The sequence below is a fragment of the Callorhinus ursinus genome, unplaced genomic scaffold, assembly GCF_003265705.2.
Source record: "Callorhinus ursinus isolate GAN/ISIS: 27379988/994484 unplaced genomic scaffold, GSC_fseal_2.0 scaffold16, whole genome shotgun sequence".
Lineage (NCBI taxonomy): Eukaryota > Metazoa > Chordata > Mammalia > Carnivora > Otariidae > Callorhinus > Callorhinus ursinus.
In genome coordinates this window covers 8,471,410-8,536,692 of record NW_027397078.1, presented here as the reverse complement: position 1 = coordinate 8,536,692, position 65,283 = coordinate 8,471,410, and the positions used below count along the sequence as shown (strand labels likewise).

At 40.6% G+C, this 65,283-nt stretch overlaps 1 long non-coding RNA gene across 1 annotated transcript; it reads left to right on the top strand.

Moving 5' to 3' along the window:
* Positions 1-15,820: 15,820 nt before the first annotated feature.
* On the top strand, positions 15,821-25,361 carry LOC141374309 (uncharacterized). Its single transcript, XR_012381087.1, has 2 exons — positions 15,821-15,990; positions 25,056-25,361. It is a non-coding gene; the product is annotated as an uncharacterized lncRNA (long non-coding RNA).
* Positions 25,362-65,283: the final 39,922 nt, after the last annotated feature.

Here is a 65,283-nt window from a genome sequence, read left to right as displayed (position 1 = left end):
AAGTTTGCACATTGCATTTAGTTGTCATGTCCCTTTACTTTCTTTAAAGATAATTTCTGCACTTTTCTTTTATTACATTGACATTTTTTGAAGTGTCCAGGTCAACTTTTTTGCATAATGTTCCTGAATTTAGTTTGCACAATTATTACCTTATGATCAGAATCCTTTTTTTTTTTTTTTTTTACAGGAATACTTCATGGGTGATTTGTGTCCTCAGTGTGTCACATAGTAGAAAACACGATGTCAATTTTTTCCATTTTGGTGATGTTAAATTTGATCATTTGATTCAAGTGATTTCCGCCAGACTTCTACATTTATAAAGGTACCTTTTTTTCTCATTTATTCTCTTTTTTTCCTTTTCTCTTTGTAATTGTAACTAGGGCTCCTTTGAGACTGGATGATATATTCTTCCCTACCCAACCTTTCACTCACTGATTTTACATCTATTGATGATTGTTGCCTGAATCAGGTATTACAATGGTGATTGCAAAACATTGGTTTTCTATTTGTAACAATCCCACATTTATGAGTTGACATTCTTCTGTAAACACCTTTTCCATCATTTCTTCCTCGTCCTTAATTTTTTAAAAAGATTTTATTTATTTATTTATTTGAGAGAGAGTGCGACAGAGAAAGAGAGAGGGCATGAGCAGGGGGAGGGGCAGAGGGAGAGAGAGAAGCAGACTCCCCACTGAGCAGGGAGCCTGACGCAGGTCAATCCCAGGATCCCGAGATCATGACCTGAGCCAAAGGCAGACACTTAACTGACTGAGCCACCCAGGCACTGTGCCCTTAATTTTTTTTTACTGAATAGTGTCGGTTTGAATTTTTTTTGTTGTTCAAGGTGTCATAATCTATTCCAGTTCATTATTCATTTTGATACTCAAATTGTCCCATATTTATCAAGTGGGAGCCCTTTCAAGCTGGCTTCTGCCTTCCTTTTACATGACCCCATCAGTTTTTGAGCACTTCTGTATTTTCTGGCACAAGATATTTCAAGACCACCTTATACTTTCCCTACTCCAGACTAAAATCATCCACTTTTTCAAGGAGCTCTGGTTCTTTTTAGTGGGGTATAATCCAGGCACTAGATGTGCTCATTGCCATTGAGGTGTTATCCACAGATATTTTAAACAGAAAAGAAATACCATTGAAAACAGTCATTTCGGACAACTGTGTAAAGATGAATTAGACAAGAATGTGGAAAATATAAGAATTTTAGCAGGTAGGTAATAATTCCAATAATGGTTTTCATTTATATAAGATGATCTAAGTGCATGACATCTGGTAATGTCACAATTGACACTCACAGAAATACCAAAAAGGCATATTGAATATGCTTGCATCAGCACGCTAATATATACTTTCCACATCTAATCTAGAATGTGATTGGCATCGTTTAACATAAATTTTAAACCCCAAGTTTATATTTATAATATGATTTTCTGCCTCGGATCTCAACTTCATTTGCCCTTAAAACTATTTTTAGATTTTATTTGAGAAGAGGAGGAAAAAGATAAATTAAGAAAGAGGAAGGAACCACAGAGTACTTTATTAGAGGAAATCACTGGATTTCTGGTAGTTAAATCTATCATCTGAATGAGTCCTGACATAAAGCTATAAAAGGATTCCTTAGTTCTTACGGTATCTGTGTATACAGACTATTAACAACTATATGGTACTTCCCACTTCCCCTAGAACTGAGCAAAGGAGGGGCTTTTATCAATTATTTTTAAATAAATAATGGTTGTATATATAACGTACATAAAGCTGAGCTGTACCATGGCCCAGTCTTAATATAGTGCTCTTTTCAAAGAAATGTCAGTTGAACATTCCAGAAACAATTTCAAAAACAATTTGATTTTTTTAATAAAATAATTTGTAAAATTCCAAAGGAGGGGTTCTATTCATATTATATAGGAAAACTTTTTTTCATCTTTATTGAGATATAATTGACAAATAAAAATTGTGTATATTTAAGGTGTATGACTTGATTTTTTTTAATTCCCATATAGTTAACATGGAGTGTTATATTAGTTTCAGGTGTACAGTATAGTGATTCAACAATTCTATACATTACTTGGTGCTCATCATGATAAGTGTACTCTTAATCCCCATCACCTCCCTTCTGGTAACTATCAGTTTGTTCTGTATAGTTAAGAGTCTGTTTTTTGGTTTTTCTCTTCTTTTTCTTCATTTTGTTTTTAAATTTCACTTCTGAGTGAAATTGTATGGTATTTGTCTTTCTCTGACTGACTTATTTCACTTACCATTATACTCTCTAGATCCATCCATGTTGTTGCAAATGGCAAGATTTCATTCTTTTTTATGGCTAAGTAATATTCCATTACACATATGCACACACACACACACACACACACACACACACACACACACACACAAACCACTTCTTTATCCATTCATCTATCAATGAACACTTGGATTGCTTCCATAATCTGACTATTGTAAATAATGCTGCTGTACGCGTAGGGGTGCATATATCATTTTGAATTGGTGTTTTCATATTCTTTGGGAAAATACCCAGGAGTGGAATTACTGGATCATAGGGTAGTTCTATTTTTAATTTTTTGAGGAACCCCCATACTGTTTTCCACAGTGTTTGCCCTAGTTTGCATTCCCACAAACAGTACATGAGGGTTCCTTTTTCTCCACATCCTCACCAAAACACTTGTTGTTTCTGGTGTTTGGGATTTTAGCCAACGGACAGGTATGAGGTGTTATCTCATTGTGGTTTTGATTTGCATTTCCCTAATGATTAGTGATGTTGAGCATCTTTTCATGTGTCTGTTGGTCATCACTGTGTCTTCTTTGGAGAAATGTCTGTTCATGTCTTCTACCCATTTTTAAATTGGATTATTTGTTATTTTGGTGTTGAGTTATGTAAATTCTTCATATATTTTGCATATTAACCCTTTATCGGATATGTCATTTGCAAATATCTTCTCCAGTTCAGCAGGTTGTCTTTTTGTTTTGTTGATTGTTACCTTTGCTGTGAAGAAACTTTTTATTTTGATATAGTCCCAAGAGTTTATTTTTGTTTTCATTTCCCTTGCCTCAGGAGACATACCTAAAGAAATGTTGCAATGGCCCATTCATTGTTTAGTAGCATGTTATTTAACCTCTATGTATTTGTCAGAGAAATTACTATCTGTGCTCTCTTCTAGGATTTTTATGGTTTTAGGTCTCACATTTAGGTCCTTAATCCATTTTGAGTTTATTTTTGTGTGTGATGTAAGAAAGTGCTCTAGTTTCATTCTTTTACATGTAGCTGTCCAGTTTTCCCGGCACCATTTGTTGAAGGGACTTTTTCCCATTGCATATTCTTACCTCCTTTGTCAAAGATTAATTGACCATATAATCGTGGGTTTATTTCTCGGCTCTCTATTGTGTTCTATTGCTCTGTGTCTATTTTTGTGCCAGTACCATACTGTTTTGATTACTACAGCTTTTTAGTATATTTTGAAATCTGGGATTGTAATACCTCCAGTTTTGTCCTTCTTTTTCAACATTGCTTTGGCTATTCTGGGTCTTTTGTGGTTCCATACAAATTTTAGGATTATTCATTCTAGTTCTGTGAAAAATGCTGTTGATATTTTGATAGGGATTACATTTAATCTCTAGATTGCTTTGGACATTTTTATAATATTCTTCCAATCCATGAGAATGGAATATCTTTCCATTTGTTTGTGTCATCTTCAATTTCTTTCATCAATATTTTATAGTTTTCAGAGTATAGGTCTTTCACTTCCTTGGTTAAGTTTAATCCTAGGTATTTTATTGTTTTTGGTGAAATTGTAAATGGGATTGTTTTCTTAACTTCTCTTTCTGCGGCTTCATTATTAGTGTATAGAAATACAACAGGTTTCTATACATTGATTTTGTATCCTGCAACCTTACTGAATTCATTTATCAGTTCCAATAGTTTTTTGGTAGAATCTTTAGGGTTTTCGACATATATAGTATCATGTCATCTGCAAATAGTGAAAGTTTTACTTCTTCCTTGCCAATTTGGATGCCTTATATTTCTTTTTCTCATCTGATTGCTGTGGCTAGGGCTTCCAGTACTATGTTGAATAAGAGAAGTGAGAGTGAACATCCTTGTCTTTTTCCTGATCTTAGGGGGAAAGTTCTCAGTGTTTCACCATTGAGTATGATGTTAGCTATGAATTTTTCATATATGCCCTTTATCATGTTGAGGTATGTTCCTTCTAAACCCTACTTTGTTGAGGGTTTTTATCATGAATGGATGTTGTACTTTGTCAAATGCTTTTTCTGCATCTACTGAAATGATAATATGGTCTTTTTTTAATATTTTATTTATTTATTTTGAGAGAGAGAGCATGTGTGAGAGAGAGAGAGAGCATGATCAGGGGGGAGGGGCACAGGGAGAGAGAGAAGCAGACTCTCTGCTGAGCAGAGAGCCCAATGTGGGACTCCATCCTAGGACTCTAGGATCATGACCTGAGCCGAAGGCAGATGCTTAACCAACTGAGCCACCCAGGAGCCCGATAATATGGTCTTTATCCTTTCTTTGTAGATGTGATTTATCACGTTGATTTATGAATATTGAACCACTCTTGTATCCCAGGAATAAATCCCACTTGATTGTGGTGAATGATTTTTCTAATGTACTGTTGGATTCTGTTTGCTTATATTTTCTTGAGGATTTTTGCACTTATGTTTATCAGAGATATTGGCCTATAGTTCTCTTTTTTTTTTTTGTGGTGTCTTTATCTGATTTTGGTATCAGGGTATTGCTGGCCTCATAGTATGAATTTGGAAGCTTTTCTTCCTCTTAAATTTTTTGGAAAAGTTTGAGAAGAATGGGTACTAACTCTTTAAATGTTTGGTAGAGTTCCCCTATGAAGCCATCTGGTCCTGGACTTTTGTTTGTTGGGAGTTTTTTGATTACTGATTCAATTTCATTGTTGGTGATTGGTCTGTTCAAATTTTCTATTTCTTACTGATTTGGTTTTGGGAAGTTAAATGTTTCTAGGAATTTATCCACTTCTAGGTTGTCCAATTTGTTGACATATGATTTTTCATAATATTCTCTTACAATCCTTTGTATTTCTGTGCTGTCGGTTGTTATTTCTCCTCTTTCATTTCCAATTTTGTTTATTTGAGTAGTCTTTCTCTCTCTCTCTCTCGATGAGTATGGCTAAAGGTTTATCAATTTTATTGATCTTCTCAAAGAACCACCTTCTGGTTTCATTGATCTGTTCTATTGTTTTTTTAGTTCCAATTTCATTTATTTCTGCTCTAATGTTTATTATTTCCTTCCCTCTACTGGTTTGGGATTTTGTTTGTTCTTTTTCTAGCTCCTTTAGGTTGTTTATTTGAGATTTTTCTTGCTTCTTCGGGTAGGCCTGTGTTGCTATCAACTTCCATCTTAGAACAGCTTTTGCTACATCCCAAAGATTTTGGACCATTGTGTTTTCATTTTCATTGGTCTCCATGTATTTTTTAATTTCCTCTTTGATTTCTTGGTGGACCCGTTCATTGTTTAGTAGCATGTTATTTAACCTCCATATATTTGTGTTCTTTCCAGATTTTTTTCTTGTGGTTGATTTTTAGTTTCATAACATTGTGGTCAGAGGAGATGCATGGTATGATTTTGATCTTTTTGAATTTGTTGAAACTTGTTTTGTGGCCTAATATGTGATCTAATCTGGAGAATGTTCCATGTGCACTTGAAAAGAATGTGTATTCTGTTTTGGGATGGAATATTCTGAATATATCTGTTAGACTCTCCTGGTCTGATGTGTTATTCAAAGCTACTCTTTCCTTGTTGATTTTCTGTTTGGATGATCTATCCATTAATGTAAGTGGGGTGCTAAGGTCCCTTACAATTACTGTATTACTATGGATTACTTCCTTTATGCTTGTTTTTAGCTGCTTTATGTATTTGGGTGCTTCATGTTGGATGCATAAATATTTACAATTGTTATATCTTCTTGTTGGATTGTTCCCTTTGTGATAATATAGTGTCCTTCTTTGTTGCTTTCTGTAAAACAGTCTTTGTTTTAAAGTCTATTTTCTCTGATGTAAGTTTTGTTACCCCGGCTTTCTTGTCGCTTCCATTTCCATGATAAATGCTTTTCCATCCCTTCACTTTCAATCTGCATGTGTCTTTAGGTGTGAAATGAGTCTCTTATAGGCAGCATATAGATGGGTCTTGCTTTTTTATCTATTCTGTCACCCTATATCTTTTGATTCGAGCTTTAGTCCATTTACATTCAGAGTAATTATTGATAGGTATGTACATATTGCCATTTTGTTACTTGTTTTATGGTGGTTTTTATAGTTCTTCTCTGTTCCTTTCTTCTGTAGTTTGCTTCTCTCATGGTTTTCTCATTTTCTTTAGTGATATACTTGGATTAGTTTCTCTTTATTTTGTGCATGTCTATTACTGGTTTTTGATTTATGGTTACCATTAGGTTTGTATATAGCATCTTATACATATAGCAGTCTGTATTAAGTTGATGGTCGCTTAAGTTTGATCCCACTCTTTACTCCGCTTTCCCCCACATTTTAGATACATGATGTCATACTTCATGTCCTTTTTTTTTTTTTTTTTGTGAATCCCTTGACTGGTTTTTATAGATATACTTAATTTTACTGCTTTTGTGTTTCCTACTTTTCTTACTCCCACTTACAGTCTTTCCTTTCCACTCAGAGTCCTCTTTAACATTTCTTTTTTTATTTTACTTAATATTTTATTTATTTATTTGACATACAGAGAGAGAGAGAGCAGGAACACAGCAGGGGGAGTGGGAGAGGGAGATGCAGGCTTCCCACAGAGCAGGGAGCCTGATGCGGGGCTCGATCCCAGGACCCTGGGATCATGACCTGAGCCGAAGGCAGATGCTTAATGACTGAGCCTCCCAGGCACTCCCCTCTTTAACATTTCTTGTAGGGCTGGTTTATTGGTCATGAATTCCTTTAACTTTTGTTTGTCTAGGAAACTCTATCTTTCCTTCTATTCTGAATGATAACCTTGCTGAATAGAGTATTCTTGGCTGCAGGATTTTTTCTTTCAGCACTTTGAATATATCATGCCACTCTCTTTTGGCTTGCAGAGTTTCTGCTGAAAAATCTGCTGATAGCCTTATGAAGTTTTCCTTGTATGTAGCTGTTTTCTCTTGATGCTTTTAAAATTCTTTCTTTAACACTACTTTGTGCCATCTTAATTACTATGTGTCTTGGTGTGCACCTCTTTGGGTTGATTTTGTTGGGGGCTCTCTGTGCCTCCTTGGCCTGATTTCTGTTTCCTTCGCCAACTTTGGAAAGCTTCCAGCTATTATTTCTTCCAATAAATTTTCTGCCGCCTTTTCTCTCTCTTCTCCTTCTGGGATCCCTATAATGTGAATATTATTACACTTGATGGTGTCATTGAGTTCCCTAAGTCTATTTTCATTTTTTATCTTTTTTCTTTCTCCTGTTCAACTTGATTGCTATCCAGTATTCTTTCCTTCAGTTTGCTGATCCATTCTGCTTCCTCTAGTCTACTATTTTTTCCCTCTCTAATAGGTTCTTTTTTATGTTTTCTGTCTCTTTGTTGAGGGTCTCACTGAGGTCCTGCAGTCTTTTCTCAAGTCCAGTGAGTATCTTTATGACCAATACTTTAAATATTCTGTCAGGCATATTACTTATCTCCATTTTGGTTGGCTCTCTTGCTGTGATTTTGTCCTATTCTTTCATTTGAGACATATTCTTCTGTCTCCTTGCTTTGTCTACCGCTCTGTGTCTGTTTCTTTGTGTTAGGAAAGTCAGCTACACCTCCTGGCCTTACGAAGAGATCCTGTAGTACCCTGCAGTGCAATGTCCCCTGTTCACCAGAACCTGCTACTTTGGGGGTGTTTCTTATGTGTGTTGCATATGCCCTGCTTTTGTGGCTGAGCTGCTTTTGCCTTCAGTCTAGTCATCTGCAATGTCTCTCTCTGCCTGTTCTGGGCAGGGTTTGGTCCCTGTGTTGTTAGTGGGCCAGTCTGGGGCCCCCTTGGGCTTAAGTTGAGTCAGACCAGGCATTTGCCAGAGATAGAGTAGCACTGAACTGCAGGAGAATGCAGGGGTGGGGTGCACGGTGCCAGTAAGGCCCACATGGGTGGAAGGGAACCTGCAGCTGCTGGGGACCAGAGCAGGCTGGGTTGGAGGGGGCAGATTCACAGAAGCAAGCAGGGGTGGGATGCATGGTGTTAGCAGGTTTGCATAGGTCTGCTATGGGAGGGGACCTGGAGCTGAGGCCTGGCTGGTAGGGACATGTCCACAGGAGAACACAGCAGGCAGGACAGCAGTGTTAATGAGTTAGGTAGCAAGTTATGTAGCATTGTTCCAGTAGGTGTCTTCGGATCTAGGCTTGGGGGCAGGGGACGGAAATGCCATCTACCAGCTCCTTTGTTCTTGGAGAAGTCTCCCAACAATCCCTGTCCCTCCAGCACTCACTTTGAGATTAGTAAACAAATCTCTCCCCATGTATACCCCAGGCATTTTTCAAACTGCTGCTTCTATGCCATATCTCCATGGGGTTGTTTGTAGTACTGTCTCTTTAAAGGTAGCGACTCAGTTTTCTCTCACCCTCCTGTCTCGTTGACAAGCCAGCTGATTTTTAAAGTTCCAGATTTTAAGCCCTCCTGATTGTAAGAACTTGCACAATTCGGCCCCTCTAGTTTTCAAAGCCTAGTGTTGTGGGGATTCATCTTCTATGTGAAGACTCCCTGGTGTGAGAGTCTGTTTCTCGTCCCTCCTGCAACTATGGCCTCCCTCCCTGCAGTGGATAGTTCCATGGGTCTGTTTAGCTCCCCAACATGTCTTCACTCTTCCCACCCTCCTCAGTATGGCTTCTTGTCTGCATTTAACTGTGGAGAGTCTGTTCTGCCAGTCTTCAGGTCGTTTTGTGGGTTTTGTACACTGATGTGTCTTGATGTTTTGATATATGTAGACATTGTGAAATAACTGCCATAATCAAGCTATAATTATCAAGCCACCTCACATAGTTACCCCCTCTGTCTCACTGGATCCTAGAAAGACTGTCCCAGCAATTCCCTGAAAAAGGTCAGTTGTGGACCTCACATACTCTCCTCTGACCTCCTCTCCACCATTTGTCCGCTTCCTTGCATGAATTAGCAACACCAGCTCAGGGCCAAGGACTGCTTGAACTTTCCAAATTTTCTCAGTTTGCAGAACCGAAACTACAGCTTTGCAAAGATATGGCATTACTGAAAGGAATGTACAGTGATCTCTGTGTTAGGGGCTTTTCGAGGAAGACGATACCAGAGATCCCTCGGCCCCTGAGGTGGCCAGCACTTTTGGCTTTATATCTGAACAGCCTTTTCCCCCACAATAGAGCAGCCAGTGTTCCTGGGTGTGGAGGCCCCACAGTGACAGCCATCACACTATACCTCTAGCAACTACCCTCTCTAGGTATGCCAACCTTTTTCTTCCTTTAGGGTAGAAACCTTCAAAGGGAACACACAGTCACTTCTTCATGTTTATTTCTGGCACTTCTCCCTCAGATGTCTGGGTCTGTGTCTGAACCTAATCACTGACATCATTCAGTCTTTTCCCATGGCTCTGCGTTGACTCAGTAAATCAGCTGATGGAAATCAGTGCCGGGATGGGGGCCTCTCAACGCCGTCTCTAGTTAGGCTCTCTTAGAATATGCGACTGCAAGAGCTGTTATGCATGGATTTTTATTTGGCAAAATATTTTAAACTTCATCTTTTTAACACATTAAAAAAATGGTGTTAGGCCTTAAACATTGGGTTGTAGGACACTCTTAATTATCAGCTTAAGAGAAGCAAGAGTTCGGGGCACCTGGGTGGCTCAGTCGTTAAGCGTCTGCCTTTGGCTCAGGTCATGATCCCAGGGTCCTGGGATCGAGCCCCACATCGGGCTCCCTGCTCGGTGGGAAGCCTGCTTCTCCCTCTCCCACTCCCCCTGCTTGTGCTCTCTCTCTCGCTGTGTCTCTCTCTGTCAAATAAATAAATAAAATCTTAAAAAAAAAGAGAGAGAGAAGCAAGAGTTCAAGTAATAGTAAACAGTCTAGAAGTCACATAATGCTTAGGCTTATTGAGAGAGAAGTAATAACCAGATAGATTGTGTCATGTGTTCAGGTCACTTTGATGTGCTGTTGAGATCCCTCTTCAGTGAAGGACGTGTTGCCCCAGCTGCCAGGAGAGTGTGTATATGTGTCTGCATTTTAAATATATCTACTAAGGTCACACCCTTCCCAGGGCAGCCCACATCCAGTGACTAATAGATGCAGAGATATGAAGGCCTAGCCATCTCAGTTCATAGGGAGACATTTCTGAAGGACTGTTTTAGCTGTGGAGCTTTCCTTGGGTTCACTGAGGCCGTCGGTAGCCTGTTACAGCTCATCTCCCTGCCTGTGTCTGCTTGCTTCTACAGGTGTTAGTCCCAAGGGCACTTCGTAATAAATAGCCTACACAATAAATCTCAGAACTTGCTTCCTTAGGAACTCGACTGGCAAAACAATGCTTTGCCTACTTAGGTAGATTCTAGTTATATGCTAGCTTCATATTCACTCTGCATGGATTCCTGCTATAAGTGATATTACTGTTGCCCCTCTCGTTTTGTAGATTCAGTCTCCAATTGTTAATCACCTCTGAGGAAATCAGTTTGTCAGATTAGGTATAATGGCACTGAATGCTGCACTGAATTTTCAAATGTCTGTCCATCCAGCCAACCATCTAGCTAGGTAATAAAAAAGCAGGCTTTGTCAACTATTAATGTTCACCAAATATTCCACTTTCTCCCTACATTCTCAGCCCCCTTGCAGATAGGCAGTCAGGTGACTAGTTCTGGCCAGTGAGCTGTGAGGGGAGGAGTCACCCCTGGGCTGAGGTGGTGAGAAGTCCAGTAGGATTCTCCTGTCTCTCTTCCTCTACTAGGGGTGTTGGGGAGGCTGCATGTTGCAGACAATGTGGATACAAGATGTGGAAGCTCTGACCACTTAGATTCCTGGGAGACTATGAGAAACAGACTTGTTGTATTAGGACATTGAGATTAAGGTTGTTTTTTACTTCACTCCTTATAACTGACTAATACACTTTATAAAATATATTCACTATAAATAACATTTACGTTAAACTACTTAAGTAGATGTGTATTAAATACATATACATCCCCTAAAGTATGCATTATGTATAATGTAGAATACTATATCATATATGAATTATAAAATAGATCAAATAGGCCTATTATATATACATCTACTAAATGTGTTAAATACATACAATATACACCCCATGCCCTAGCCATTATGGCTATTAGCAGTTGATTCATATGCTTCAAGGTTTTTTCTAAATAAAGTAAGATGTTGAAAGATTAAACATCTGGGGCACCTGAGTGGCTCAGATGGTTAAGTGTCTGCCTTCGGCTCAGGTCATGATCCCGGGGTCCTGGGATCGAGCCCCGCATCAGGCTCCCTGCTAGGCAGGGAGCCTGCTTCTCCCTCTGCCTCTACCTCTCTCTCTGACTCTCATGAATAAATAAATAAAACATTTAAAAAAAGAGAGAAAGATTAAACATCTAGATTGCATATGGCAATTTTGTCACCAGTGTCAAGCTTTACCCTTATTAACTAACTCCAAATCCCTAAGTGGAGTCAAAAGTTCTTTCTACAAGTTTGTCTTCAACATTTTGTTCAAAGTAAAAGCTGTCTTGGATGAACCATGAGAGACAATGGACTCTGAAAAACAAACTGAGGGTTCTAGAGGGGAGGGGGTGGGAGGATGGGTTAGCCGGGTGATGGGTATTAAAGAGGGCACGTTCTGCATGGAGCACTGGGTGTTATACGCAGATAATGAATCATGGAACCCTACATCAAAAAAAAAAAAAAAAAGCTGTCTTGGGCTACTTACCTCCCCTTTCTTTGTACCAAATGGTGGTTTCTTCTTGGATGAGTAGCTAATCCCTGGGAAGGCAGGAGCCTTGAAACTCCCTGCCTCTTGACAGATGCTTCCTTTTGCCACAAGGGTTGAAGTCAAACAAGAAAGAAAATCCCAGGGCCTTGTGTCCCAGAGTACAGGTCAAGCCCGAAGAGGTGTTTTTCCAATGTACTTTTCTTAGTTTCCCCACCTCCCACCATCTGGTTAACCTTTTAGCTTGACTACTATAGCAGATGTTGGCAAGCTCTACACTTATCCCCTTTTTTCCACCCTGGAGGTCCCTGTGGACATTCCGTATGCTTGCTAATGGCTTCCTGCATCTCTGTGCTTTCTGGAGGAGGAAGCATGCTGAAAATGTCTGCAAATTAACGACCCTAGGAGCAGTCCTTGGGTCTTCAGCTAATGAGGGATGAGAGTAAATACATACTCTGGCTTTCTGGCCCCTCAGCAGGGCAGTTCTGAGGTATGCTGTACTCTGTCTCAGGGGCTCCAGATGGATTGAGCCCCAGATGCCCAAAGTGATACCTGCTCACTGATACACCCTTTATCGGCTTTCCTCCTCTCCTTGTATCACGTCCTCAGTCTCTCACACTGCTTCCGGGGCTCACCTCTCAACTACTTGTCTTCAAATCTTGGTCTCGGGCCCCATTTGGGGAGGAATCCAAATGAAGGCAACCACAAGGAAACTTGATTGTCTACAAATGTAGCAGAGACTTAGATCTCTGAAGGCCAGAACTTACAGATTCTGCCTAGACCAGGGTTTCTCCCTTACCCTGAGACATCAAGACCTGGAAGTATGTCAAAAATACTGGAATTTGGGAATGATTTTGTTTAAAAGTTCTTTAAAAGGTAGTGTAAATTTAAGTTTACCCTGTGAATAGTGCCATTCTCTCCCCCAGAGACTAGGTGTGGAGTTATAGGCAGCTCACTAGGAATTAGTCCTACCTGGGTCACCTATCATCTATGTTTCAGTGAAGAAATTTCTAGGCAGGTTTTCAGGAAAAAAAATTTTTTTTTTCCTTGAAAGCCTTGTATTCAGTCATTCAACAAGTATTCATTAAGTGCTTGTCAAGTGCCAGGATATCATATTAAAGACACCGGATATGGTTTTGAAGGTATTAAGATGTTTTATGGGTAGTTGATAATTATGATAATTTGAATTTAGAAACTTTAGGGGAGATTTTATATAGTTAATTATGTTTTTTAAAGAGACTGAAAAAGAAACAGTGGCTGTATTGGTCAGGCAGATACTGTAAGTTGGCTCACTTAACACCAATTCCAGTGTTGTAGTGTCTCAGGCAGAATTTTTCCATGGGATGATTGTATATTTTTATTGACTACATTGTCCTGACTGCATTATTTCTGGCTGAGTTGTAGTTGACTGCTTTCTGGGTAAACTAGCTAGAATGAAACTGTTGTCTATAACTGAGAACCTGGAATGAGAGAATTATAAACAGCAGGTTAGTAAGGATAAACACTGGTTTGGGTGAGAGGTATTTGGGTGAACCTATGGGAGAGGGCACAGAGTGTGTGGATTTTTGTGTCTCACATGAACGCCCACCACACAGCATCCACTACAGGTGCCTAAGATAATCTGTCCTGTGGATGTCACCAGCTTCCTCATCCACTCTAGCACCTGTGAACGCCGTGGTCATGGTGGCAGCAATGGAGGCTCTACTTGGGCCCAACAACATGGATTCCCTTTCACCATGGCTGATCTAGCTGCTGCCACTGCTGAATGCCCAACCTTCCACCAGCAAAGAGCAATGCCAAGCCCTTGAAAAGGACCATTGCTTAGGGAGATCAGCCAGCCAACAGCATGTTGTCAAACTTCAGGATTTTTGCCAATCTTGTAGGTGAGAAGTGCTATCTCTGTATAGTTTTAATTTACATTTCTCTTACTATGAGTGAGGTTGAACATCTTTTCATATCTTTGAGGGCCTTCTTAATTTCTTTTTCTCCAAGTTATCTGTGTATCTCTCTTACCATTTTTTCTATTGAATTGTTGCTCTTTTCTTCTCAAATTTAAGAAGCTCATTATATATTAAAGATGTTTACCCTGTGATTATAAGTTGCAAGTATTTTTCCAGTTTGCTGCTTGTCTTTTCACTTTTCTTATGATGTTTTCTACCATGCAAAACTTTTTAATTTTTATTTGACCAAATTTATGTATCTTTTTATTGCTTCTGTTATTTGAAGTGATAGGAAAGTTTTACCACTCCCAGGCTTTAAGGGACTTCACCCATATTTTCTCTTATTGCTTGTAGTTTCATTTTTTTACATTGAGAATTCTGATCTATCTGGAATTTATTCAGTGTAAGGACTAAGTTGAATTTTATCTTTTACCATATGGCTATCCAGTTGTTCCAATGCCATTTATTAAAAAGTATTTCTTTTCCCATGATCGAGATAGCCTTCATCATATACTCTATCTCCATGTGCATGTGGGTCTATTTCTGGCTTTTTTGTATTCTGTTCCTTTGGCCAATTCATGTGCTGATATACTGTTTTAAAGTCTTTTTTTTTTTTTTTTTTTGAGAGAGAGAGAGAGAGCGCTGTGCACAAGCAGGGGGAGGGACAGAAGGAGAGGGAGAGAGAGATCTCCACCCTGAGATCATGACCTGAGCCAAGATCAAGAGTTGGAGGCTTAACTGGCTGAGCCACCCAGGCGCCCTGATATCATACTGTTTTAATTATGAAAGCTTTATGATAGGTTTTCATATTTGTTAGAGCTAGCTCTCCCTGTTGCTTTTATCTTTTAAGGGATATCTACCCTGGCTTATTTATTCTTTGAAGCAAACTTTATAATCAACATTTCTGGCTCCAGGAAAAAAGACTGATGAAATTCTGTTGAGATTGTGTTAAGTTTATAGATTAGCTTACAAAGAATATCTTTATCCTGTTAAATTTTCTTATCAAAGAACATGGAATGTCTTTCTACTTACTCAGATCTATTAGGAATGTTTCATAGTTTCTTTATAAATATTTTTCACTTTTCTCATTATGCATATGCCTAGGCACTTTATTTTCTTTTATTTTGCTCTTATAAATGGTGTCTTCTCTTCCATTTTTTTCTTCTAGCTGGTTATTGATCATATGTATATATGAAGGCTTTTGGTTTCTGCATGTTAATTTAATATCCTGCTATTTAAATGCATTTTCTTCTTGTTTGTGGTAGTTTTCTCACTGACACTTTTGGGTTTTTCAGATAGATAAAAATATCAGCTGCAAAAAAAGATAAGTTTTCCTCTTCCTTTCCCATTATTATGCCTCTACTTGATTTTTCCTGTCCAACTGTGAATTGGCTAATACCTCCAAAACAATGTTTGAAAGTAGGGGAGAGAGTGGGCCTCTTTATCTTACTCCTCACTTTAACATGAAAGCTTCTATTATTTCCTTATTCAGTAAGATGCTGCTTTGGGATTATGTATATATATATATTTTATCATCATAAAGAAATATCCTGGGAGCCTGGGTGGCTCAGTCATTAAGCATCTGCCTTTGGCTCACGTCATGGATCCCAGGGTCCTGGGATCGAGCCCCGAGTTGGGTTCCCTGTTCAGCGAGGAGCCTGCTTCTCCCTCTCCAGCTTCCCCCCTGCTTGTGTTCCCTCTCTTGCTGTCTCTCTCTCTGTCAAATAAATAAAAAATAAAATCTTTTTAAAAAATTTAAAAAATCAAGAAATATCCATCAAGTCCTATTTTACTGATCATTCCTAACATACCTGTCAACTCGTAAATTGTTAAGTAGAGAAAAAAATGAGTCACATTATTTATCTAAAATACAGAATCTGTGAATGTGGAATGTGACACATAATCATAGTGGCATCACAGGCAAGCATTCCAGAATATCTGTCCTGAGAAGTTTATAATCCATGGAGGGGGGCACTGAATGAGCCAATCACAGACTCATTCAAAGGCTCTAAGATATGGGGCAGGGGCAATATGGTATAGTGGGTCTTTGAATGAAAAGACCCAGGTTTGACTCTTAACTCTGCAGCTCACTTTGTGATCTTGGACAACTTACTCAGCCTTTCAGTACCTCCATTCCCTTTTATGTAAGTGGGTATAATGGCAGTAGCTGCATTAAGGATTGTTGTGTTTAGTGAGGTAATTGCCCCAGAAGATTTAGTTCAGGACTTGGCACATAATAAATTTTCACTAAATGGTAGCTGTTATCATTGGGTGCTAAAATAAGTAGTAAAGATAATAGATGCTATGAGGGGTCTCTGGAGGAAGGTGTACTTAAGCTGGTTTTTTGAAAGCTGTGTAGGGTTTGAATAGACAGAGGGTAGAGGAAGAAAGACTTGCCAGGTAGGAGGGAAAAGATCTTTAAAATCTAAAAGGTCATACCAAAATAGAAGTTGATTTTAATTTGTATTTTTAAAGAGGTCCAACTGCCTTTTTTGGCCAACTGCCTTTTAAAAGCATCATTATTTAAAATTTGATCTGCTTTCCTCATTATATTTTGCAGAATACTTGAATATGAATAACATCTTTTATTATGCATATGAGAGAAAAACATTTTGAATCAAATCCCATGCTCTCTATCTTTGAGGCCTCCACTGGTTTTTCCATCCTTTATAGTTTTTTTTTTTGGTCTAGTTGCTGTTTTGCATTTTAATTTGACCCTGCCTTTTATTTATTTGCACCTATTACCAGAATGCTTTTCTAAACTAAATATTTTGCGGTGTTTGCTATTCAGCATTTGATGAATGTTTATTTCTGTAATTCATTGTTCAGAAAAATGTACCATATCCCACATCAATCATTACACTCCATTATCCATGGGGTCTAAACCATTTCACAGTCATTAAATGAATATGTTATTTGGGAATTAAATCAGTGGGAAGAAAGGGAAAGGGCAGCCAAAGGTGGTGAGAGGTAAGGTGGGCAGTGGTGAGGCTTAGGCGGAGCACTCCTTTCCCTGCAAGGAAACACATAAAAGCCTCAGACTTTCCCTTCCTCTACCTCCCCCTTCTGCACCCCTTTCCTCTAGTAAATGTAGTAGAAACTTGCATCAGTCTGTCTTCCAGACTAGCGTGGGGAGAGTGGACAGTGCCTGAACAAATATCTATGGGACATATTGATTGTCTTAGGTTGCATTGTCTAAGAAGACTTCCAAATCAAGAATTTGAGTGCCAGTTGTTTATTTGGGAAGTGAACCTAGTAAACACCAGCGGGGTAATGGGGGAATGAGGCAGGAAGGGAAAGGAAGCCAATAAAGGGTGTGTCATTGTTGAGAACTGTAAAGAGCCATTTGTTCATTTAACATATTAAAAATAATAAATGCTTATTGGAGAAATTCCAGAAAAGATATATATGTATAGAGATCATATACATATATAATATGATATAAGTTTTTATTTGTTTAAGTAATCTCTACACCCAATGTGAGGCTCAAACTCAGCAATCCTGAGATCAAGAATCGCATGCTCTACCGACTGAGCCAGCCAGGCCAGGCACCCCATATTATATGATATAAATGTCAAGAACTGTGAAGGTTCTGAGGTTTTACCCTATTTGTAAGCTAACAAGTTAGCCTGCCACAGATTCGTAGAAGTTGGAGATTCCTGGGTTAGAGGGAAAGGGATGTGTCACTCGTGGCCCAGCAGGCAGCCCCTGTGTCTCACAGGATGGTGGAGAATGGCCCAGGTAGATATGGTACATGCAGCATCTCTTCTGGACTGGGGCTGCTCCCCTCTTGGTGGCACTTCAGGTCCATTGATTGTTCCACCACACCCAGTTGCCAGAGCCAGTCCTGACCAGAATGTAGAGTTGGCTTTAGTTGGCAACCTCCTCTTCTCCAGTCTTTCCCCAAGGTGATTCTGTCTCCATCTTCCCCGGCAGACAATGGGGTCCACATTTTCATGTGTCTTGATCTCTTCTTTTATTTCCAGTGCAGTCTACTTTTGTAAACTCTCCATTCGTATTAGGGAGGAAATGACCGGGAGCAGTCATGTTAGCATTGGAACTGGGATGGATGTCCTAAAACTAAAGATATAAACACCCTATCTGGGAAGACTTCAGATATCAGATGGTAAATGGGGGAAGCTATGGGATGGAGGGAAAATGCCCACGTCATTAAGGCTGAGATTTCCTGGATGATCCTCAGGTTACCTGGGAAGGTCAGCATCCTGCTCTGAGTGCAGCCCCCCAGGTCTTGGGAAGAAGAGCTTATTAACATCCCAGGAGCCTCTTACCATTTCCTCTGATGCAGCTCTATACTAAGTCACTTTGATTTTTTGGTAACATTCACAAGGGACCGATAATCTTCCTACATTTACATTTTATCCATTTTCCTCTTCCTCCTCTCCCTAAATGAAAACGAAATTCCTTGTTTCAGATACATGGGTCACAGCATGAACAAAGAACAGAGACTCCATTCTTCCTTCATCCCAGAACATTCTAATGAGAGGCCTGCCCCTATTTCCCACAATTCCTAGCCAGCTACTTCGGAGGATAGACAGTTCAATGTAGGTTATAGAGTTGTGATCGGTTAGCACTACCCTCCAGGCCATGGAGCAACATGGGGTAGGAGGGACCTCAGGTTCCTAAGAAGTGAAAAGATCCCCCCTGGGGCTTTATTCCATGTGTCTAAAATGAGCACTGTGGTACACACTCCTGAGCTCAGTGTCTTTCCAACCTTGCTGAGATCTATCAGAATGTCATTCACTCCACTGTTCTTTTCTCCAGGCTCCCTCTGGGCAAAATGAATGAATGAATGAATGAATATATATATATATATATATATATTCCATTTTCCAATGCCTTTTCATATCCATGAGATAATTATTTAGGGCACTTAGCACCTTGCTATCATTACTGTTGTTAATGTATCCTGTAATTGTTCAGAAAAAAATCTGATGGTTTCAAAAATATGTCCTTATCTGGGGCACCTGGGTGGCTTAGTCAGTTAAGTGGTCAAGTCTGGATTTTGGCTCAGGTCATGATCTCAGGGTCATGGAATCGAGCCCTTTGTTGGGCTCCACACTCAGCATGGAGTCTGCTTATCCCTGTCCCTCTGCTCCTCTCCTAGCGCTCTCTCTCTCTCACTCTCTCGCTGTCTCACTGTCTCTAAAATAAAATCTTAAAAACTATGTCCTCCTCTTTTGACATTTATCTTTCTCTGACTTGCATTAGTTATCTGTGGACATTTCTAATCATGTCTTCTAGACTGTCAGAGGTCAAGTCTTACGCATCCTTATATCCCAGGCAGTACTCTGCTCTAAACTTAATAAGTGCTCAATTAACATTCATTTAGTTGAATTCACATTTATCTATCTTTCTTTCTTTCTTTCTTTCAGAGAGAGAGAGGTGGGGGAGGGGCAGAAGGAGAGGGAAAGAGAATCTTGAGCAGGCTTCATGCCCAGCACAGAGCCCAACATGGGGCTCCACCTCACAACCCTGAGATCATGACCCGAGCTGAAATCAAGAGTTGGATGCTTAACTGACTGAGCCACCCAGGCACCCCAAATTCATATTTTTCAAATGAGGTTTTAGAGAGGTTAAAAGAGTGCCCCAAGGCTAGTATATTACTTAGTTTCTGGTCAAGAACATATAAAGTACTGTAGATATTTCCAGCAGAAAGGGCTTTAATGCAGGGGATGGGTTACAAAGGGGTTAGAAGTGTTAAAGGAGTTAAAAGGGTTGGTGTGACTCAGAGACAAGGAAACTGCTCCCATTCTAGGGAGAGAGGGCATTGGCCAGAATCAGGGAGCTCCTACCACCTGAGGACTGGAACTCATAAGCCCATACTACTATTGACATCACCTGAACCACTGCTGCCACAGCTACTCCACGAACAGAATTTCTCCTACCTTCTTACCGCCTCCTAATCTGACTTGACCGGCTCCTGGTGTTAGAACCTAACCAGAATGCACCGGCAAAAGAGTCTGGGAGATGTGGTTTGTACGCTGTTAGCCCCAGTGGTAACAGGGAAGGTGAGTGTGGAGCTGAAGTTCAACAGACAACATCTGGGATAGATGATTGGGCTAGTGCTGATTTCACTGCACCCTCTGCAGTGGGAGAAGTCTGCAAGAGAGAAGTGAAGTCCCATACCAGAACTTTGCAGCAGTCCCACCTTTGGGTATGAGGAAGGAAGTGTCTGGCAGTTGTCAGCCCTGTGACTCCCTTGGAATAGCAGAGCCATGTTCGGGGGCAGAATTCCCTCATCCTCATCCAAACAACAGTCAGTGGTGCCTCCCTTACATGAGAGCCTACAACTCTGTGGTGACTCATTATCTCTTTCCTCAGAAGTTCATCACTTCAATTAAGAGGCAGAAAGAAAAATGACAGATGGGAACCAAGCAGGTACAGCAACCCCAACCTATTGAGAGTTCAGACCACTTAGGAACCATAGTGATTGTGTACTTTGCTCCCTTTCTACCATCTCTGAAACTGAGAAGGCTGGCATTTATTGAGTGAATCTGAGCTGTGGAAAAAGCCAGATCTGATCCCACACAGATTTATTGACCAGAATTACCCCATCTAGCTGTCTTCAGCTAATGGTTAGTGCTTCCCTTGACACTGCGTGTATGAACATGGCTTTGTGGAACCAATTCTTTCTTGCTAAGGCTGGGGCAGGGAAAACAACCGGGTATGGTTGCCCTGGCATTGCAAGCAGAGGTGGATTTCCCTTTCTGTCCCTTCTGCTGCCCCATCTCGCAACCAGAAATGTCCCATTCTGGCTTGTCAGGAGAGAAAAAGGATGCATAAATTTGTTTGGCAGTGTCTTTAGTCTATCTGATATTAATTTTTGTGTGTGGTGTAAGATAGGAGTTCCATTTATTTTTCTTTTTATATGCAGGCATCCAATTGTCTCAGACCATTTATTGAAAAGTGCACCCTTTCTTACAAATCTGGAATACCATCTCTGCTGTATATCGTGTGCATGATTGTATAGACCTATTTGTAGGCTTTCTACGCTTGTTCCACTAGTCTCTTTGTGATATAATACCATCCTGCCTTAATTACTGTACCTTTATATTGACTTTTTATCTGGTGAGGCAATACTCATTGCCTTGTTATTCAGGAGTAATTTAGAGATTCTTGTCCGTTTGCGTTTTCATAAATTTTGGAATCAGATTCTCAGGTTCCACAAAAATATATCTTGGGGTTTTGACTGGGTTTGCATCAAATCTATAGATCATTCACGTGAGAAATGACATCATTATAATATTAGTCTTCTAATCCATTGAGCACAGTGTATTTCTCAATTCATTCAGATCTTTATAATCTCCTAATAAAATTTTATAATTTTTTCCATAGAAAATCAAAACATTCTATTTTCTTTAATGTTCCTTGAGATTAATGAAGAACTTGTAGTTCACCTTTACATTAAAGGTGGGACCTCCATGTTATTTAACTCCTGAAGGCACCGTTCATGTTTTCAGTGAACAAGCTGTAGACTACAGTGCGAATGAAGGTGCTCCATGTGGTTGGGGAACATGATGGTCCTGCCTATAGGGTCCCAGCATTACAGAAGAAGGGTTTCCTATTAAATTTTCCACTTTGGGTGTGTCCTGAGCCTAGTCTCCTGTTTCCTGCACTTCTTGAGACAAGGAGTTCAAAGAATTGAGTAATATTACTACAAAAAAACTTCTTCCATTACTACTAACTTATTTATATGAATAAATTTTCTCAATATTTGCATGTATAAAGGTGAAAAATAGGAATGTAATTGATTTTGAACTTGTCTCATTTTAGCAACAAGTACTAGTCATCCATGGATACATGGACTATTAAAAAAAGTCCATCCAGGGGCACCTGGCTGGCTCAGTCAGTAGAGCATGTGACTCTTGATCTTGGGGTCATAAGTTTGAACCCCATGTTGGGTGTAGAGATTACTTAAAAAAAAAAAAAAGAGGAAAAAAGCCCATCCAGCTTAATAAGTGATATGTTTTAAGTAAAAGTTTAATAATTAATTTTAAAAATCAATGATAAATTTATGTTGTTTTCATCAATTAGATACTATTTATTATAATGAGAACAATCTAGAAGAACACTTAGAGCCTTTTGGTCATGGAAAACTGAACATTTATTTCAATTTTAAATATATCTATATATGTATACATATATACACATATATTATTCTAGTTTTATTGAAGTATATGTATACACATATATTTTGGTTTCAGGGAAGTATGATAGGATGATTAATAAAAGATTTTTCAAACTTAAAAATACATTACATTTGTGTAATTTTTGTTGGGGGGGAGTGAAATGGAATTATGACTTCTAGGAGAGAAAGAAACTGCAATATATCCAGCTGTTAAAGAACTTGTTCAAGTTTTTTTAAAGATGTGCAGTATTGGATATTAAAGAACTAAAGAATTTAGAGTACATTGGATACATTGAAAAAGTGATGTACATATTATTTTTAAATGTCAATTTTAATAATATATTGGAAATTATATCCTGTGGTGGAAATTGCTTGCTTTCCACCAAAACCCATTCTCTTTATTTTTGTAACTGAGATATGGGTACCCAACAAGGGACTAAATTTCCTAATCTACCTTGAAACTAGATGTGACAAGATAGGACTGAGCTCTCATCAGTGGAATTTGAGCAGAAGTAATGAGTGTAAGTCTATTGCTTAAAAGATAATTCCTGGCCCTGAATGACCCTTCCTTCTTCTGTCCCACTGGCAGGAATGGAAATGACTTACAGTGACCTTGGAAGTCTCATATAGAAGATGGCAGATCTGTCATCAGCCTGGGCCCCTGTCTGATTATACAGAGACCTTAGAACCCTCAGCTCAGAATGTGACATGAAAGAAATAAACTTCTTTGTTTTTTAAGCCTCTGAATTGTAAGGGACTTGTTTGTTACAGCAGCTAGGCCTTCCTTAACTAATACAGGAATCGGTACTATGAAAGTGGAGCACTAAATTTTTCAGCCTTTGCCTAATGCCTAGATAGCAAATGATGCAGAAATAAATAGTGCTAGTTAAAAGGCTAGGGTCCCCTAGACAACTGGTGCATTTGTTACCTATGTTAACTTGGAAGGCAGACCACATGCCTACCAAGCCAGTAGATCTAGGGCAAGAGCCAGAATGCTAATGTGTAACGGTTTCTTCTTACCACCTTAGTTAGTAAAAGATGAGTTCGGGTAAGAAATAGCCAGTCTGTAAGCTGAGGTGGAAGAGAATGGAGAGTATCTTTATATTAAAAGCCCTAAAAGCCTCACAAGGTTGGAAAATCCAACTGCTTCTGGACCCAAGAAATGAGTCTCTTTCTCAAAGTTTACTTAAAGACTCATTAAAACCTTTATGTCAAACATTAAGACAAACAATGGATCCATTATGGAAGGAAGAATCAGATTATGGTAATCACCCATCTTCCCATCAAATTTATTGTTTCTGATGGCAACAAGTTAGCTGACATTAAGAGATGAGAACATGAAGACAATCAGAGTAAAGCAGGCCTAAGAATTATGTCTAGGAAATTACTTTGGTTGTAGATACTGACACATGAAAGTGACTGGAAGCAAACTAGACAGCCACTTTCATATTTCATCAATTCTTTTATTTTCCTTCATTTTTTTGATATATAAGTGACATTGCACCACATAAGTTTAAGGTGTACAGCATAATGACTTAACATACATGTTGTGAAATTATTACCACAGTAAGTTTAGTTAACATCCATCATCTCATATAGATTTCTTAAAAAAAAGAAAAAGGAAGGTTTTTCCTTATGATGGGAACTTTTAGGATTTCCTCTCTCAGCAATTTTCAAATATACCGTACAGCAGTGGTAACTATAGCATCATGTCGTACAGTATATCCCTACTACTTATTTATCTTGAAGTTTGTACCTTTTGACTATCTTCAGTTCCCCCACCCCCTACCCCCTGCCCTGGTAACCACAAATCTGATCTCTTTTTCTATGAGTTTGATTTTTTCTGTTTTTGTCTTGTTTTGTTTCTTAGATTCCACATATAAGTGAAATCATGCAGTATTTATCTTTCTGTGACCTATTAGCATAATGCCCTCAAGATCCATTCATGTTGTCAGAATGACAGGATTTCCCTTTTTATGGCTGAATAGTATTCCATCGTGTGTGTATATGTGTGTATGCCACATCTTCTTTATCCATTCGTCTATTGATGGACACTTACTTAGGTGGTTTCCATCTTGTGGCTATTGTAAATAATGCTGCTATGAACATGGGGGTACAGATATCTCTTTGATTCATCAATTCTAAGACATGCTTTTTTTTTACATTTTAACATTCTAGAAATTAGGAGTGACTTACAATCCCTGTTTGTCAAGCATCTGTCCTCATGTATTTGTAATTCTCAAAATATGCAGGAATTTGGCCACAGTAATTCACATTGCCATCACTTCAGTTGAGTTATCGCACTGTTGATACTACATGTTAAATTCAGTTGCCATTTTAAATGTTTTCAAAAATATTATGCCATTATTTGCCATTGAAATGAAAAATTGTTGTATTTGCAAAAGACACAGGACAGCACAGCATAAATTGGTATTAGGAAAGGTTCAAATTCTTCTGGTGGGATCAAGAAGTGCCAGCATCAACATTTGCAAAATGGGTGCCAATGGTTTTGGAAATCTGAGAGACAATAGTGGAGTGTTAAATAATGTATCATTACCAACCCTCTAGGTGACACAGAGGGTACTGATGTTTGGAGAAACTTGGAATAGCAAGAACGAGGTTGTGAAAATGATACAACTCCCAAGAGGAGTATTTCCCCAACTTCTTCTTCACATGTGATCATGGGGTATAATGGACAAAGAAGAAACTCCCAGAGAGCAAAGCCAGGTCCTCTAGAGGATAGTGGTCATGGGAATTCTCCCCATCAGCAGAATTCGGGCAGATAGATAGGTTAGTCAAGAAATTTAATCTACTGTCAGAGATGGGAGTCTCTGCTTTACCTATTAGTGGGCTTTATAGTCACTATGGATTGATGACTATTAGTGTTTCTAATTCTTCCTTTTTCCAAATAGGAGTTTCACTATGGTTATTCTGTTCCCACATTACCGCTGGATTTTGGGTAGGGAGAGAGCAGATAACTTGTCCTTTTTTGTTTCTAGATCTATAGACCTGAGGAACCACACTCATTAAATTCCTTTCTCTCTTCTTCCATAACATTAGAGCCATTGCTATGATATGGTTGCCTGGCCTGGGACCACATATCCCGGTCTTCTCTGCAGCAAAGTAATGGCATGTAACAAAGATTTTACCAATGGAATGTGAGCAGAACTGATATAACTTCAGCTTCTCTTGCTTAAAAGAAATCCTTGGCCCTAGGATCCTGCTCTTTCTCTTTGTTGGCTGGAATAGTAACTAGAATTACTTTAGAAGCCATGTGTCAAAGATAGCAGAACATCCTACTGAGCCTGAATCTTGGAACCAGAATAAAAGAAAGAAATAAATTCCTCTGTTCTTTAAGCTACTAAATATTGACTATCTGTTTGTTATGGCACCATAACCTTTAACCATACCTAATATGTGTAACTTACAACTGTTTAAATTTATTATGAAAAATATTAAATAACTTCCAACTGTGTGAAAAGGCAAGTAGTTTTTGTTTTGTTTTGCTTTCTTTTCTTTTAAGGGATTCACAAGCAACAAAGTTTAAAGACTCCTGGGGTAGTTCCTACTTGATGATTTCTGCTTTTTCACCTTCTAGTCACTCAGCGACCTATTATATTCTTGTTCCCTTCCTCTCTAAAAAGAGAGTATATGGATTCCAAAGAGGTTGATGTGTGAATCACTCTAAAACCTCTAGATATATCAAATGCCTTCCCCACCCATAGTTGCTTCTAAGGGAACTTACCCTATCTTCAGTTCCTATTGAGAGAGTTGCCCCATATTTGGTTCCATGTGACCCAGTGTACCCCTCTTCTCTACCATTGCTCATGGTCACAGCTGACTGGGCCAGGATGGGCACCTGTCCAGTGAGCAGCCAGTCCATAGACAGGTCAGGAAACTCTGCTGTAGCCTGACTCAAAAAGCCAAACTGGCTCTATCATATTACCTCTTTTTTAGAAGATGTGAAGTAGATGGCAAAGGAAGTTGAAATTGAGCATATGTGTAAAGAATGGCCATGAATTAGTGCTGGGACCATTCAGGACAGATCAAAGAAGCAGAAACTGTGAATTGGCAAAAGCTAAGAGGTAGAAAAGAGCTATATAGAATAGAGGAATAAAGTAAACCAGAGAGGGCATTTCTGTCTCATGTATGGCATGCCAGTTATCCTAGTTATTTTAAAAACTACAAACACATGGGAATTCTGGGTAAAATGTAGCAAATATCCCCTAAAATGCATAGTTGAGGTAAAGTAAGTAAATCTGGGAGGGAAGGGAGGAGGAGCAAAGAGAAAGACAAAACCAAAGTGGTAAGCGTGTGCTCATGTTTTGTGCTGATGGAAGCTTTTATTGTTCTCAGCAAACAAGAAGCATGGTAGGGATGAGAGATAAAGAGCTCCCTCAGTGAAAGGATGGGCCATTATTCTATCCGCCAACAAAGGGACATCACGAGGATACTTGTCAATCTAAGCCTGACAATTGTTGGAGCCCCCAAGTGGGACCTGAATCAGTTGGGGAACACAGATTAACAGTGTCTCCAATGTGGCCTCCCAGACAGCTGGTACACCTTAAGTTCCCAATTCTGTTTGAATAATTGAGTTTAGTCCTCAGTTTTGGAAAGCCAGTCTGAGGGCAGTTATCCAGTCTGTTCTATTTGTCCACACCACCAGCCAAATGACATTTGTCCACCCTGTAGAATGAGTCAAGGCTATGGGAATGAGCTTGGGGAAGACATCTGGAGGTGCTGACAGGTGTTTGGTACGAAAGTTTAGCAGCTTGGGTCCTCCCCCGCTGTTGCTGATAGACTTCTCAGTAAGATTAAGGACATTGGTGATCAAATTGTCACCAGAGCTATCTGGCAAGGACAGCAGACTCAATAGTCAGTTAAATTATAAAGTACACAAGTAAAACAGTTGTGGAAAGCTACAGCAGGGCATTTTCCCTCATACGCCCAAGGCTCCAGGGGCGGTTCTAAAAGGGAAAAGGTCATTAACGTCCCTCCCTCCTCTGCTGGTGGTGTTGCTCCCCTCCATGCCCACAAAATTGTTTTGGCCCATTCCAGCAGCTGTAACTTCACTTTTTTCCAATCATCTATTATTCATACCCATACCTTTTGTCCATAAGAGTCAGGTGCAAGAGGGACAAGGATGTTTTTAGAAAATTACAGAGACCCCGTTATATCCCCCACTTTAGCCCATATGGGTCATCATGGGGAGATTCTGTGAGCAATGTACTCAACCAAGTGGTCATTACCTCGATGATCTAGACCATGGAAGTCTTAACAAGAGAATCCAGATGGCCGAACCAGAATTAAGTTTTAACCCCCTGGGCCTGCCACCTAGAGAGTGTACCAACCAGGCTGGCTTGGGGTTGCCATTAGGAAAAGAAAAAAGCACCATGCCGAGAATTGGGCAGGATGGAATCCTGAATTTTTAAAGTAGGTCTCTATAACCCCCACCACTTTTGTCTTGATCATTACCCAGGAAGTAGCTGAGAAGGGAAGACCCCTTTTTGGGAACAACTGTATTCAATGACCAAACTGCCTTACTAAGATATATAGACCGGGAGGAGGTGAGGGAAATAGAAATCTTTTCAAGTCGATTTTTGAGGAAGCTGGTCAAACCCCACAATACCAGATGCATGTGGATGGTAGGGCACATGGAAGAACCATTGAATACCTTGACAATCAGCCCATTGTGTGTGGCTTTTGCCACAAAAGGGGCATTATTGCCAGCCTGCAAATGGTCTGGGAAGCTGATCACATAACCTAGATTAGCTTCAAGGGCCACAGTAATTTGGATTCAGCCGATCAGACTGGAACAGCAGAGGAGTAGCCTGAAAAAGTATCAACGGCAGTGAAGCCCTACTGATAGGCCGGAGAAAGGGTCAAAGGCCCAGTGCGGTTAATCGTTCAGGAGCAGGTGGAGTCAGCACCCCATGTAATATGGGTTCCCTCAAAAAAAAATATGGGCTCCCTCATTGTGAGACAAAGGGGTCAACTTTTGGCAGGTGTCATGAGTCTGGTATGCAATGGTAGCCTCTGCAGATCAGAAACATAAACTCCTTTATTTTGTGCCCAGTCTGTGAGAGTGGATGTTTTGCCATGTCAGATCTAAGCAGCAATGATGATAATCTGGGCAGTGCAGGCTTGATTAGCAGCTTGATTTTCATTGGTCTCATCAGAGAATTGGCCTTTCCATTGGCATCCACGTGAATAACCCAGCTGGTTTGATCAGAAGTAATGATTTGTTTCTACTGTCCATGGGCCCCAAGAGGGGTGTCCTTAATCTATAGTTTTCCAAGTGGCGGACCAAGCAACTAGGTTATTGGCAATAGCCAATAAGTCAGTACAAATCTGACAAGGTTAATCAAAGGGCGCATTGGTCAGAGCTATGAGAATGGCCTGGAGTTCTGCCCACTAAGTGGAGCCACGTTCATTTTTGGTTCTGCATAGCTGGTGATGAGGTTGATTAGCTGCAGCAACCCAGTGACACCATTGGGTTTAGTTTGAGCCATCAGTGAACCAGGCCTAGGCATTAGAGGAATTTCTGTGAATCAAGGGTCCCATTGAGCCAGTGACTCGGCTTCAGGCAACGGAGTAGGGGATAAATTATCCCCCAAATGATAACTGTCACTTTTTCATGTAAAGTTGAGATGCTGCTTGTGCCAGGCCAGCTGCTTTCTTGAATATACCATTTCCTTTTCACAACTGAAGCTTAATGGGCTCATTTAGTCATCAAGTTTGAGTCAGCCCACCCCAAAATGGGGTTATTGGACTGGAGAGTTGCAAGGCTTCTATGGGTCAGATGTTTAGTTTTGGCAAGAGCCCAGTAGTAAGCTAATAGCTGCTTTTCAAAAGGGCTGTTTCTAGTAGCCATGTCAGGGAGGCGACTAGTCCAAAACCCCGAAGGGCATTTCTGGGTGGAGGCTGCCTCTCTTTGCCAGACTTCAATCAGCAAAATCATGATCATTAAGTTTATGGGACCCTAAAGACAGAGAGCGTGCCGTAGCTTGCAGGGCAGCTTCAAACGTGATCTGTTTGTATAAGCCCCACTCAAAGGATGCTGATTAGCAGGTTAGCTAATATAAAAGACCAAGTAGCATGCCTGGGTACACCACATATTCCCATACCCGAAGAGTCCAAGAAGGTGCTGGGCTTCCTGTTTGGTTTGTAAGGCCAAAGAGACTGCAGTTTTTCCATGACCACCAGAGGGATTGAATGTTATTAATGCACCCACATAGTTCCAAGAGATTTTGCTTGTTGAACAGGCCCCTAAATTTTGTCTGGGTTTATCAGATCCTCTTCCTGGCTGCCCGCATGGTGTAATAGCACCACCGCCAAGGTCATTGAGACAGGCTTCTGACTTGCCAACAAGGTATCATCTATATAGTGAAAGCTTGGGATATCAAAGGTAGAGGAACTCATGCCAAATCCTGACTCACCAACTGGTGGCAAATGGCAGGGGAGCTTAGGTATTCCTAGGGGAATACTATAAAAATATATGGGAGGCCTTGCTACATGAATGCAAGCTGATCTTGTTCCTCAAGTGTCAGTAAGATGGCACAGAGGGTATTGGTAATGTCTATGATAACATACCAAGTGTCATCAGCCTGTATGATGGATTCAGTTGCAGTCACAATGTCTGGAACAGCCAGGGCTATGGGAGCAGCAATTAAAATCAGTTGGCAATAATCTGCTATAAGCTTTCAACTCCTTTTGGTCTTTTTTTACTGCCTTAGAAGGCTGTTGTATTCAGATATTGCATTGTGGTTTTGATTTGCATTTCCCTAGTGACTAATAATGAACATCTTTTCATGTGTTTATTGGCCATTTGTATATTTTTCCCCAGCTTTATTGAGGTATAATTGACAAAAAAAATTGTATATATTTAAGGTGTATAATGTGATGATTGATATATATATATACATATATTGTGAATTGATTACTGTGATCAAACTAATAAACATGCATCACCTCACATTACCTTTTTTGTGTGTGGTGAGAACACATTTTTTTTTTAGTTACATTAGTTTCAAATGTACAATTTAGTGATTTGATGAGTTTGTACATTATGCTATGTTCCAAAGTATAGCAACCGTCTGTCCCATTACACCACTATTACAATATCATTAACTGTATTCCTTATGCTTTGCTTTTTATTCTCGTGACTTGTTCATTCCATAACTGGAGGCCTGTATGAGAATGCTTTTAAGATCTACTTAACAAATTTCAAGTATGCAAAACAGTATTATTAGCTATAATCACCATACTCTATATTAGATCCTCAGAATTTATTCATCCTGTAACTGAAAGTTTGCACCCTTTGACCCACATCTCCCCATTTTTTCAACCCTGGGCCCCTGGCAAGCACTATCCTACTCTATTTCTGTAAGTCTGACTTTCTTAGATTCCACATCTAAGTAAGATCATACAGTATTTGTCTTTCTGTGTCTAGCTTAATTCACTTAACATAATGTCCTCCAGGTTCATCCATGTTGTAACAAATGGCAAGTATTCCTTCTATTTTATGGCTGAATTATATTTGAGTATGTGTGTATCATATTTTCTGTATCCATTCATCTGTCAGTGAACACTTAATTTGTTTCTGTGTCTTGGCTATTGTGAATAATTCTGCAATGAACATGGGAATGCAGATATCTTTTCAAGATACTGATTTCATTTCCTTTGGATATATACCCAAAGTGGGATTGCTAGATCATATGGTAGTTCTCCTTTTAATTTTTTGAGGAAAATCCATACTGTTTTCCATAGTAGCTGTACCAGTTTATATTCCTACTAGCAATATACAATGTTCCCTTTTCTCCACACCATTATCAACACTTTTTATCTCAACACCATCCTAACAGGTGTGAAATGATAGCTCAGTATGGTTTTGATTTGCATTTCCATAATGATTAATGATGTTGAGCACCTTTTCATGTATCTGTTGGCCATTTGTAAGTTTTCTTTAGAAAAATATCTCTTCATGTCCTTTGTCCATTTTCAAATTGGGTTATTTGGTTTTTGCTATTGAGTTTTAGGAGTTCCTTATGTATTTTGGATATTAACTTATCAGATGTGTGGTTTTGCACATATTTTCTCCCATTCCATAAGTTTCCTTTCTATTTAGTTGATTATTTCTTTTTCTGTGCAGAAGATTTTTAGTGTAGATTTTTAGTTCCTGGTCTTAAGAAAAAAAGCCTTGTACTTTTCACTATTGAGTATGATGTTAGCTGTCAGCTTGTCTTATATAGCCTTCATTGTGTTGAGGTATATTCCTTCTATACCTACTTTGTTGAGAGTTTTTATCATGAAAGGTACTATTTTGATTACTGTAGCTTTCTAATATATTTTGAAAACAAGAAGGTTGATGCCTCTAGCTTTGTTCTTCTTTTCTAAGATCGTTTTGGCTACTTGGGGTCCCTTGAGATTCCATATAAATTTTAGGATGAGTTTTTCTATTTCTGAAAAAAAAATCATTGGTGTTTGGATAGGGATTGCATTGAATCTGTAGATTGGTTTGAGTAGTGGTAACATCTTAATGATATTAAGTCTCCCAATCCATGAACATGAAATGTGTTTCCGTTTATTTATGTTATTTAATTTCTTTTAGCAATGTTTTATAGTTTTCATTGTACAAGTCTTTTACCTCCTTGGTTAAGTTAATTCCCAAGTATTTTAACCTTTTTGATGCTATCATCATGGATATTATTTTATAATTTCCTCTTTGGTACTTGTTAGTGTATAGAAATGCAACTGATTTTTGCATGTTAACTCTGTATCCTGCTACTTTACTGAATTCATTTATTAGTTCTGACAGTCTTTTTGTGGAATATTTAGGGTTTTCTACATATGATCATATCATCTGGAAGCAGATAATTTACTTCTTCCTTTTTATATGGATGCCTTTTATTTCTTTTCCTTTTTGCCTAATTGCTGTGGCTAGAACTCCCAGTACTATGGTGACTAGAAGTGGTGAAAGCAGGCATCCTTGCCTTGTTCCTGGTCTTTGAGGAAAAGCTTTCAGTCTTTCACCGTTAAGTTTGATGTTTGCTATGGGTTTTTTCATCTATGGCTCTTATTTTGTTGAGGTAGTTGCCTTTTATAACTAGTTTGCTGAGTGTTTTTATCATGAAAGGTTGTTGATTTTGTCAAAGGCTTTTTCTGCATCAGTTGAGATGATCATGTGGGCTTCTCTTCATTGTGTTAATGTGGTATATTATATTGATCAATTTTTATATGTTGAACCATCTTTGTATTCCAGGAATAAATCCCATTTGGTCATGGTGTATAAGCTTCTTAATATACTGCTGAATTAGGTTTGCTAGTATTTTGTTGAGGATTTTTGTATCAGTGTTCATAAGGGACGTTGGTTTTTAGTTTTCTTCTAGTGCTTTGTCTGACTTTGGTATCAGAGTAATGCTGGCCTCATATAATGAGTTAGGAAGTGTTCTCTCCTCTTCAACTTTAGAGTTCTTCTCTAAATGTTTGGTAGAATTCACCAGCAAAACCATCAGGTCCAGGACTTTTCTTTGTTGGGAGATTTTTGATTACTGATTCAATCTTCTTACTAGTTTTAGATCTATTTTGTATCTCTTTTTAGGTGAAGTCTTTTTTTGAATATTTTGCTGATTTATTACTTGGATTGTTTTACTATTGGGTTGTATGAATTTTTTACATATATTCAACATTCAAGTCCTTTGTTAAATAGTTGTATTGTGAATATTTTCTCTCAGTCTGTGGCTTGGCTTTTTATTTTCTTAACACCATCCTTTGAAGAGCAGACATATTGATAAAGTCCATTTTACCAAATGTTTTTCTGTTATGGTTGGTGTTTTTTTTATTTCCTATTTAAGAAATCTTTAATTATCTTAAAACTGAGAAGCTTTTCTCCAATTCTTTTTCTAGAAGTTTTATAGTTTTAGCTCTTATGTTAAAGTCTTTGAGCCATCTTGAGTTAATTTTTGTGTATGATATCAGCTAGAGGTCAAGGTTCACCTTTTTCCACCTGTCTTTTTTCCCTCTACCCATCTTGGGTTCATTGGCTGAGTTCTATAAATGAGACTAACAAAAAACAGATTAACAAGGAAAAAACAAGCAGAAGTTTATTAGCATGTGCATCACACATAAACATGGGAGCACTCAGACAGAGATGAATAACTCAAAGGGGTGGTTAGAACTTGGGCTTATATAGCATCTTCACACAAGAACAATAAATTTTTAGAGAAATAACAAGACAAAGGAAAAAGACTTTAGGTTTCTGGGGGGGCAGATTGTAGGAAGGCAATTAAATGGGGGGAACTAATGGAAGATAATGGCTAGTTAGTAAAGTTTAGTGTATGGATTCCTTTGGCCCTTTCTCTGGGCTGATAAGGGTCTAGAGTTGTTTCTAGTGATTAACTTTTATCCTTCTTGGTAGAGCGGGAAAGGGGAACAGCTTTACAAATTTATATCCTGCTTGTAGGCAAATAGCAGTTGGGCTTTTCTTGTATCTGTTTCTTCTCAGTTGCCTTCAACTCAAAATGATCCTTACACCACAGTGGAGTATTTCAGAGTGGCATATTCTGCTACCCTTCAGCACTTAGCATTTATATTATAATTGCCCTTCACATATTTTGTTCCCTGCACTTTATCCTGATGTCTTCAAGGGTAGGAACTATTTCTTTTTATCAGAGTTCAGTATCTGAAACAGAGTAGGTGCTGAATTGAACTTTAAATTATTGAAGTTAAATTTTTTTGCACTTTACCTTTGCTCAACAAATGTCAGAAAATGAGCATCCAAAGGAAATTATTCTTTGTCACTAGGCTCTAGAGCCCATGGTCCCTAATCCAGTCCTTTATTCATACATTTTTCATTTTGTATTATATTTGTGTGAGCAGGAATTCATTGGTAATCTCTGACAAACTGGTTTGCATTACAGCAAATTGTATTCCCACTCTGAGATTATTTGCATTTAAAAGTGAAGGCTGAAGAGGAAAATTCCTTTCGCCAAAGAGGAATTCCAAGCATCTGTTGCTAGCCAATGGGGTGAACTTTTTTTGAAGAGGTTAGAAACTGTTTGGGGGAGAAACTACCAAATCATCCATAGAAGGAAGTGATTTTATTTTGGTCATAACTAGCAACAAGAATGATCCTGAAGTCTTGAACGAAAGTCCCTGAGGCTTGAATTTGGAAAGACAAGTTGAGTGAAAACACTAGCTGTTAAAGAGTTAAAGAGAAAATATGCTTCTGCCAGCAGTTCCTGGGATTCTGTCCAGACAGCATGCTGTCAGCAGCATCAGCCAGCAGGAACGCATAATCTTCCACCCTTTGGTTTTAGTGGGTAATATTAACTAAGAAAACACTCCAGATTTTTCATGTTCATATGGTATAACTCACTCACTTCAGACATGGCCATTTATCCAATAGTTACCTCCTACACTTGGGAAAATTTTCTTTTTTTTTCTTTTCTTTCTCTTTCTTTCTTTCTTTCTTTCTTTCTTTCTTTCTTTCTTTCTTTCTTTCTTTCTTTCTTTGTCTTTCTTTCCCTCTTCCTTCCTTCCTTCCTTTTTTTCTTTCTTTCTTTCTTTCTTTTCTTTCTTTCCTTTCTTTCTTTCTTTCCAGTATGCAATTCAGGACACCAACCAGCATCTCCCAGGACAAAAAGGCAGCTTTTCAGACTATAAGGTCACTTTTCTTTTGTTACAATCATTCATTGAGTCAAAAGGGCATAGTGACTCAGGTTTTAAGATTTCTGAAATTAAACATACTACCTAATTCTTCCCCCCACCCTGAAAGGCTCTTATTAAATTGATGGTCAACTAGTGACTTATGGTATCTTAGAATGGAGGAAAAACATGCCATGGAAATGCCCTCCCTGTCATTACCTTTGTCCTGGTGAGAAGAATGCTTCTTGGATCAGGAGCCCTCCCCATCCCTACTAAGAAACAAACAAACAAAAAAATCTCATACACTACACTATAACTTAGTTCAAGTCAACAAAATTTATTAAAGATTTATTAAATGCAAATCTCCATGGTATGTATAGAGCTGAATAATTTAATTCAACCAAAGCACATTGAAGCTTAAATGAAGCTGGCACTAAGGTTACAAAGAATAAATCATGGCCCCTACTTTAGCTCAGTGTGGTCGGGGAGACTGTCTATAGATAATTATAAAACAATGTGATAAGCACTATATTGGAAGCTCAGAGGAAGAAATAATGAAAATTTTGTCTGGAGAATGAAACTTTAAGTTCCTTACAGAGCACTATAGTAGTTCTCAAACCCTTTGCCTTGTCCCATGGTAAGTAATACATATTTTTTTTTAAAGATTTTATTTATTTAGAGAGGGAGAGTGTGTGTGTGCTAACGGGGAGAGGCAGAGAGGGAGGGAGAGAGAAAATCTCAAGCAGACTCTGCACTGAGCAGGGAGCCCAACACGGGGCTCAATCTCATGACCCTAAAAATCATGACCTGAGCGGAAATCAAGAGTTGGATGCTCAGTCAACTGAGCCACCCAGGTGTCCCAATAATACATATTTTTACTTCAAGTTTTGATTGAGATAATTGTGGATGCAGTTGTAAGAAATAACACAGAGAGATACCATGTACACTTTACCCAGTTTACACCAATGGTAATATTTGGGAAAACTGGATTATAATATCACCATTAGGGTATTGATATTGATACAATCCACTGATACTGTTCCGATTTCCTAGTTTTACTTGCACTTGCATATGTGTGTGTGTTAAGTTCTCTACCATATTATCACCTGTGTAGGTTCACCTATCCACCACCATAGTCAAAATACTGAATAGTCCCATCACCACAAGGATCCCTCCAATTGTCCTTTTATAATCACATTCACCTCCCCCCACATCTGTTCCTGACCCCTTGCCACCATTAATGTGTTCTACATTCTAAAACTCTGTCATTTAAAAAATGTTATATAAATGGAATCACACAGTATAAAACCGTTTGGGATTGGCTTTTTTCATTAAGCAGTAATTCCCTGGAAATTCATCCAGGTTGTTGCATTTATCAATAGTTCATTCCTTTTGGGAAATATTACATGGTATGTAATTCCATACCATGGAATACCACAGTCTGTTTAACCATTCATCTGTCAAAGAACAACCAGGATGATTCTAGTTTTAGGCTATTACAAATAAAGCTGCTATGAATGTTCATGTACAGGTTTTGTGTGGACATACATTTTCATTTCCCAGGGATAAATGCCCAGGAGTGTAATTGGCTGAGTTTTATGGTAGTTGCATGTTTAATTTTTTAAGAAACTGATAATGTGCGGCACCTGGGTGGCTCAGTCGGTTAAGCGTCTGACTCGATTAAGCATCGGCTCAGGTCACGATCTCAGGTTCATGAGATCAAGCCCACGTTGGGCTCCGCGCTGGGGGCGGGGAACCTGCTTAAGATTCTCTCTCCCTTCTCCCTCTGCTCCTCCCCACCTCTAAAAAAAAAAAAAAAGAAAGAGAAGAAACTGATAAACTGTTTTCCAGAGTGCCTATACAATTTTATACTCCCACCAGCAATATATGAGTGATCTAGTTTCTCTGCATCTTCTTCAGCATTTGGTGGTGTCACAGTTTTTAATTTGTAGCCAAATTAAAGATATGTATTGTAGGTATTTGTGGAATAATAGCTCGTTGTGATCTCAATTTGTATTTCCCTAATGGCTAATGATGTTCAACATCTTTTCTTTTTTTATATTTATTTGTCTCTTTTTTAAGGTTTTTAATGTTCAACATCTTTTCATGTACCTAACTACCATCTGTATATCCTCTTCAGTGTAGTGTCTCTTCATGTCTTTTGCCCATTTTCTATTTGGATTGTTTGTTTTCCTCCTGTTAGGTTTTGAGAGGGTTTTTTTGTTTTTGTTGTTGTTGTTGTTGTTGTTGTTTGTTTTTTAGATACATTCTAGTTGGTAGTCTTTTATCAAATAAATGGTTTGCAAATATTTTCTCCCAGGCTGTGGCTTGTCTTTTCATCTTTGTCACGTAGATTCTCACAAAGCAAAAGTTTTTAATTTTGATGCGCTTCAGTTAATCAGTATTCCCTTTTACAGTTCATGCTTTTAAAGTCAAGTCTAAGGATCCTTTGCCTAGCTCTAGATCCCGAAGATCTTCTCCTGTGTTCTTTTCTAAAAGGGCACTCCACAAAAGCCTTTTACTAATTTCAGAGAAATCACAATGGAGCTTAGTGGAAGACAAGCAGTAGGTTAGAATTTAGTAAGAGCACTATATTAGTGTGCTCGGGCTGCCGTAACAAAATACCACAGACTAGGTGGCTTAGACAACAGAAATTAATTATCTCACAGTTCTGGAGTCTAGAAGTTCAGGATCAACGTGCTGCCAGGGTTGGCTTCTGGTGAGACTTTTCTTTCTGCCTGGTAAGATGACCTCCTTCTTTACTGTATTTTCACATGGCCTTTCATCTGTGAGAGCGGGGAGAAAGAGCTCTCTGATGTCACTTCCCCCTCTTGTAAGGACACCAGTCCTATTGGATTAGGTTCCTACCCTTATGACCTCATTTAAACTTAATTATCTCCCTAAAGGCCCTATCTCCAAATACAGCCAAATTATGAATTAGGGCATCAACATATGAACTATTGGGGGGAATGACACAATTCATGCTTTAACAAACACAATGCCTGCCTCCTGTGTTGGACTACTTGTTCTGGGTTTTTTGGACCACCTGTGTTGGCTGTCATGGCCAGCATTTATATGTGAGCGTAAGTGCCAGCACTGCCTGGTTTCAGAAGTTCTGTTGAGTAAATGCCTATTCCCTCACTCCATAGTGTGCTCCTATTCCCCCCACTTCCCTGATTTTCTGGGAATCATCCCTGTCTCTCCTGCTCTGGTACTGAGGTTCTTACCCTCAGAACTGCTGACTTAGTACAATATGCCCATGGCACCTTGGGCATAGTGAATTAGTCCAGGAAAGGGACTAGTTGCAAACTGGGTGCATCACAATCTTTTTCTGGGAATTTTGATCTCAAGACTTAAACTCACTTTGGCTGCTCTATTTAACCAAAGAAATCTAAACTTAGGGACCCGTAATGTTAGCCATTTTCTGCCATGTGGACTAGGAAACAGGGACGGTGGGTTTACCATGAGAAAGAAAATGGAGCAGATGCAAAGAAAAAGCAAGAGGCAGAAACAAGGGACAGAGAACATTCTAGCACCAACCACTGTATCCTGTCATTGGGTACTATGTGAAACACCCAAAACCAAACTGCCTTTTTTGCTTTGAGGAAATTGAAGGGGGCAGGGAAGGAGAGGGAGGAGAAAGCACCCGCACGGAGCTCCAGCCCAAGCTCTTCTTTCTACTTTTAGTCCCCTTCAGAACTGACCATCTAGGTCAGCTCTGTCCATAAAATGTAATGCAAGCCATGTATCTAATTTTTCATTTTCTAGCAGCCACATTTTTTTAAGAAAGAGGTAAGGGATGCCTGGGTGGCTCAGTCAGTTAAACGTCTGCCTTCAGCTCAGGTCATGATCCCAGGGTCCTGGGATTAAGCCCCGCATCGTGCTCCCTGCTCAGCGGGAGGCCTGCTTCTCCCTCTCCCACTCCCCCTGCTTGTGTTCCCTCTCTCGCTGTGTCTCTCTCTGTCAAATAAATAAATAAAATCTTAAAAAAAAAAAAGAAACAGGTGAAAGAAATTCTAATAACATTTGATTTGATCCAATATATCTAAAGCATTATCATTTCAACATGTATCTCAATTTTTTAAAATTGCCCCTTTTGAATGAGTGATTTATGTACTGTTGGCTGCCTTAGGAATTCCTCTGAGAAGTGGGGACTGAAAGATGGTCTATGGCCAGGCTAACTCCTGGGCTTCTCCATGGTGACTCTGTGTCCTGGGAGCCGGGGTAGCCATGTGAGAATTCCAGATTTCAATTTGTAACCAACTTGATCGCCTCCCTAAATCCATCCTAAATAAGTCTGTGATTCTAATTAACACCCTGAGCTAAAAGTACGGACTTTCTTCTGTGTCAATATCATCTATCTATCTATCTATCTATCTGTCATCAGATGAGCTCTGGAGTCAGAAATCTCTGTATTTGAGTCTTGCCTCTGTGCCTCTCTCTTATTAGCTCTGCGACCTTGGGCAAGTTATCTCCACTTCTCTGAGATCTTCATGTCACACCTGTAGAATGGGGATAATGACAGTACCCGCCTACCACTCATAGGATGAGGATTAAATGAGTGAATTATGAAAAATGTAAGAAGGATGAAAATCACAGTAGCGTATGTTAAGCGCTCCATAATTGGTAGCCATTATTATGCACAGGCATCCTCTAAAGGGCTGACAGTTTTCTAGCAGCTAATAGGAAAAACAGAAAAGATAACATACAAAGAATTAAGAAAAAGAAGTACTTCGAATTTTGATGTCTAACAATAGCTGAGGCTTGGCACAAAACTTCTAGTCCACATTTGGGTTTCCACCTGAAGGCCAAAAAAGAAAATTGCCCTTTCTTTGTCTTAGCATCTATTTGCACCCTAAATTTTTTATTTGGGCTATTCAAAAGATATTCTGGCCCAGTAGTTCTTTGTCCTTTTCCCTTAGGTTGACCAATGTCTGTAGATCTTTTGGCATCTTCATTGAACACACCCACTCTCCATTCTCCCTTCAAGTCACGACCCTTTGCTTATGTCATTCTAAGTGATTTTCCTCTGTAGTATACATAAATAATTTTAAACAGTGGCCCTGGAAACTACATTTACCATTAGAAAAAGAACCCCTAAGGTGATTTGCAAATGTATTTAGCTGGAGTCCACCCACATCCCCACTAAGCTAAATGCTCACTTATAATGGAATGAGGACTTCAGAGAGAGAAATAAAGAGCAGGAAATTCAAGCTGAGAGCGAATTTAGAAAACATTCAACACAATCCTTCTTTAATATTGTACCTGAGGAACCTGGGCCCCAGAGAAATTGGCACCACATGCTTCCAGAGTTTTCTGTGTTGCACAAATACCCACCCAGCTCACACCTGCAGAGTAGCTTTTGCCATGTTGCATTATGGTTGGTAGTGTGTCTGTCTTGTCTGCTACCCTCTGAGACCATCAATACAGGGATCAAGTCTTATTTATCCATGTTCCCAGCACTGTACTTGATATATAGGTGGTGAGTAAATGTCTAATAAGTGAGTGAAATGCTTTTGGTCTTACAACAGTCCATCTTTGCCTGGTATCTGGAATTAATAAAAGATCAGAGTGAGGTCTTTAGTTCTTATCTTTTTTGTTCCCAGGGCCTGTTTGTGTTCTGTGGTATGTATTTGCTTTCATGGGGCTGAATTTCTGTAAAATGTGTCTGAGTAGACTGACAAGTCCCAGGCATAATATGAAACAAAATGATCTGATGGGGATTTCCAAGTGTTATGAGAATTAAAAGCCCTCAACGTACTGTACCTTAGAATGGCCATTTTAACTCCTATATGAAGAGACCCTGCCTGAAAATGAAGCCTAAAGAGAAGAAATCAGAGTTAAAGGAAGGAGAGAAGGTATCTTTCTGATGACATCATCTGAGTACCTGCATCCAACCATACCTGAATGAAGTCAGTATGCCTACACTTGTCTCTTATATGAGCCAATGTACTGGCTTTTCATTTAAGCCAGACTGAGTTAGATTTCTGTCAGTTGTCCCCAAAGAGCATTGATTAATAAAATAAAAACCAAATAATTAGAGAACAATAAAAGCCACATATATAAAGGGTTGAACTACATGGTACTGATTACAGATGCAGTAGAAGGACAGAAGAGCAGGCTGGGGAGAGATTAATGGAGTTAATGGGAGTTGGACAGGCCATGATCACTGTTGTAATTATGAAGAAACATCAAGAAGGGGCTGTCTGTGGCTGGTAAACTGTAGTAGTGTAGTATAGTAATAATACAGTATAGTATAGTAGAAAATCAGGAATATTAGATAAGAAGGGAAGAAGGGTGGGCCAAGTGCAGTGTTAGCCTTTATCCTCTTAGAATGTTGTTAAGAGGGCCAATGGAGGGAGAGAAAATCAATATGATGTAAGACTGTTAAATTCGGACAATCATCCAAGCCTACCCTAATGTCTGGGCTGAACATACTCTATTAGCTTATCTGGAGCAGTGGTTCTCAACCTTGGCCATGTATTAGAATCAGTTGGGGAGCTTTACATGCATACATACAAGGGAATATTATTCAGCCCTAAAAAAAGAAAGGAATCCTGCTATTTGCAATGACATGGATGAAACTTGAGGGTATTATGCTAAGTGAAATAAGCCAGATAGGAAAAAGACAAATTCTACATGATCTCACTTATATGTGGAATCTAAAGAAGTCACACTCATAGAGACAGAGTAGATTTGTGGTAACCAGGGACTTGGGTGTGGGGGAACTGGGGAGATGTTGGTCAAAGGGTACACATTTTCAGTTATAAATGAATAAGTTCTGGGGTACAGCATGGTGACTATAGTTAACAATACTGAATTGTGTACTTGAAATTTGCTAAGAGAGTAGTAGATCTTAAACCTTATGAGGTGATAGATATGTCAACTAACCTTAACGGTAATCATTTCACAATATATACACATCAAATCATAACATTGTACACCTTAAACTTATACAATGTTATTATCAAATTTCAATAAAGCTGGAAAAAAATCCAGACACCCAGGCCACACCCAGACCAAGTAAATCAGAATCACTGGGAGGGGGGCCCCAGGTATCACTATTTTTTAAAAAACTCCTTCAGGTGATTCCCCGGTGCAGCCACATTTGAGAACGAGCGCTCTGGAGTGGAGCTTCTCAAAGTTTAATGTGTCTTTGAATGTCATTTTTTTTTAAAAAAGATTTTATTTATTTATTTGAGAGAGAGGGAGCACAAGCAGGGTGAGGGGCAGAGGGAGAAGCAGGCTCTCCGCTGAGCAGGGAGCCCGACTCAGGACTCGATCCTAGGACTCAGGGATCATGACCTGAGCTGAAGGCAGACACTTAACCGACTGAGCCACCTAGGCGCCCCTGAATCTCATTTAAGTCTAAAGTGGGGTCCAGAATTTCGGAAGTTAAGTGTAGTTTAGGGTGGTGGTGATGATGGTGGGAAGGCTGTTCTTTCTAACTCATCCAGCCAGAGTTCCCAGAAATAATCTGTGGACAGCTACGTGTGATGAAAGTTTGCCGGCTCCATCATAATGCCAGTTCTGACGCAGGATATAGAGTGACCCACTGACCTCATTTGCCTGGGTCTCAGGGACTTCCAGGGCCATGGGCTATTCAATGCTAAAACAAGAAAGTCGTGGGCAAATCGAGATGGTTAGTCACTCTACCCAACCCTGACCCGCAGGCCAGTGAAGTTCTGGCCACAGTTAGGAAGCTTTTCCGACCAAATAGACACCATTAATAAAGCAGGGGTGAACGAGACCTCAGAAGATGCTCCTGGAAGAGGGAAGGGAATTGCTGAGGCCAGCAATAGATGGAGGGCAAAGGAAGGAAAACAAGTGCTCTGGTGTGCCTGGCTCACAGGCACCTATCCAGAAACGGGGGCAGGGAGCCCTGCAGACAGAAGGTTTAGCTTAACATGGAGAAACTGGAAGCTTCCTGCTAATGTGGGGAATTCAAAGTGGAACATACGGAATTACCCAGAGAGTTCATTCAAAATGCAGACTCAGCTCCTCCCCGGAGAAATTCTAATTCAAAATGTCAAAGGCCTTTTAACTGGTGTCCCAGGTGACTCTTGGCCACACACTGAGAACCACTGAACTAAAGGGCCTGTCTGCCAGTAGTTTGGTCTGTTAAAGAAAACTTTCCTGACCAGTGGGATGGGCTGACTCAAAGAGACTCAGCAGAACTGGTAGTGATGGTAAAATTTCACAAAACAGCAGGTCCAGATGGTTTCAGAAGTGAATTCTAGCAAATATCTAAGGAACAGATCATTCTAATGCTTTTAGAGTTCCAAACCATAGACAAAGAAGGAAATACAATTCTGTTAAGCCAAGATAACACTGAAATCAAACCTAGCAAAAATAACAGAAAACACAACTGTAGACCAATCTCATCCATGAATATCAATGTAAAAATCTGAAAAAAAATATTGGCAAGTGAAATTCAGCATCCTATTAAAAGAATAAATTACTGCCACCAAATGGGGTTTATACTGAGAATGCAAGGGTGGTTCAGTGTGCATGAATTTGTTACTTTGATATATGATATTAACAGAGCAAAAAAAGGTGCATGTCTATTTTTGTAGGTAATGTAATAGCCGTCAATAAAACTTTACGTGTACACTTAATGTTTTTTTTTTTTTTTAATGCCCCTTATGATCTGGGTGTTACCTGATCTACCAAACCATGAACCTGGACATGCATGGCGATTTTCCCTTATAAAACAGAAGTCAAATATATGAAACCAGGCCCAAGCATGTCAGGAAAGCAAGAGAAAACTACACAACTAGGTGGCTCAGACTCTTATGGTACCTATTCTTACTGCTACTCTGCCTCACATTCAGTTATACCTGTGGCCTCATGGCCTCCATTCCCAATGACCCGTTATCGGAGAAGGAAAAAGCTTGGACCTGCTTCCCTAATGGGTTTACATGGTATGCAGGCACCAGCCAAAAGTGGATGACTACTGCACTATAGCCCCATTCAGAAGTAGCCCTGAAAATGTTGCTGAAGGAAAAATCCTTTCAAGAGGCAGAGCATTTGGTTGTTTACTTTTTTGGGGACCGAGACAGCCAGAGGACTGGATTCACACTGCCTCACGGGCAATGACAGTTGGGTTATCCAACTAATCAGGGATTTGGAAAGAACAAGATTGAAAAATTGGTGACAGGACATGTTGAGGGCATCCATGTACATGGACCTCTGGAACTAAGCCCAAAATATGAAAGTTACTGTGCCCGTGTAAATGCCCACCAGAGGGCATATATTGCAGCGGAGGTTCTCAGCAATTAAGTGGACCAGACAACCTCTCCCTGGTTGTCAGTCAGCCTCTTCCTCCAGCTACCCTGGTGCTCCCTCAGTGATCCTGTGAACTCAGAGTCATAGCATCCACGACACGAACTTCTCTCACTAAGTCCACTACTGGATGCCTGACCAGCCAACAGCAGAGGCCAGCTCTGAGTCTTTGATACGGCACCATTCCCTGAGGAGTCCAGGCTTGTGGAACAGACATGAATAGGACTTGAAGTCTGGAGTCAGCCTGGCCCAGCTGAGCCTAGCCTGAATTGGCTGAACTATCACCAATCCACAGACCTGTGAGCTAGAAATAAAACGTTTGCTCTGTTAAGCCACTGAGGTTATGGTGCTGTTTGTTATACAGCAGAAACCTAACACAGTCCTGTTATTAATTCTCACTGAATTCTCCTGATTTGATTGTGCCATCTGTTTCCTTTTGGAGCCCTGACTGAATCACTGCCTTTTTGCAGATGACTCAAGGTTATATAAATCTCCAGTTCATACATCTCCTCTCAGTCCTGGACCCATATATAGTCAGTGGTCTGCTGGATAGCTCTTCTTAGATATCACAAAGGCACCTGAAAGTCAACACTCAGTCATCTGTCACAAACCTGGTCCTCTTTCAGTGGTCTCCCTCTCATTCAGCACCACCACCCACTGAAGAAACCTGTGAACTCTCCTTGACACCCACCTCCCTGTTATCCCTGTATTTAAATCATCACCACATCATGTTGATTTAACTTCCTAAATATCTCTTCAATCTGTCCCCTTCCTTTTGCCAGCACTACCCTAGCCCAAGCCACCAATATTTCTTACCTAAAATAATTTCCCCATTGACCCCTCTCCAGTTGGTTTTCCATATAGCAGTCAAAACGATCTTTTTGAAAATTCTATTTCAATTATGTCCATGCCCCATTTGAAGCCCCCCAATGGCTTCCCATCGCTTTTAGGATAAAGGCCAGAAAATTTAACATGGGCCTCAAGGCGCCATGTGGTGTGGCCCCTGCTTCCCTGCTTTAGCTCCCCTTCTCTGCTGTCTTTATTTGCTATAAAAGGCCATATGGCCTTCTTTATTTGCTCTGCACCATCTTACCCCTTGCTGCTACCCTCTCCCTGCAAAGCTCTTCCTCCTGCCTTTGCCTTATTAACACTTACTCATGCTTCAGATCTCAGCCCAAGCATCACCTCTTTAAGGAAGCCCTCTCAGGTCCCTACGTCTGGCTCACAGCATGGCGTATTTTACATTCGTGTGATTGCTTGATTAATATTGGTCACCCCCGCTGCCCCTACCCACTATAATGTGACCAAGAGGGCAGAAGCTATATCTGGTTTTGATCATCACTGCATCACCACAGAGTCTGGCACACTCTAGACACTTGGCACCTATTTATTAAATTAATAACTTGGTAAATCAGGTGTTGAGCTGGAATGTCTCTAGTGTTCATGTCAGCTTTAACCTTCTGGGCTTCCTTTCCAGGTTCTGCAGTAGGATAGAGGAGTGATAGGGAAAGCAGCCAGCTGGGGTGAATTAGCAGCCTCCACACAGTCAAAGCCATTGGTTAGAATCTGAAGAAGCGGGACGCCTGGGTGGCTCAGCCAGTTAAGTGGCTGCCTTCAGCTCAGGTCATGATCCTAAGGTCCTGGGATTGAGTCCCACATCGGACTCCTTGCTCAGTGGGGAGCCTGCTTCCCCCTCTGCCTGCCACACCCCCTGCTTGTACTCACTCTTCTCTCTCTCTGATTTTAAAAAAAATAAATAAAAGGATTAACCTTAAAAAAAAAATTTTGAAAAAGCCCTTTTCCTACTTCAGAAATACTGCTAAGAACAATGTGGCATGTGCCAGCGCTTGACTGGCCAGACCATTCTCAAGGAATGCTTAACACAAGTGCCAGAAAACCAAGTGCCAAAAATCCTGGATTAGAGCCTTTTGCCAGGAGGTTCCCTGACTTGAGCTGAGCTGAGAGAGAGATGACTCTAAATGCCACTGATTAATGACCAAGAGTGATGCTCATCCATTCTGGCTCTCTGCTTCTTGTCAGGTGTTCACCCACCCTGCCCCATTTAGAAAGGCCTCAAGTAACTGCTGTCTTGAAACCTCCTTAGATGGTTGGCTTGGCTGATGCCTAAATATCTCTTGACCCATACTGAGGTGTTGGAGAAGGAGGGAGGGATAAGTTACTCATCTAGTTCTTGCATTGTATGATTCTGTTACTTTTAATTCTGAGGATTCCTTTTCCCTTTTAAAGAGTGAACTAATTATATTTTGACAGCATGGCTTGGATTTCATCCAGGGGAAAGAGGTAGGGAATTCCAAGTATATGAGTCATTCTGCCACCAGAAGTAGAGGCAGTTCTTCAAGTACTTATCCCATGGCAAAGGCAAACTCCTTCTCTCAAGGTCAGATGATGTTCTGAATCCATACTCACCAGGCAGCCTGCCATTTCCAACAAAGCTTCCCCCAAGGCCAGGCAAGGAAGACTTGGATGAGAGACCTGGACAATTTGGCCCTTAGAAAGGGGTGTTGCTTTGGTTGTGAATTAAGATTCTGATATCCTGTGTGAGGCAGGAAAGAGGAGTGAGTGCATTCCTGGGTTCTGCATTTGGCTGGTAGAAAAGGTGTGTCTGTTCATAAAATGGAATACTATGCAACAGTTAAAATGGGTGACCCAGAGCCACACTATCAACATGGACTCATTTTTAAAACATAATGTTGGAAGGATGGGGCGCCTGGGTGGCTCAGTCAGTTAAGTGTCTGCCTTTGGCTCAGGTCATGATCCCAGAGTCCTGGGATCGAGCCCTTTGTCAGGTTCCCTGCTCAGCGGGGAGCCTGCTTCTCCCTCTCCCTCTGCTCTTCCCCCCCCTGCTCATTTTCTCTCTCTCTCTCAAATAAATAAATAAAATCTTTAAAAAAACCATAATGTTGGAAAGAAATAGCAAGTTGCAGAAGGATAGAGGTCTGCTACTATTTATAAAATGTTAAAATATGCGAAAATATTATAAATCAGGGATGCCTGGATGGCTCAGTTGGTTGCATTGGACTCTTGATTTCTGCTCAGGTCGTGATCTCAGGGTCATGAGTTTGAGCCCCGTGTCAGGCTCCACACTCAACATGGAGTCTGCTTGAGATTCTCTCTCTCTCTCTCTGCTGCTTCTCCCACTTTCTCTCTCTCTCTCTCAAATAAAATAAATAAAATCTTTTTAAAAAATTATAAATCATTTAGTTTAAATTATATCCCTAATGATTTATAATAGGATATAACTTACATAGGATTTATGATATGTATGTATATGTGTGATATATATGTAATAAAAATATGAAAATACACACAGAAATGATAACATCCAATTTGTGGTTGTCTCAGGGGTAGAGAGAATGAGAGTGAGAAGGGGTATACAAGAGGGCTCCAACTGTACCTGAAATGTTTTATACATTAAGCTGGGTGTTTGTTAGATTCTCCTGTATACCTTTTGTGTTTCTGAGATATTCCATGATGATTTTTTAAAGGCAGAAAGAAAGGTTAGGTTTTAGGAGGCTTGAGTAGAAAGTCAAACCACAGACTTGTGCATTGATTGGGGCCATCTCTCAGTTATGACCACCTAAGTTACCAGTATCCCATGAGCAAATTCACCCTTGTGTCCAGGGACCTCCCTGTCAATTGCTGCTGAAACTATAAATACTCCCACCTCTGCTGCTGCATCACTGCCGGGCCCACCCCCGCTCCTCTTCCTTTCTTCTTTCTGTCATTGCTGGGAAGCCTCTGCCTCTGCTCACAGCCTTCTGGCCATCTTCCAACTCCTTTTCCTGCCTGATGCACTCCAATCCCCCAAGCTGTAGGAACCCGCACTTCTGACTGCAGAGTGGAGTAGGGAGTAGAGAAGGCAAGCTGTGTTCCTGTTCTCCCAAGTTGGAACTTAGAGTGGGTTTTCACTGGGAAATAACACTCTACCCAACAACTGGCTTCCTGATCATCATTGATACCAGAGTCCCACTTTGTTAGGGGTGACATGGCCCCCCAGGGGCCTGCTTGGGAACCAAAGTCATTCCTAACGAACTGAGGAAAATCTGTTCTGAATTCGACAACAGATTTTCCAACAAACTTTTGGAACGACACCAATTTTTAAGTTGTCAGTTCCCTCTAAAGCCCTAAGGGGCAAAGCTAAGTTTTCCGTAGCTAAAGGGGGTAAATCCAAGGAAGCAAGGTTGCTGATTGGTGAAGTAAGACAGGGAACTTCAGGAGAACTCCAAAAGAATTTCCTAGGAAACAAAATTACATCATGGCTCACCTGCCCAGCTGCCTACTGCCCATGCTTCTACTGAAAAAACCTTTTTCTCTCTGTTAAATATGAACAGTATATTAACAGACTCCAGTGAAGAGACCTGACAGTTTGCCACACAATGTGAATTCTAATTGCTTGAATAATACTGCACAATGGAAAAATGATTCCTCCTTGCCTAAGTAATAATATCCTGTTGAAATATAATGCTGTTCCAGACAGTGACTACATAATGTCTGGAGGCTTTTTTTTTTAATATAACCTTTAAATGCTAAGCATTAGAAATAAGGCAGTAGCAAGTGATAAAACATGTTCCCAGATGAAGAGAAGAATTCATTGGGTCTGTGTTGGAATCTACTAATTACCCAATGTCCTTGGATAAAATAGTCAATAAATTTACAATGCATAGACAGTCTTTGCTCTGTTCTTTTAGAGAAGGTTGGTTGTGTGAAAAGAATGGAAATAGATTTTTCCATAAAGTCAGTACGCAATGTAACATCTGTATTTGGACAGGTACACACACCATGTTGTTAATTTTAATGCACTAATTTCATCCTTGTTATATGCATCACTGGACTCATAAAAGCAGATTTTTCTTTAGAAAATGAAATTGCAAGACATTTGTTTTCCAATGACCCAAGTGTGTAGACCTCTAGCTTTGGATGCTATCTAGGAATACCGAAGAAAGAGATATGGTCCCTGTTCTCAAAGCGCTTAGAACACAAGCAATTCTTGGAAATTCAGAGCAGAAGGGAGCCACGCATCAGAAAGATGAGAAAAGTGAGGCCTGGGGAGGGAAAATGACCTTCCTGAGGTTACAGAGCTACATAATGGAATTGGTCAGATGAAAACCGGGTGTCCAGAAACTGGAGCCCAATGCTAGCCTCTTCCGCACCAGCCCTTTACAACACCCATGTTGAGACAGGACCAACGCTGTGCTAGATTTGAAAGTTTCTGGAGGCTGGGCTGTGTTTTTGGGCACACAGCTTCCTCCATGGGGCTCATGGGAGGCTCCTTTTCTGGGGACTCTGACTGCAGCCCTTATGATGGGCACCATACACTGCTTTTCCAACTGGCATCCCCTTTTAGCCCCTGGTTCTGGGACTGAGGTGAGAGGCTGGGGGCAGGGGTGCTCTACCCAGACCCTCCTCATTGAATCCACACTCTTATCCAAGAAATCTTCTTGGGCAAGACTTTAAACTGCTCCAGATTTGGCAAATACCACCCCTTTGACCCTGAAACTCCACTCTTAGGTATATCCACAAGAGCAATGGGTACATATGTTTACTAAAGGACGTGTGCTAGAATGTCCGTAGCTATTCATAATAGCCCCAAATTGGAAACTACTAAAATGCTTATCAGCTGTAGAATGGATAAATAAAGTGTGGAATATTTACACAATGGGATGCTATACAACAGTGAGAATAAACTACAACTACATACAACAATAAAACAATATGATGAATCTCATAAATATGATCTTGAGCAAATGAAACCAGACACTAAAGCGTCCATACTGTATGATTCCATTTATATAAAGAACAAAAAGAGGGGGCACCTGGGTGGCTCAGTTGGTTAAGCATCCGATTCTTGGTTTTGGCTCAGGTCATGATCTCAGGGTGGTGGGATCGAGCCCCACATCGGGCTCTGCACTGGGCATGGAGCCTGCTTAAGATTCTCTTTCTCTCCCTCTCCCCCTACCCCCTCTCTGGAAAAAAAAGAAAAAAAAGGCAAAACTAATCTATGCTATCAGAGGTTAGGATAGCAGTTATCTCTGGGAGGTAGTGGTGACTGAAAGGGCACACAGGGCCATTATAAGATGCTGGTAATTAATGTTCTCGTTTCATGGGGATGTTCAGTTAATGAAAATTCATCAATCTGTAAACCTGCTGTTTTGGCACATTTTAATACATTATCATATATTTCAAGAAAGGTTAACAAAAAAAGGCTCCAGACAGCCTCTCCCCCCCACCCCCTGCCCCTGGCTCCCACCCATGGGAGTGCCGGCTGATTCCAGCATAACCCCTCTCTCCTGCTGCCACAGGCTGTCTTAACTCATGCTCCAGTTCTGCTTCCCCAACTACAGGGAACATACAACAACCTCTTGTAGGGGGCCCCTTAATGCCCTCTCTCATGAGGCTGGAGGTTAGAGGGCATCTCTCCCCTTCCCCCCATCCCAGGGGCAGGGGGAGGGATACTTGTAGAATGACAATAGACTTCTCCAACAAATCCTCTTCACAAATCCTCCTTCCCTCTCCCCTGTCTTGACGCCTTTATAATCAAAATTGTTGAGGGCATTTGAGAGTCTTAGAGTTTCTTGTAAAGTCTGCCTCTATGCACCTGTCCACACTAATTTTGGAGCATAATATCTCTTCTGTTGGTACAAAATAACATCAGGATGATCCCATTTTAATATCTTGTTATGTAAGTAAGAAATCCATCCACAACAATGACTTACCACATTCACATAGTGCTTGGAGTTTATAAAGAGAATTCAGATCTATTTCCTTAATTTGGTGAGGTGACCTGCCCTGCCTGAAGTCACACAGGTACTACAAGAGGACACTGGAACCCCAGGCCAGGTGCTCTGATTCCAGATTTATTCTGCAGTAGTTCAGAATTACCAAATATAGCTGACACTGTTGGTTACCTACCCAAACCCATTTTTCCTTCTAGAATCTCCTTCATGACCATGTGCTCAGGGAAAGTATTCCCTCCCACTCCCAGACAGGTAGGGTGACTTCATTCCTTTTGTCTTGTGATGGGCTTAGGCATGAACATCTGATCCAAATTTGGCCAGTGAAATCTGAGGGGATATCTGCTGGGGGGAATTCGGGAAGGTTTTGCTTACTCTTGGAAAGGAACACAAGACAGGAAACATTCCCCTCCCCCAATCGCCTTTTTTTGTTCCCCCTCCCAGTGCTATTTTGTGAGTATGTGATACCTGAAGCTGCTGCAGCCATCTTATGATCATGAGGCACAAACATGAAAGTAAAACCAGCATCCCCTAAAGAAGATGTGGTATATATATGCAACGGAATACTATTTAGCTGTAAAAAAGAATGAAACCTTGATTTTGCAACAACATGGGTGGAACTAGAGAGTATTATGCTAAGCAAAGTAAGTCAGTCAGAGAAAGACAAATACCATATGATTTCACTCATATGTGGAATTTAAGAAACAAAACAAATGAGCAAAGGAAAAAAAAAAGAGAGATTGAAGCCAGGAAACAGACTCTTAACTCTAGAGAACAAACTGATTGTTACCAGAGGGGAGATGGGCGGGGAAAGGGTGAAATAGGCAATGGGGATTAAGGAGGGCACTTGCTGTGATGAGTACCGGGTGATGTATGGAAGTGTTAAATCTTTATATTGCACACCTGAAACTAATATAACACTGTATGTTAACTGGAATTAAAATAAAAGCTTTTTTAAAAAACCCCAGCATCCTAAACACAGGGAAACAGTAAGAAAAAAACAAAACAAAACAAAATACCAAATCCTTGATAATGTTCTGCCAGTAAATTAGAGAACTCTGGAACCACCTATCCCCAGACATACTATATGAATTAATAAATGTAATTATTTTATTTTTTTTAAAGATTTTATTTATTTATTTGACAGAGAGAGAGAGAGAGCACAAGCAGGGGGAGCAGGAGAAGGAGAAGCAGGCTCCCCACTGAGCAGGGAGCCTGATGTGGGGCTAGATCCCAGGACCCTGGGATCACAACCGGAGCTGAAGGCAGATGCTCAACCAAGTGAGCCACCCAGGCACCGCCATAAATGCCATTATTTTAAAGCCAGTTTTAGCCAGGTATTCTCTCCTTGCAACCAAAAGCATTCTAACCCAAACCAGAAACATTTTAGTATCATATTGTTCTTCATAACATTATTAATACTCATTTATTAAATGACATAGTGAAACAGATACCAATCATAGGGGAGAGAGAACACAGGGTTCTAGCACAGGAAAAGACAAATGAAGTACTAGAAATAGAGTAAATAGGTGGCCAAAAAAAAGGATGGAAGAGTGGAGAGAATTCATTTCGCTAGATTGGAGATCGAGCTAAAAGAAAGCCATAAGTAGACTACAGCAAAGCTAGGCTATGCACAATACATTTCCCCTCATACCAAGTTGACTGTACAGTTTATGGGTTAGACTTCCCCTACAGGAGAAGTTACACTCTTCCAATGTGCAGCCTCAAACTAGGAAAAAAAACCAACCCTAAGTGTTAAAGAACAAGCAACAATGTTTCTTATGTTTAGCATTACTGACATTATTTGGTTCTTTCCATCTTTGTCTCTTTAATGGGCTAGGAGATACTGGAGATAGTTTCTTAAGAGGTTGAGACTTACTGGATGATTACAATGTACCAGACATTGTGCCAGGGGCTCTGTAAGTATTGTCTATTTCAATCTTTATGGCAACTGTGGCAGATACTGTCAGTTGCCTGTGAAGTATCCATTTTGTCCTTCTTCCTTGCCCCTCTCAGGATGCTTGTGCCAGACAGCAGCTCTCCTCCCTCCCCCTGGGCAGAGGAGGGGCTACTCAGCTTGGCAGTAGCCTTCTACAAAGAATTCTCTTTACAAATCCTCCTTCCTCACGCAACTCTGGTTTTGTTCAAGGGGATGAGGTCCCCAAGGTAAAAACATCACCTTTCCAGACTTCTTTGGGGAATCCTGTGACAGAGTCTTAGACAATGAGAAGTAGGCAAAATTGCTGCTTGGGTTGTTCAGGAAACTTTTTTTTTTTTTAACACTTCAAAGGAGCACCAAAATATATATGTATCTTATATTTGCTTCCCGGTAACGTTCAGTCTTATATTTGCTTTCCAGTAACGCTCATAGAGAGAGTATGCACTACAGAGATCTGGGTTTATAAGAAAAGTTGGACTGTTTGCAACTTAGTTACCCAGTTTTCATGGGCATACATGTACGCAGACATACATGTAAATTTTGCAAGTGTTTATGACATAACTTTTAAATCTGACAATAAATAGGTAAGATCACATTTTCCCCACAGGTGACTTAATATTGGTGAACATAGTGCCTTTGCTCTGTATTTACAGCACAGAGCCAACATGGAGCCCAGCATACTTTGTGAAACAGTTACACACGTTTCATTTTATAATGTGGACACTTCACAGTAAATAACCTGAGAGCAAGAACATTTTGGAAATAGTGCCAAGGGACTGGTATGCCATTTTAGGTATCCGTAAATGTGAACTTATTTAATTGAGCACAACATGGTCTCATTTTTTTCATATACTTTTCCCTTGATTTTAGTTGCTTTTTTAAGATTTTATTTTTAAGTATTCTCTACACCCAACATGGGGCTTGAACTCATGACCCTAAGATTAAGAGTCACATGCTCTACCGACTAAACCAGCCAGGTGTCCCTGAAGATTTTATTTTTAAGTAATCTCTACGCACAATGGGGAGCTTGAACTCACAACCCCAAGATCAAGAGTCGCATGCTCTACCAATGGAGCCAGCCAGGCGCCCCTATTCTTACTTCTGATTTTATCATAAATAGATTTTAATCATGATTTAAACATATGAGGGCCTGGTTCAACTTTTTTTTTTCTGGTTCCACTTTTTAAAAAACTTTATTTTTAAAAAATTGACATATAACATTATATTAGTTTCAGGTGCACAAGGAAAACTTTTTTTTTTTTAAGAGTTTATTTATTCATGAGAGACAGAGGGAGAGAGAGAGAGAGAAGCAGAGGGAGAAGCAGGCTCCCAAGGAGCAGGGAGCCTGATGCGGGACTCGATCCCAGGACCCCGGGATCATGACCCGAGCCGAAGGCAGACGCTCAACCATCTGAGCCACCCAGGCGCCCACAAGGAAAACTTTTTAAAAGGGGGGCCAACTCAGCTCACTTGTCTCTTTGGCTTTTTGCCCTTTGTCCTTTGCCATTCTTCCTGGAATATGGACGTGATAATCAGAGGTAAAGAAGCCATCTAAGAAGCATAAAGACAAAAGCCAAGCGTGATTGTGCCCAAAGCTAGGAGGAGCCTGGTTGACCATGACCCTATAGAGACATTATACTAATCCTGGACTGCCTTCCCCTAAACTTCTTCATTGTGGAAGAAAAATATACTCCTGTTTAGTTAAACTTTTGTGGTCAAGTTTCTATTCTATGCAGTTGAATACATGCTAACTGATATAATTGTACACCAAAGTTTGCCTTTTCAGAATTTGTGAAATTTATCATGCACAGTACGGTTGAAATTCATATATAGGATTTGAATATGATCAAATCTACCTCCTCCTGGATCCCACTCCACTCTCGTCCCCTGCAATAGAGACAACCATCCTGACTTGTGGCAATATTTTTTCTCAGTTTGTTGTCATCCTTTTAAAAATTAGTCTCTTGTTCTTATTTTTTTAAAAAAATAATGAGTTTCCTTTCCCAAATTCCATTGTAACAATAAACAAAATGTTCAAGAAAGCAAAACCCTACAGGGACAAAGAGATTGGGAGAGAAAACAACAAAATCTCAGAAGCAAGAAAGCAGATGGACAAGTCATTACTGATCCAGCAGACCAGAAGAGGCTGACTCCTAAATTTCTCAAGGGGGTTAGGGAGACCAAGCAGCAAGATAATTTCTAGTGTGAAACTCCAGAATGGCTCAGGATTTGGAGGTGACCCATACCTCTGAAAGTGAGGTGTAAGTGGGACTGGGAAACAAGAGGTTTCATTGCAAGTAGGTGTAACAGTCAGGATCTGGTCAGGAGACAGAAAAACCCCACCAGTTATTTGAACAGATAGAATTTAATATAAAGAATTGTTAACTAGGCATAAAGTTGGACTCTAAGGTATCACGGAGGCAGTAACTATAGGAAGCAGCTACCACTCCCAGGCTGCTGGGGGGGTCGGGCAGGGGGGGGATGGAATTATTAGAACCTACAAGCTTGAAGGAAGAGCCCATGAGGCTGGGACCCAAATCCCCGAGGAGCGATTGCTGCTCAGCCAGTGCTGGTGTCTCTGGTGCGGGGGCCAGGGGGTGAGGGGCCATGATGAGGCTGCTTCTGTGAGTGTCAGAAAAACTGCAAACTGACTTAAACTGTTGCTTCAGGAAGGAACCCTTGCTGGAGCAAAGAAGCATTGCTGGGGGGGCTGCTCACAGCAGTAGGAAGATAATAGGAAGTAGCTTGATCCTTCTTTCCCCAGCCTTCCAGGTTCCCTCTATTGACTAAAGTGGGCAGAGTCTAACAAGGAGTAGCTGGCAGAATCACTGTGGTTTCTCCTACACTGTTGGTGGGAATGCAAGCTGGTGCAACCACTCTGGAAAACAATATGGAGGTTCCTCAAAAAGTTGAAAATAGAGCTATCATACGATCCAGCAATTGCACTACTGGGTATTTACCCCAAAGATACAAATGTAGGGATCCGAAGGGGTACGTGCACCCCGATGTTTATAGCAGCAATGTCCACAATAGCCAAACTGTAGAAAGAGCCAAGATGTCCATCGACAGATGAATGGATAAAGAAGATGTGGTGTATATCTATAATGGAATATTATGCAGCCACCAAAAGGAATGAGATCTTGCCATTTGCAACGATGTGGATGGAACTGGAGGGGCTTATGCTGAGTGAAATAAGTCAATCAGAGAAAGACATGTACCATATGACCTCACTGATATGAGGAATTTTTAATCTCAGGAAACAAACTGAGGGTTGCTGGAGTGGGGGTGGGGTGGGAGGGATGGGGTGGCTGAGTGATAGACATTGGGGAGGGTATGTGCTATGGTGAGCACTGTGAATTGTGCAAGACTGTTGAATCACAGACCTTACCTCTGAAACAATGCAATATATGTTAAGGAAAAAAAAAAGAAGAAGATAGCAGGAGGGGAAGAATGAAGGGGGGGAAATCAGAGGGGGAGATGAACCATGAGAGACGATGGACTCTGAAAAACAAACTGAGGGTTCTAGAGGGGAGGGAGTTGGGAGGATGGGTTAGCCTGGTGATGGGTATTAAAGAGGGCATGTTCTGCATGGAGCACTGGGTGTTATACGCAAACAATGAATCATGGAACACTACATCAAAAACTAATGATGTAATGTATGGTGATTAACATAACGATAAAAAATTTTTAAAAAAATAGATGGGCAGGAAAAAAAAAAGAATCACTGTGGTCTGAAGAATCTCAACATCAGTGTTGCAAAGCTCAGTGCAGAAAGGTTGGGTTTAGAGCTGAGAGACAATGACATAGTAACAGGCAGTGTTGGTAGTAGAAGGAAGTTTAAACCCAGATCTCTATCCTCAGCAAGACAACTGCTGCTTCCCCCTACTCTAGCTGAATACTGAGGTGTATTCTCTGGAGGGTAGAGGGTCTCTGGTCTGGGGGACATTAAGCACCGTTGAGCGTGGGATCCTGTATTGAAAATAGGAATTAAGCAAAGGCTTACTCACTGAACACCTGGACCTCAGCCCTCTTCTCCCAAATGACCTTCACTGAAAGTTAGATATATATTCTCCAGATGGGATTGGAAGCTTCTCTGAGAATTTGAAACCCCAAGACAAAAGAGCTAAACATCCTGGTATCAATATAAGGGTCTAGCTAGATTATAGTGAAATTTATAATTGGTAATCCTCTCTTCCAACCAGGCTTTTAGATTATAATCTTAGATATGAGCAGGATAGCCTGGGACCTCCAGACATCTCAAGAAACTCTCTAAGGCACAAGACAGAGGCCAAAGATTGAGGAAAAAAAGAACCTGGAGAAATAGAGACTATGCTGAGAGATACCATCTTTGATATTTAATATTTTCTGAAAAATAAGATATTGCAACCAAATAAAAAGGAAGTCAATGAAAAGGAAATATTTAGAGAATAGGAAAGAATCCTTGGAAATTAAAAATAAGATAGCAGAAATGAAAAACTCAGTAGGAGGACTAGAAGCTAAAGTTGAGGAAATCTCCTAGCATGTGGAGCAAAAAGACAAAGAGATGGAAAATAGGAGCTAAAAGATAATAAAAGCACTGCATCTCAAGAAGGTCAACATATGAATGAGTTCCAGAGTAAGAACACATGGAAAATGGAAGGGCAGAAATCATCAAAGAAATAATTCAAGAACATTTCTCTGACTTGAAGGGTATCAGTTTCCAGACCAAAAGGGCTCACTGTGTGTCCAACACAAAGGCTGAGCAAAAAACACAGCTATAACAAGGCACATAGCCATGAAGTTTTAGAACACAGGGGACAAAGAAAAGGTCCTATAAGCTGCAAGAAAAAAAAATTGTTACACCAGGTTGGGGCCAACCTCAGGAATCTTTGTTGGATACCTCATTGTGCTGCCCAAGTACTCTGGCAGGAATCATATCCACCTAAAATAAATAGGTATCATTAAACACAAAGACTTTACACATGTAATCTCTCTTAATTTTATCAACATCCAACAAATCACATAATCCTATCCCCATTTTATAGATGGGGAAATTGGAGGTGTAGGAGGTATGTGACTTGGATAAGTTTACACAGCTATTAAGAGTTAATAACAGGGCACTTGGGTGGCTTAGTTGGTTAAGCATCCAACTCTTGATTTCAGCTCAGGTCATGGTCTCAGGGTTGTGAGATCAAGCCCCGCATTGGCTCCATGCTGGGTGTAGAGCCTGCTTAAGATTCTCTCTCTCCGGGTGCCTGGGTGGCTCAGTCATTAAGCATCTGCCTTCGGCTCAGGTCATGATCCCAGGGTCCTGGGATCGAGTTCCATGTCAGGCTCCCCGCTCAGCGGGGAGTCTGCTTCTCCCTCTGCCTCTGCCGGCCGCTCTGTCTTTAAAAAAAAAAAAAAAAGATTCTCTCTGTCCCTCTCCCTCTCCCTTCCTCTCTCTCCCTCTCTAAAAAAGAGAGGGAGAGAGAGAGTTAATAACAATAGCTTAACATATGTTAAATGCATATTATGTGCCAGACTCCATGCTATAACTTGGTTGCCTAGCCAGCAGCCATCCACCTGCTAACAGAATCCTAACTTTGTTCAGATTATCTATTCCTCATGAAAAGGGATCATATCTCCAGCATGATGGTCCAAGCCAATCAAGATGATCTTATTCCCCTTTGTCAGTGATTGAATTAAAGGCAGTCTTCCGAGCCAGCTCTAGCCAAAGATATGAGAAGGGAAGTCAGTGAGGAATTTTGGGGAAACATTTTTTCACTTTAAAAAGGACACAAAACAAAGAGTTGGCTCTCCTCTGCTACTGCATATTGTAGTTTGGATGTGATGCCTGGACCTATGGTAGCCATCTTATGACCATGAGAGGAGCCAGCCTAGGAAGGCCTACATGCTGAGATTGGAAGAACATAAAGCTGGAAAGACCCTGGGCCCTTGATGAGCTAACCAATCCGGAAACTTCTCTTCTTTTGGATTTCTTGTTATGTGAGATAATAAATTTTCCTTATCATTTCAGAAAAAAAAAATTAGTTACATAGGATCACGTGTCAGAATGGGTCTGAACTTCTCAACAGCAACACTTGGAACCTAGAGGACAGTGAAGTGAGCAATGCCTTCAAAATGCCAAAGAAAATGAATTCTGACCTAAAAGTCTATACCTGCAAAACAATCAATTAATGTGAGGATAGATTAAAGGCATTTCCAGATATGCAAAGTCTCAAAAAAAATTTTTTTAGATTTTTACTTATTTATTTGAGAGAGAGAGCACGAGCAGGGGGCAGATGGAGAGGGAGAAGCAGATTCCCCACTAAGCAGGGAGCCTGACACAGGGCTTGATCCCAGGACCCCAGGATCATGACCTGAGCCAAAGGCAGACACTTAACCAACTGAGCCACCCAAGTGCCCCGCAAAATCTCAAAAAATTTACCTCCCATGCACCTCGTTCTCAGAAGCTCCTGGAACTCCTCCATGAAAACAATGGATAGAACCAAGAAAGAGAAACCTATGGGAACCAGGAAACAGGATGTAACAAGAGAGAGGTGACAGGAGTATCAAGGATACTGCAAGACAGCAGCTGAGCCCCAGGAGTAGAAAGCGACCAATATAGAGTGGAGCGGATCAGATATATCCAGGAAAGAGTTCTTCAGGAAGACAAAATTGATGAAATACTTGATGAATTTGAACATACTGACAGGAGATTTAGACAATGAGCAAAGGTTTGGGGGATGAATTCATTATAAGTGGCTAGGAAATGACACAAGTGAGAAAAGCAGACAGCTAGTAATTCCAGGAAAGTGAAAAAGTTGAGCAAGCAAAGAAAAGTAATCGTGGAGTACTACATAGCTTAGCCAGGAATTACATTTCCATAATCATAATAATATAAAGAATGAATATTGGTTTAGCCAAATTATGATACATCTCTATTGGGAGGCTTGGGGAATGGAAAGTGTGGTTATATGTGGTAACCAAGGAGGGGAAATCAGCGCAAGAGCAACAGATCTTCAGTTTTCAAGCTGAGCCATCAGTAGACAATGCCTACACTGCACAAAGCAAATGTAATCACTATGAGCATGTTATTTAATGATGTGAAGGGAAATACCAAGAGAAACAGCTAAGAGGGAAGCAAATGGTTGCCTTTGGGGAGTGGAAAATGGAGGCGATGGGGTGCAGAAGACTTTTTTTTCATTATTAGCTTTGTAGAACTGATTGACTATCAGGGAGTTTGGATAAGTTTAATAAAAATTTAAAATAGGCTTAAAACATGAGAGGGGTGCCTGGGTGGCTCAGTCAGTCAGTCTGACTCTGGATTTCAGCTCAGGTACTGATATCAGGGTTGTGAGATGGAGCCCCCTGTCGGGCTCCACCCTGGGCATGGAACCTGCTTAAGATTCTGTCCCTCTGTGCCTCCCCTGACCCAATGACGCATGCACACGCATGCATGTGCACATGCACGCTCTCTCTCTTTCTCTCTCTCAAAAAACAAAAAAAATAAGAAACACCCAAAAAAAATTTTTAAGAAAAAAAGCCAATTATTAACTCCCAGAAAATATGAGTTATTCAAGGAAATAGAGGACACTAAATGTGCTCTGCTGAAGGGTGCCTGGGTGATGCAGTCAGTTAAGTGTCAGAATCTTGATTTCAGCTCAAGTCATGATCTCGGGGTGGTGAGATCGAGGACCCCCTTGGGCTCTGCGCTCAGCGGGGAGTCTGCTTCTCTCCCTCTTCCTCTCCCTCTGCCCTTCCCCCTGCGCATGCTCTCTCTCAAATAAATAAATAAATCTTTAAAATAAATAAATGTGCTCAAATAAATAAATAAATCTTTAAAATAAATAAATGTGCTCGGCTTTAAAATAAATAAATACTAGTTACATAATTTGCCTTCCAGATTCATCCACCCTTCACCTGCTCTGTGCCTAGGAGGCACACTTCTATGGACTCCACCAACAGGCTCCTATGCCCTCTGGCTTCCAGGTGAGTTCTTCCCCTGGGAAGCTTCAGCAGGAGATCAAAGTGAGGAAGGAGATTGAGTTGAAGGTATGTGGTTCTCTCTCTGTCTTCCTATCATGGTCATCTCAGGCTGGCCTCATGCCCTGACAATGGTGCAGCTACTGTCAGGCGGCTCTCACTATACACTTTTAGGTCTCCAGGTTTTTTGAGCCTAAGAGTGGTAATAGAGCCCCCACAGTTCTAGCAGCCCTATCTCCAGTGGTTTTCCTATACCCTGCCCCCGCTTTTTACAGATGGTCCCTTATTAAATTCTTCCTAAACTACCCAGTTTGAGGGTGCCATCTATTTCTTGCTGGGACCCTGGCCCATACATACAATCATGATAATATGACCAATGAATGTTGACTTAATCAAAAACTCATGATATATTGGGAGGTGAGGAGAGGAAATTTGTGAATATTTGAAGAAGGTGCATTGAAAGGGAGCTAAGTCCTCATTTTCCATGAGAAGAAAATAGATGATACGTAAAAGCAAAAGAAAAAATGAAATAGGAATATATTCATGTTGTTTAGAAATATGGAAGTAAATCCCAGAAGAAATAGCAAAATGGAGTTGAGGAAATGAAGATCCTCCTAACTTGTTATTTGGCTATCTGAGGGATAGATTCTAAAACTGTGCTTTTTAGACCATGGTTTGAGACTCACTAGAGTCTTGATCAATTTAGTGAATATCGGTCAATTCTTTTATTAATTAGAACAGAGTAGAAATTATCAGCATTTATCACGAGTAGGGAGAGTAAATATGATTTTGTTAAATGGTTCAGTTTTATATTTCTGTGTGATATAAAATGTATTGTTGTGGATTGAGCTCAAAAAAGCTTGAAAGTCACTATTCTGAAAGATCGAATGGCGGCTGAAGACAGGGCAGAGAAGTAAATATCTTAACCAAATAGAGTTAAGGGGTCATGTTACTCTGTAGATGCAGTTACATTTCACATGGCTGACGGGAATAATAATTCACTGCATTTGTGTGAGGCCCTGCCAGGTTAACAGTCCCACACGCAGCTCTTATTATATTCACCCTGTGCATTATAATGTTCTTGGCTCACCAGCTAATAAAGAAGTAAATCCAGACCCTCTCTGGTGGGATGATATATTGCTTTATCATGGAAGCCACTCCCTACAAAGAAATAGAATTGCTCAGGATGGGGTGGGGGGTGGGGGGGTAGAACACCACAATAGGGCTAGCAAGAAGAATAAAAATTACTTCCAATACAGGAGGAAATGGGATGGACACCCAGACCTCTTTGCAACGAACTGATACGCTCCAAGCCAGGCGATTCAGGGCTTAAGCTAACACGATTCCTAGAATGTAAAACCAAAAACACCTTCTCATAGGAATAAGCATTTCACTTTCCTTTTGTTAGAGAGGTGGAAAATGAAGTCCGGCCGGGTGAAATAAATTGAAACAGTGTACTATTTTCAAATCTGCACGAAGATACCATTGTATCATACATAGTTGAAGCTCTATATAATTATGGAATTCCAACTATATTCTATAAATGACGGAATGAAATGACTCTCTGTCGTGAGAGGAAGGTGAGGAACTGACGACTAACAGGTGGCCCTGAAAACCTAGTAATTCCCATGAATCCATCTGTTTGAGCTCTTCAGAATTCTAAACACAAATGAAAAGTGCAAAATTGTTGATCATGAGAACAAACCCTGGTAAATGCTTTAAGCATATTTTTGATTGTAACAACTAGTTGCGAATGGATCATCAGTTAAAAAGTTGGCCCCTTTCAAAAACTACAACGGTTTTTGAAGCCAATGGTACAGTCAGCTCTCTGTGGCAGTGTGAGGGTGAAAGAGAGTCTGGGGGTTTGCCCCTAGAGCTCTGGTCTCAGGAAAACATCACCACTCCACCGGAGAATACAAAAGCAGCGGGAAACTTGCGCTCACCAACGCCATCACTTCTTCTTTCTTCAGCGGGTGCTAATGAACTGAGAGGATTGAAGTCAAGGCTGCTTCTCCACTTTGCTTACGGCCAGTGGCACCTACTGCGTGAGGCCTGTGTGTTCACCTCTGAGCCAGGCACCACAGAGAGCCAAAAGAAGGAAGAAATCGAGTTCCACTCTTGAGGAGTTTTCAGTCTTATTAGGTACCCATGAAACAACTAGAGCATGACTTCAGGCAGCATCTGAGAAGGACATAAATGGTGTATACTGAGAAATCAGTTCAGCTGAAAAGATCCGTGTCCCTGGTGCCCTTGTATAACATGTTGGGAGAAGTCCTGCCACCTTTGAGGGGGCTGTGGAATAGGGCGAGGCTCTCATTTTCCACAGTGCATTTGGATGGGCCACACCAAATGAACACAAGGGCTGACATGCCCTCTTGTGCTCATTGCTGAAACCCACAAACCTTAGGAGCTGATCTGCTCAGGATCTCAAAATCCCAAATGCGTCTCTGCCTGAAGTTACCACTTATCTCCTGATAACACTACAGAAGGCTGGGTTGCAAGAAGTAGGTATCGGGAAAACCAAGTCCCACATTCTCACAGGCCTGTCCTCTGCCCGAAATGACCGCACAGCAAGATGGTAATACCCAACCACGAGGCAGACGCATCAAACAGGCTCTTTGTTGCCAACAACATCCGTCCTGATTGGTTAAACAAAAAGGAGTCGATTGAGGGATAGTAACGGGGCTCACGGAATCTCTAGGATGGTGAGAGAATCAGGTTTGTATGCCTGAACTGGGCTATCAGACTCTTCCCGCTGCTGGGCATGAGCACTGCCACTTACATGACTGATGCTGGGCATAGGATGCTTCCACTAGGATCTCTGCCTCTGCTACCCTGAACGGTGGAAGTCTCTTCTCCAGGCTCTGCCACCCTCACTAGAATGGATTCTGTGCCATCCCTCTGCTTTCACTCTCTTCCAAGGCAGACTCTCTCCTGGGAGCATCATTGCAGACCCATACCATAGCTGCAAGAAAGCAAGTTTTTGCCTTCTGCCTTGGGAGACAAAATGTGCAAAATCATCCTAACATAGCGAGGCTGTGCAGAGGTGCCAGGCAGCCAAAAGGCATGGAAAAAATGTTCATTTGTTCAATGAGCCTAAGACAGAAAGTACACAGGGTTCCAGTTCCACGTTGTTGACCTCTACACACTGCCTCCATGACATTTGAAATAAGGCATTTCTCATCCAGTAGGGCACAGTGACTCTTTTCTTGATCTTCCAAGGTCATGGGATGGTTGTGCAGGTGGGGTAGCCCAAGGTAGCAGCAACAGCGGCAGGCAAGAGCTAAAAAGGAACACGTGGCTTACTTACCAAGTGCCTCTTGACACACACAATGCCAGTGATGTTCCAGGCTGATGTCGGTCACCGAGGAAAATCCTGGATCACAGTTCAGATGCTCATTTGCCTGATAAAACCACACACTAAAACAGGACTTCAGTGTCTTCTTCAAAGCTGGAACATAAGGTCTCAGGATTATTGGTTATATCAGTTTCTTGGGGCTGTTTTAACAAATGACCACAAACCGGGGCGCCTGGGTGGCTCAGTCACTTGAGTGTCTGACTCTTGATTTCAGCTCAGGTCATGATCCAGGGTTGTGAGAATGAGTCCTGAGTCAGGCTCCGTGCTCAGCACAGAGACTGCTTGTCCCTCTGCCTCTGCTCCTCACTCCACTCGCTCACTCTCTCTCTCTCAGATAAATAAAATCTTTTAAAAAAAAGGACCACAGGGGTGCCTGGGTGGCTCAGTGGGTTGGGCGTCTGCCTCCAGCTTGGATCATGATCCTGGGGTTCTGGGATTGAGCCCCGCGTTGGGCTCCCTGCTCAATGGGGAGCCTGCTTCTCCCTCTCCCTCTGCTTCTCCCCCTGCTTGTGCTTTCTCCCTCTTGCTCTCTCTCAAATAAAGAAAGAAAGAAAGAAAATCTTTAAAAAAAAAAAAAATGACCACAAACTTGATGGCTTAAAACACCGCACCTTTATTCTCTCACAGTTTTGGAGACCAGAAGTCTGAAATCGGTATCACTGGGCCAAAATCAAGATGTGGGCAGGGCAGGGCCATGCTCCCTCCAGAGGTCCTAGGGGAAAACCCATTCCTTGTCTCTTGCAGCATCTGTGGCTGCTGGCATTCCTTCCTTGGCTTGTGGCCACATCACTACAATTTCTGCCTCTGTCTTCACATTACCTTCTGTGTGTGTATAATTGTCCTCTGCCCTCCCTTTTATAAGGATACATGTGATTGCATTTAGGGCCCACCTGGATAATTTAGATAATCCCTGTATCTCAAGATCCTTAACTTAATCACATCTGTAAAGATCCTTTTTCAAAATAAGGTAACATTCACAAGTTCCAGGGATTAGGACCTGATAGCTTTGGGGAACATTATTCAGCTTATTACAGAGGTAGTTCAGGGCTGTAGGAGAAGATAGGACTAGAAGAATCAGGCAAGACTGTGGTCAATAAATTATTATGTGCACCGTTGGTGGTAAATTAGTGCAGCCACTGTGGAAAACCATATAGAGGTTCCTCAAAAAATTAAAAATAGGGGCGCCTGGGTGGCTCAGTTATTAAGCATCTGCCTTCGGTTCAGGTGATGATCCTAGGGTCCTGGGATCGAGCCCTACATCAGGCTCCCTGCTCCACAGGAAGCCTGCTTCTCCCTCTGCCTCTGCTGCTCCCCTGCTTGTGCTCACTCTCTGTCAAATAAATAAATAAAAATCTTTAAAAA